This window comes from Pseudochaenichthys georgianus, chromosome 18 (assembly GCF_902827115.2).
Source record: "Pseudochaenichthys georgianus chromosome 18, fPseGeo1.2, whole genome shotgun sequence".
In the NCBI taxonomy this organism is placed as follows: domain Eukaryota; kingdom Metazoa; phylum Chordata; class Actinopteri; order Perciformes; family Channichthyidae; genus Pseudochaenichthys; species Pseudochaenichthys georgianus.
In genome coordinates this window covers 5311161-5383249 of record NC_047520.1, presented here as the reverse complement: position 1 = coordinate 5383249, position 72089 = coordinate 5311161, and the positions used below count along the sequence as shown (strand labels likewise).

Genomic DNA, 72089 nt, shown 5'->3' with positions numbered 1-72089 from the left:
CGCCCGGAACCAGAGGCTGGCGGATCGTCACCGACGACCAGCTCCGTATTACCAACCGGGCCAGAAGGTTTGGCTTTCCTCCCTTGACCTTCCTCTTCAAACTGGGTCTCGGAAACTCACTTCCAGGTACATTGGACCTTACGAGATAGAACGTGTCATCAATCCTAGTGTGGTTAGGCTTAAGTTGCCTCTTGCCTTTAAGGTGCACCCCACTTTTCATGTGTCACTCCTTAAGAGAGTTTCCTGCAGCCCTCTTTGCCCTCCGACCGAACCCCCTCCACCCCCCCGGCTCATCGACAACCACCCGGCCTTCAATGTACGGAGGTTGCTGAACGTTCGAAGGCGGGGCTGTGGATACCAGTATTTAGTGGATTGGGAGGGGTATGGGCCAGAGGAGCGACAATGGGTTTCTCGCTCGCTCATTTTGGACCCTAAACTCTTGAGAGACTTTTATGTCCGTTACCCGGATAGACCTGGTAGGCCGCCAGGAGGCGTCCTTTGAGGGGGGGGTACTGTTATGTTTTGCATGGGTTTTTTCTTGTTGTTGTGTTTGACTTGTTGTGTGCTCCTTTTACCCCTCACTACTCTGTCTTTCCATCTCTGCAGGGCTGGTGTGTGACAGGGGGCGTGGCTGGTTTACTCGTGGCTGCAGATGAGGCACACCTGTCCCCACTCACATCATTAACCTGCTCTTTAAGAGCCTGGCCCTCACCTCACTTCTCTACCAGATTATTACATGCTGTTCCGCGGTCCGGAGTGCCTTTCTACAGCCTGGAGTCTGTTGTTGTTCACGTTGCAGTTTGTTAAGGAGTTCTTTTGAGTTTTTGTCGGGAATGTTTTCCCGCAGCTTTATTTTTGGATTTACTACGGCCAGCCAAGCTCCCTGTCGTCAGTACCTGCCTTGGACTACCTTTGTTTATTAAACACATTGAAACTTTATTTTTGTCAGTCTCTGCTTTGGGGTCCAAGTAGTATCTAAACGTCACAGGAACGGGAGGAGAGAGACAGGCCTGTAGTTTATAACATCAGATGGGTTGAGAGTGGGTTTCTTTAGGAGAGGGTTTACTCTTGCCTCCTTGAGACTGTTTGGAAAGTGACCAGAAGTTAGAGAAGTGTTGATGAAATGGGTGAGAAACGGTAGAATATCAGGAGCGATAGTCTGAAGGAGGTTTGAAGGGATAGGGTCCAGAGGACAGGTGGTAGATCTCACAGCCGGCGGAACTTGTCATAAAGTCCGCGAAAATAATGCCCGCCCATTTAGAGGGAAGATATGATTGGTCAATTGTACTGTCATTTGACATTACTCTCTCATTGAGTTACTATAGCTGGGCCCTCTGTGTATGTAGAGAGGGACCAACAAGCCCTCCCGTCTTCACATAACTCGCAGAGACGGCATTTAACCATGCATTTAACTCTTCACATTCTAACGAAACTGAACAGGCAGATTCGAAGGATTTATTTCTTTGGAAATATTATTTTAAATACAATTAAATGAAGTTATTTTGGTAAAACTAATGAAAAATGTAACAACAACAAAATATTTGAAAAAATATTTAAAACAATGTTTTCAAATATTATTTTTTAGAATATCTTAGGCCCTCACAGAGGGCCTAGAGGGCCCTGACGGCTCGCCACTGCCTCTCAAGAACCCGTTCAAGACTGTCATGCAGTCCCCAGTAGCCTCCGGTGGGAAGAACCCTGTGAAGAGCCCGGTCAAAACTGTCATGCTTGCAGTAGCCCCCGGTGGGAAGAGCCCGGTCATTACTGTCATGCTTGCAGTAGCCCCTGGTGGGATGAGCCCAGTCAAGGCTGTCAGGCAGTCCCCCGTAGCCTCATGCAGCAGCACCCCTCTCGAGAGCCCGGTCAAGGCTGTCAGGCGGTTCCCAGTAGCCTCATGCAGCAGCACCCCTCTCGAGAGCCCGGTCAAGGCTGTCAGGCAGTCCCCCGTAGCCGCATGTAGCATCACCCCTCTCGATGCTAGCCCAACGATACTCAGACAGTATCGTTGGGCTCTCTCTGTATGAGAGAGCCCAACGATACCTCTTCTTCAGAGCATGAGCAACCTGATGGGTCATTGGAGTGGCAGCAGCAGCAGCGGAAGCGGAAGCGGGAGGGAAGAGGCCAATGAAGTCGGGACCGGGGCCGGTTGACACTCCTGAGGATGGGGCAGGGGCCGTGGACTCAACCTGTTTGCCCTGGTGCACCGTACGAATTAGACCCCTAATATGGTCCCCGGAACCCCGCTAAAAATTGTGAATATGTATAGCCTACCGTGTATACTGTTTCTGTTCTGTTTTTGTTAAAATATTGTTATAAATTGTAAATTGTTGTAAATTGTTGTTCATAGTTGTAAATAAATAAATATTAGATATAAGTTATAACCTTGAAGGTTCCCAGGGGCAGATAAAGTGCCACGTTCCATCAGCACCGGGGAGGCACTGTCCTTGGTGCTGAACCCTGTGATGAGCGCTAAAGTGTTGGCGGAGGAGGTGTAAGCCAGAGGAGGGTGAAAAAAAGTGTTTGAACCTCCAGCCCAGAAGGGGGGTGGTGGTGCCAATAAGAAGGCCGAATTTGGATGCTGAGGGGCGGGCAGCATTAAGTTAACCAGGGGCATGAGAATACCCTCCACAGAAGGGGTGGTGGTGCCAATAAGAAGGCCGAATTTGGATGCTGAGGGGCGGGCAGCATTAAGTTAACCAGGGGCATGAGAATACCCTCCACAGAAGGGGTGGTGGTGCCAATAAGAAGGCCGAATTTGGATGCTGAGGGGCGGGCAGCATTAAGATAACCAGGGGCATGAGAATACCCTCCACAGAAGGGATAGTGGTTTCCAATAAGAAGGCCGAATTTGGATGCTGAGGGGCGGGCAGCATTAAGGTAACCAGGGGCATGAGAATACCCTCCACAGAAGGGATGGTGGTTTCCAATAAGAAGGCCGAATTTGGATGCTGAGGGGCGGACATAAAAGCACCACAAAATCCACCCCCCTTTAGGGTAACCAGGGGCACGAAGTTCTGGTGGGTGTGAATACCTGGGTTTAGTCCGTGGGGGTGTGCTTAACTGTGGGGGCCCGGGGACTCACGGTGTGCAAGGTTATGGAGGTGCCACTGTTATGGGAACATGCTGGAGGTCTCTAGGCTGTTCTTTGGGGGTCTATAGGCCGGCAAATAGACAGACTTTTGCCGCTGTTAGGGACTCGTGCTGGAGGTCTCTATGCCGTACATTGGGGGTCTGTGAGCGGGCAAAGAGAGGGGATTTTGCCGGACTCTCTCCTGGAAGTGTGAAATAAACAGTGCCACTGTTAGGGACTTGTGCTGGAGGTCTCTAGTGGCGCTTTTCCACTGCAGCGGGTACCTCGCTTTAAGCGTGCCGAGCCGTGCGGGGCCCGTTTTTGGTTGCGTTTCCACTTGGCCTAGTTTTGGCCGGGGCTACTTTTTCACCTTTTTTCTGGCCCGACTAATCGTGGTTCTAGGGCCAGGAACAACCAGGCTGAGTCGGGCTGAATATGCTAAACTAGAGAGAGAATCACTGGCAAGGGGGCTACAACTACAACAAGATGAACATATTTGACCGTGATTTAATTGTAATACACGTTTCAAAATGATGCCAAAGTAACAACATACTGATACCGGTTAGTAAAAACCATGAATTAATGCTTTGACAAGTCTGCAGACAGACGGCAGGCGAACAACCCTTTTAAAATGCGTGCTTTCTAAATGGAGCTTGGCTAAGCTAACGTTATATATGTTCCGACCGTCCACACTCACAACAACGGCCTATACAGACATAAATAAACCAGCGACTGTATTCTCCATGACACAGACAGTCTGTGGTTTGTACTTGTTTAACTTGTGTCTAGTTTCTGAATAGATATGAGGAGCTGTGAGCTCTGAGTGCTAAGAGCTAATGGCTGTGTTGTTTTTTGGGGCGCTCATTGAAGATGACGTCACGGCTCCGCCTACACTGCGTTACTATAGTAACTACCCCAGTTCCTAAACTGTAATGGAAGCGCAGCATTAAAGTGAGCCGGGCCTAATAAGGCCTAACCTAACCAGTGGAAACGCGCCATAAGCACTGCCACATTTTGTAAATAGTCTAATACTTCCAGGGCGCATTTCTGCACTTTACAAGCCAGGGAAGGTGCCTGGGTAAACATTGTTTAAGTGTTTTTAAATGTATGGAACAGTGTTTTGTGTCTTTCAAAACTCTCCCGCCATTGGCCGGATACATGGGGACGATTTTATATTCACTATGACCGTTAATATTCCAGTGAGACGAAGTACGTCCAGTGACCGGACTGATCCCATGTTAATTTTGTCCGAAAACCAGAGCATTCGCTTACAGCTCAAAGCACTTTATTATAATGGAGGTGAGTGCTACTGGGCGGTAGTCGTTGGGGCAGGTGATTATTGTCTTTTTGGGGACAGGAACGATAGTGGAGTGTTTAAGACAAGTGGGGACTACAGACTTCAGCAGGGACCTGTTGAAGATGTCTGTGAACACCTCTGCCAGCTGAACTACACACACCCTGAGAGCACGGCCAGGGATGCCATCAGGTCCAGGAGCCTTGTTCACATTTGCTTAACACCCTCTATCCTTGATGGTCATTTTGACCCCAGTAGTTTAAAGCTCAAGAAAATTATCATATTCAAAATTGTTACCAAAATGTACATTTCAAGTACTTTATGTTTCTTAATTGACTATCTAACTATAATATTTAAATAAAACACTACTAGCCATTTGCATTACATTAGTAGCACTAAACGTACCCTGTTTTTCACGTGGGGAGCGGGACCAAGATAACTTTCCATTTTTGGAAAGTTGTTACGGTTATCCGAGAGGACCCAAACGCAGGACACGGCAGAGTGTTGAAAAAAGGTTTATTTTGAGGTGGAGGAGCGTGGAGAATAATCCGGCTGGTGGCGGCTGTTGAGGTGGAGGAGCGTGGAGAATAATCCGGCTGGAGAGTGATCCTGGAGCACAAGAAAAACAGGTAAGAAGAACATTCAGGTGTAGAGGAAATAGCTAATAATGCTAAGAAGGCTGAGAAGGCTGAGAGTTTTACCACTGGGGTTATACAACGATCTGGCGCTGACAAGTTGTGGAGCTTCCGGTAATATGCCATTAGTAAATAGCTGATGGAAATCAGGTGTGTAGTTAGTTTATGACGAAATATGTTCGTCAACGACCTTTTTTTCCATGACAAAAACGAGACGATGACGAGACGGCACCGACGGCAGTAAACAATAACTGTAACGAAATCATCATGCAATATCGTTGACGAAAAGTGACGAGACGAAAATATAGTTTACTAAATAAAAACTATGACAAAATCTCTCTTTACTTTCGTTGACGAAAAATGAGGAGACGAAATATTATCAAAGATAACGTTAAATCTCTGATAGTCAGTTTTTCTCCCAGCAGTTCCATTTCCGGTGCTGCGGCAGAGCAGCAGCTGTTTCTGTGCTGCGCGCGGCGGTACTTTTGAATTACACCGGGCAGCGGCACAATATGAATTGTCAGGAAGACTCGGGTCTAACTAACTCATGGTCTAACTAACCTTATTTAACAGAAAATAAAATGGCAACAACAGGGCTTAGGAGCAGTGGTCGCGTTAACCGAATACCCCCCGTCAGCGCGAGTGAGTGATACATTGTGCACTCGACGGATAATAATGGATTATGACGGAAATGTTACAATCCTGTCCGTCAAAATGACTGACAACGAAAAAGTCGAAAGCCACCACTGCTTGGGAGAAAGAAACGATGTGATATTTGGGCCCATTTTCGCTACAATGAGGCGGAGAAAAAAAGCGAATGCATTGTTTCATCAGAAGGGAAGCAATGTGGCCATTACACAGCTGGTAAAAACACCACAAACCTGACCAGATACTCTCTGCAAAGCTGCTTTCTAATCAACCTGTGTTTTTTTATCAAATAAGGACAAGATAATCTTATTTATTTATATACTAAAATGACAAATTATTGGTTTTGGCTAGACTAGTTTGACTGAAATGTTCTATATAATCTGATGACTAAAAAAGACTCAAAAGTTTTCATTGACAAAAAGTAGACTAAAATAATTAGTTTTCTTTGACTAAAATAAGACTAAAATGCTGAGACTTTTAGTCGACTAAATCTTGACTAAAATGTTTACTGTTTTAGTCGACTAAAATAAGACTAAAATGCTCAGACTTTTAGTCGACTAAAACTTAACTAAATAAAAACAGGATGAAGGTGACTAAATATGACTAAAACTAAAAAGGAAATTTAACACAGGACTAAGACTAAAACTAAATTAAAAAATAGCTGACGAAATTAACACGATGTGTAGTAGAGGAGGGTACCCAACTGATTGCAGCAGTTGGAGGTTGAGCCGAGAGCCAGGAGTGTCAGCCACCACGCCCACACAGACAGGGACAGGGAAAACACACACAAGGGAGGTGGCTGAAAGAGTACAACCACCACAGAAAGTATTCTCTGAAAATACAAAATAAAAGTATTTTATAGTCTTTGCGCTATTAGTCTAACTATTGAGTCCAACATGATCAGTCTTCGAACTTGAAAGTATTTGTATTGCTCGTCACATATAGCAGCAAGACAGGCACCATGGAGGGGACTTTGACAGGAGAGTATCAAGAAGTACACAGTAAAACTATTTCATAGTATTTGGGATAGTTACTTGTAACTACAACTGATTCCAACTTCATCAGTCTTATGAAAAACGTATGGCCAAAAATAATGGCTCATCAAAGATAGCAGAAGCTTGTTATTTTTGCACTGTGTAAAGGCAAAGAGTTAGAACCTTCATTTTGAAGAGTACAGCGCAAGCATAAGGCAAACTAGCCAATCAGACGCAAGGAGGCACTGGAGACCCACCCACCCACCTATGGAAACGAAACATTGAGTGGTCTACTTGTTTTAACAGTAAGAACAGAAAAACAAAAAAAACGAGCTGAATTGGCGTTTTTCCGTTTTGGGGCAAAATTGAAAAACAAAAAACGACCCATTAGAACTAAAAAACAAACGGTTAAATCGTACCTTCGTCGTGGAGGTATACACATATTGATAGATCTCTTGTTGAGGAACCTATGACCCAAGTTTGTCATCATTGCATAACTACACCGTAGTTGTGTATATGATATTTCAATAAACCTTTGAAAATCTTGACATCTTGAAAGGGATGTGCAAAATAGCCATTATATACAGTTTTTGATGAACAATTAGAGAATAACGAGTAATGAATATGCTTTAGGGATCTGCAGATACATTTTTTGTCTTCTCAAGCACCAACTATCTAATATCTCGCCTGATTGTTTGCACTTGACAATCACCTTCACTGAATTTTACTCAGGTGTAACTAAAGTCGGTGTCTTGATTTGGATAGTGTACCGTCGATGGGTTTCATTCCATGTCAAAGTGCTGTTTGACGCATAAACTTCGAGCACTGCCACTCCAACATCCAATCACAGAGATTGAGAACTAATCACGGGGTTTGTCAAACAGAGCACATGGTGTAGTCCTAAACGATAGCTGGGGATTCTGGGTAGTGTAGTGTCTTCTGCCAAACCTAAACTCCGAAAAAATATTTGTTTCTCCGAATCGAAGGGGAAAAATACAACATAATTGCACACAATTTAAACCAATCAATGTTTGTTTTTAGTTGATGAGTAGTGCAGATATCACTGTCAAATCAATCGACATTAAGGGGAATACCTACTTCCGGGTGTACAATTCTCCGTTATCCAATGGGAATGGACGCTCACATTGCCTTTAAATGCTGCCGACACAAACGAATGCCGTGCTTCCATGAGCGTCAAATCTCGCCACAGATGGGAATACATTGCAATCAGTTTTCAATCAATTGCATCCCTTTATGAAGCTGAAGGAGAGGAGCGTCCCAACTGCACGCCTCGGGACCCTGACCAAGCGTCGCTCCTGGACGTTAATGGAGTGAGAGTGTGTTGGTCAATAATGATCAGGATTAGTTAGAAAATATTTAATCAACTAACAAGTTTAAATTCCAAAATGGATGTAAATCCAGCTGCAGGATGTCTACCATGTCTTATCAATGTTTTATTTTAAATCCTCCTCACTACTTCCTGGAAGAAAGGAGTTGCATTTGCAGTGCTGAAAAGTACACAAACAACACTAATTTAAACAATTGGTCTAGAAATCCAAACTGAAGCCCCATAAAGGTAAACATAAAAAACAGTGGAGATATGAAATGTTAAAAATAAGGAACAGTAGCTTTTTGACATGCAACAAAGCTGGTGCTTATTATAAATGTGGACACTTGAATTAAAATGTCCACTGTGTGATATGCTCATGCCATTAGTGTGTCGCCAAGAAACAAGTCAAACAGGTGTAAAACAAAGTGAAAGGCAGAAAAAACGATACGCACTCACAACAACCTCCAGATCGGAGTCTGCTGATTTAAACATTTTTCCAAGCATGAAAACGTATACTTATTACTTATTCCATAAATAATATTAATATTATAATAATGTTTTCACAAGTTTAGGTCCATGTTACATCCCGGCTCGTGGAAAGTGGAAAATAACATATAACCAGTTGGAATTGGTAAATTGGAAGTTGTTTATTGAGAGTGCTCAATAAAGTTGGCAACAATATAGCCACAATCCAACCAAAAGGCCACAAAGGCACCAGTTTAACCAAACAACAAAATAACTAACAATAAAATATCCTAAAGAAAACCTCACTTCTAAAGTGGGATAAAAAGAACAAGGCTAACAAAAATAGACAGTCACCTAAACACAGCCTGGGTACAAGTGAACCACAGTTAACGTTGTATTACAAGATAAACAGAGTTACAAGAACACATACACAAACACTGTTAACGGGCTATCACATTAATGTACTGAGAGAGTACCGAGAGACGTCTGCCACAGATTCAGACCTCTCCCGACTAACTGAGGTGTACACATTCTTGTAGATTTCCCTGGAAGGTGTGTGCGGGGATTGGAGAGTCGGGCCCGGCATGCTCCAATCCAGATCTTCGGTGTTGCCTACCGGGGGAGGGACAGGAAGCCGGCATCACACAGGGACACACAGCGGCAAACACTTACAGAAAGGTTAATGGGCATATAGAAGGCGGCAGCCGTAACACCCCCTCCCTTAAAGGGGACCTATCGTGCAAAATGCACTTTTGTACGTCTTTTATACATGAATATGTGTCCCCGGTGTTCCAGGGAACTCACCAAGTGTCAGACAACACAACCCTCTCTATTTTCCTCCATACAAAAATCTCTAAAAAAGGGGCTGTAACGGATCTGATAAAAACTGATCCAGATTTTAACACTTTCCTGACGTCAGGACAGTGGCGCTACGGTTATTGGGCCAACTCCACCAATCAGGAGGAGACAGCCACGGCCATTGCCGTTCGAAAGCGTTGGAGACGATGTAGTACATATGACAGGCCTGTAGGTGGTGCTGTTCTCACAGAATCAGCCCTTGCAAAAACAGGGCTAAAAAAGTACAAATTGAGCTAAATGAGGCATGGCTAAAATGCATGATCTGTTTAAAAAAAAAAAGTATAAATATGCCTTATATAGGTATGGTCCTACACTATATTATTATAATATAGCATGATAGGTCCACTTTAAGGGGGGGATATAAGGAAAACAGACACTTACCACCGAGGTCACAATATCAATCGATCCAGCAGCAGAGCAATAGCCTATAGGCAAAACAAAGAAGATCAACAAAAGATATGACATAAAATGAACTTACCAAACCTGAAGTAGATGATCTACTTCATTCATTTTCTTTCAGTTTTACTGATTTTAATCACTATACTCTGCTCTCTCCAGTCTCCTCTTCACAACTACTATTTTCGCAGCACACATACTTATAGCCAATCAGCTCTCTGAATTATGAGATGACGTTTCTTGAGATGATCTTAAAATATATTTTACATATATTGTTTATGCATATTTTTTAATTATTATTTGCATTACTTTCTGCTGACACTAGGTGGGGCTGTGCCCCTAATGACGAGTGGCCACTGGATAAAACCCATCTCAATGCCACGGAATATTGAACTGTAGTCACAGTCTGACTGGTCGGAGAACGGCAACGCAGAAGAAACAATCACAGACTGGGACCCTCCAGTATCTCGCAAAACGCACAGGCCTCTGATCGGCAGACTCTCCAGTTAAGGATATTAATCTGTCAAAGACGAAAGGCTTGAAACATGGGTTCATATTGGAGTCAACCAGGTTAGTTATTGTGACTGACTCGTCTGTAATCAACCTTTTGGCTGGGGCAGATTTTGCGACTGTTGTTTGTGCTTCAATGTTAAGCAGTTGGCGTGACATGTCCAGGTTTGTGACACATGTACATTTATTTCAATCATTTTTTAAGCTATAAGATTTAGTAACTTGAGGTTAAATTAATTTGTCTATTTGAGTTCTTACCTTGTGATGGTCCTTGCGTCTTTGCTTTACATTTTCGGCTGGTTCATGTCCACTGAAAAGATAATTAACTTTCTTTTTTAAATACTGAGTTAAAAAAACAAACAAACAATTTTTAGAAAATGTCAAATACATGGAATGTGTATTTTCCTTACTTAGTTTAACTTATCTTAAATATACAAGTTGTTGTTTGGGCAATGGTCATGACTTTTAGAATATGTCATCCATACTGTTTTTTGATGTGTCTGTTGTGAGTCCACAAATGTTACGGTTGTGAAATACAAAATCAATCTGTAACCTTTAATAATGATTATGTTTTGGTTGAATATGTGTTAAGCCCTAGAGCCCCCTGTACAGGTGGCAGTGGGGTGTTTTTTCACGAAACTGTGTCTCAGGGCTTCTTAATATTTAAAAACCTATTAATGTGTCATACCCATTTAACGGGAAGAGTGGTAGCTGCTTTTAGCTAGAAAAATGCAGAAAAAGCTCAATATGTTATTAGCTGAATGGTAGCTGCTTTTAGCTAGAAAAATACAGAAAAAGCTTAATATTTAAGAGAAAAGGTTTAAAAAAAGGTATGAACAACAACATGTATAGCCTTGATGTCCCAAAATAGCTGAATAATGTAATAGTTGAATGGTTTCTGCAGCTGAAAATAGGCTGAAGGAGTTAAATATCAGATGTAAGTAGTAGTGAATTCATTTGTATTAAGATGAGAAAAGAAAGTAAAAAGGCTTGGGAAAGCAGCAGAATATTTGAACTGCAAACTTTTGAACTAACTTGATGGTGAATTATCTGTCGCCATGGCAACGTCATATTATGACACCCCATAATACGCTTAGATGTGTTGATGGCTGCATCGTTACCAAACCTGTGAAGTTTTGGGCCATTTCGAGCATTTTCACTGAAGTTATGAGAAAACCGTATTTCATGGTGAGCATTGTGTTGCCATGGCAACGGCATTTGAAGAAATCTCAAAACTGTCCCGTAGATTTCGTCACGGCTGGACTGTTAGCACACATGTGAAGTTTGACCACTTTTTGAAAATGTTCATAGGAGTCACACATTACATTAGGAGGTTACATTACTCTCTCTCTTCTCTCTCTTCTCTCTCTCTTCTCTCTCTCTTCTCTCTCTCTTCTCTTGATAACCCTCTCAATTTCTATCGCCCTCTCTCTCTTCTCTTGATCGCCCTCTCTCTTCTCTCTTTCTTCTCTTGCTCGCCCTCTCTCTCTTCTCTTGATCGCCCTCTCTCTTCTCTTGATTGCACTCTCTCTCTTAAAATCCCCACAATGCTTTGCGCACGGACCAATTTCCCCAATTTCTGTCTGTCTGTGTCTGTCTGTCTGTCTGTCTGTCTGTCTGTCTATCTCTGTGTGTGTGTGTGTGTGTGTGTGTGTGTGTGTGTGTGTGTGTGTGTGTGTGTGTGTGTGTGTGTGTGTGTGTGTGTGTGTGTGTGTGTTAATTGTTACAGCTCAAATGCATTGTAATGACTTCCATGTTAAAAAAGCTGAATGTTTTAAAAAGTATAACATATTTTGAAAAAGTTGAAAGTTTCCCATCATGTGCGGAAAAGGCTGAATGGTTTGATTTTTGAATAGTTCCTGCAGCTGAAATTAGGCTGAAGGAGTTAAATAAAGATATTTAAATGTAAGTAGTAGTGAATGAATGTTTACAAACACCTGTGTGTGTAAACCAAGCGGCAAACTCTGGGGAACAGCCGGGAAGCCAATACGGAAGTGCCACACACTGCAGTTCATACATGGGCCGCTAGGGACTGGCTGCAGAAAGGAGCAATTTCCATAGACCCCATGTGAAAATGCCCAACTTTACAGCAGAAAAAAACATGTTTCTACCCATGGATGCAATAAATATTATTATCGATATAGTTAGGTTCCACCTTCATGATTATGGATCTGTGAGTGAATTGTTTTCTAACACGACCCTTTTATTTATATTAGGTCTTAATTTTTTTGCATAAATTAGGGCGTGGTCACGTTGATGGACATGTACATGCCTCACTGTCAGCTAACAGCAACTTGTCCACTCTGCTAGGCTACAACCATAGAGGCTACAACGTTAGTTAGTCATAGTACTGTACTTGACCCTTTAGCTTTAGCCGTGTTTGTGGTGATTGTGCCTTTTAGGGAATATTGTTACAAATACCAGACAATTAAAATGTCGTGCTGTGCGCTTGAATGTACTAACAGAACTTCCAAGAAGTCTACCATGATAATATTATACATGTTAACCCCGTTCGTAGGTGTTTGTGTGCTTGGTAGCTTAGCTTGTTACTTATTATCCAGCTAAGGACGTAACCCTTTATGCATACATATACATTTTAGTTTATGATTCAGCCTTGGGTAAGACTTGTATAGTCTATGGCTATGACGCCCATAATGCTAAATGGGAGCAAATGTTAATAGGGGACCCAATTATCCCAGTGGTGGCCGCCGGAGCTAACGGAGCCGCAGGGGGCTAGCTCTAGCCGGCGTCCCGGAGCTAACCCACTGCGGCTCCGTTAGGTCCGGGCGGTGGAGTCTGTCTTTTCTCAACGTGTGAATGACAAGCATTAAGAATAACAAAATATAGCTAATTCTCTTGCAGATTGTCTCATTTGATTATGGATGTAACGTTTATATAGGGGAGCTACACTGTTAGCAGTAACTTGGTATGCATGTATTTCATGTTAGCTTAGCTTCTTAGCCTGAGCTAGCTCTGTTTCAGTTTGTCTAAAGTGTACTTCTCTCTGTTCTAAAGAAAGTTCTGGAAAGATTTAACATGGGAATCAATTGGGAGCTAGGTGGACCTTTTGTCACTTCATGCCCTCAAGAGGCATTTTGTTTAATATTTCTTCTTAATTTTTTTTTATTTTCCAACATAGGAGAGGTTTTCCTATGTTTTTCATGAGAAAATATGTCTGAGGAGTGTAGGGTTTGGGAATTATGCTAAGTTTAAAACATTTTTGGGGGTGAATTTGAAACACTCCTGTACTCTGTTTTGAGATCAAAGCACTCTAGACTTAACGAGCTGCTTCATCTACACTAATGTTAAAATCTGAAAAAGGCCTCTCGACCAAGCTCCAAACTAAGTTAAATATCTCAAAATGTGTAAAAGATCAAAAAAATCAATTTTGAATAGCTGGAGGTCTTGTGATCATTTGAACGTTGGAATGAAGTGTCTATCTGAAAGTATGTGGAAGGAGTAGCATTTGGCGCAAGGTGTAGGAAAAGAGTATTTGAAGGCATCTCCCATTGACTTCCATGTTAAAAAAAGAGTTTAAAAAGCTGAATATTTAAAAAGTATAACATATTTTTAAAAAGTTGAAGGTTTCCCATCGATTCCTGAACAGGCTGAATAGTTTAATATTTGAATGGTTTCTGTAGCTGCAAATAAACTGAAGTTATGGAGAGCCAAGTATTGGCTGAAATAAGTGGAAAGAATAAAGATTCGAAGAACTATAGTGGAAAGCTGTAAACAGCATTCACACTAATTAATAAGATTCAGTTCGAGGTCTAACTTTATTTTTTATGTAATCATCGAACACTGTTGTTGTTGCTGGTGTTTTTGAGTTGATGAGTAGTGCAGATATCACTGTAAAATCAATCGACAGTAAGGAGAATACTTACTTCCGGGGTAAAATCCTCCGTTATCCAATGGGAATGGACGCTCACATTGCTCTTTGCGTCCGTAATACAATACAGGGGACATGATCAAATCGGAATATAATTATCTTTTAAATAACTTTAACTAAAGGGAACAATCTATTTGACACAGCTGAAGCTCTGGCCTTCCTTAAAAACGAACTAATTTAATAAAAATCACCGTTGTATTACACACAATGCACTGTTTTTTGAGAACAAAAATTCGTAACTAAAGTAATTTTTACATTCTGACGAAAAATAAAAATTATTATGAATACAAATAAAATAAAAGAAGCCTCCCGTGAGTTACTACAAGCTATAAAGTAGATTTTAAAATAAAAGCTCACTGCGGGACGTTGTAGAAATGTGTGTGTGCACCACGACAAAGGAGCCTCATTCACTTTACATTGGGGTTGTTTGCGTGGTGCCGACACGTAATTGTAGCAAAGTGCGTGACTCCACCACGTACTGCGGTGTTAAGGAGTCGTGGTGGAGTCACGCATTCTGGTGAGACCAGGTTGGTTTTTCATGTATTATGTAAGAATAAAACAGCTGATAGGTTACTTTTAAATGTATTTATTCATAAAACAATATAAATGTGCTGTTAAAAATGTAGGTGAACAAACCAAACCAAAAGATGAGTTGCAAATATGTGGCATAAGGTTTCTTTGTTGTCCGAAAACTGAAAAACCATTGCCAATATAACGCACTGTAAATAATTGTGCCTGTTATTATGTAGCTGTTCGTTTGTACACCTTTCTTTGAAATCTACATCATCATTGAAGAGACTAACTCACTCTCGCTTTAGTCTCTTTATATTAATCTGAATTCCTGAGTGTCTCAAAAGTAGCAACTGGAATTGAATTATTGTGATACTGTTGACGAGCAAACGACCTGAACAACCTTAACATGTACGTACATGTACGATGCTGTTGGATGCTGCCAGTAAAAACAGATACAATTCCATTAAACCTGTTATATCACTCTGAGACAAACCACTCCAGCTTTAAAAGATATGAAAGGGTGCAGCTGCCATCCTCCCTCTTCTCACGAAATATTAAAAGACTACATATTCTATTTATGATGTGTTGATTTGATATTAGGAGTGTTGAAAGCTGTGAACGTAGTCGTATTTGAGAGGGAACCACTTATTATAGCTGCACTGACTATGGTTTTCACTGCGCACAAATTATGTCAGTCAAAATACGCAAATGCACGATGGGAGGATTACCGTACTGTTGGCCAATTATTTGAATGTCATGTTCATACAAACTGGGTTAGGGTTACATAGAGGCCTGTTTCCACTAATAAACCTTTCAAAATAAAAGTCTACACAACTTTCCAAACAACATGCAGTCGCCACCCTAAAAACTGATCAGGAAACTGTCATTCATGCATTTATTTTTTTATTGTATTTTTTTAAAAGCCCTGTTTATTGGAATTAGGCCAAAGATTCCTCCCTTTCAGAGGCTTGGTAAAAGTGTTACAAGGATTTTAAAAGGAATAAAAAACAACCAGATTCCACCAATCTCTGCATCCCAGACATGGCTTACAACCACCTCTAGAATTGATTTTATCAAATGTTTTTATATCTGGTGTTATTGCAGAGCTGTACATGTAGGGCGGATTCATCTTTAAAAGGTGTTGCAATGTGATTGTATCCTATGTTTTGTGAAGTAACTATGTGGTAGAGTATAAAGTAGAATATTATATTCCTCTGAAATAGTAGTGTAGATGTATGAATTGTGAATGAAAATACTCAACTCAAGTTCAAATGTGTGCTTCAGTGCAGTACTTGAGTAAATGGACTTTGTTAATTGGATCAGTATCCATTCTGATTAATTCTCAGACAAAAAAGCTAAATAATATTTTTTTAAATATGTATTCATTGTCATTTATTCAACATACATACAGAAAAAGAGAAGTTGTCTGCAGTGACTACTGTGTGGTTTAATCACTCTAAAAAGCAAACAGTCATGCACAAAGCTAATCTTTTTAAAGTACATTTGACTTTATCTCTACTCTGACTAGAACGTAGGTAACCTGATCTGTGCCATGATGGGAAGTTTTGTCTGTAATTCCTTTCTTGTCTGTGGACACATCTGAATAGGTGGAATAAAGTTATCTAGATTTACATTAGAATTAGGGGGGATTAGCTCATCATCATCTTATTCTAAGGATTTGGGTAAAAACCTTTGGTGGGTTTGTATGTCAGTAAAGAAGACTACATCGACAGTTAACAATTGAAGTCAAGGAAGTCAAGGAATAGACTCTGACGTCACAGTCGAGCCGTTAGTGGCCGACTCCGCCTACTAAGGGCTTCACGGCAACTCTGCAGAATCCTATGGGTGACGTCACGGACACTACGTCCATTTATATATATAGTCTATGGTGTAAACACAGAGATCAAAGGTTACCATGGTGACGACTTATGACAATTTACCAACTGCAGCACTGAGTCCCATTAAGAATGCATTGAGGCTCATATCTGATCATTTTGCCACCTGTTAAAAAACTATGGCTCCTATAAAAAATTTACCAGACCGTGAGCATCAGGGAACCCCAATGAACTGATATATGTTGTTTTTTTTGTTTTTTTGTGTAAAATGTGGAGATGGGAGCAGTTTGTCTAAAGTGTACTTCTCTCTGTTCTGAAGAAAGTTCTGGAAAGATTTAACATGGGAATCAATTGGGAGCTAGGTGGACCTTTTGTCTCTTCATGCCCTCAAGAGGCATTTTTTTTAATATTTCTTCTTAATCTTTTTTATTTTCCAACATAGGAGAGGTTTTCCTATGTTTTTCATGAAAAAATATGTCTGAGGAGTGTAGGGTTTGGGAATTATGCTAAGTTTAAAAAAAATTTGGGGGAGAATTTGAAACACTCCTGTACTCTGTTTTGAGATCAAGCACTCTAGACTTAACGAGCTGCTTCATCTACACTAATGTTAAAATCTGAAAAGGCCTCTCTACCAAGCTCCAAACTAAGTTAAATATCTCAAAAAGTGTAAAAGATAAAAAAAAATCAATTTTGAATAGCTGGAGGTCTTGTGATCGTTTGAAAGTTGGAATGAAGTGTCTAGCTGAAAGTATGTGGAAGGAGTAGCATTTGGCGCAAGGTGTAGGAAAAGAGTATTTGAAGGCATCTCCCATTGACTTCCATGTTAAAAAAAGAGTTTAAAAAGCTGAATATTTCAAAAAGTATAACATATTTTTAAAAAGTTGAAGGTTTCCCATCGATTCCTGAACAGGCTGAATAGTTTAATATTTGAATGGTTTCTGTAGCTGCAAATAAACTGAAGTTATGGAGAGCCAAAGTATTGGCTGAAATAAGTGGAAAGAATAAAGATTCGAAGAACTATAGTGGAAAGCTGTAAACAGCATTCACACTAATTAATAAGATTCAGTTCGAGGTCTAACTTTATTTTTTATGTAATCATCGAACACTGTTGTTGTTGCTGGTGTTTTTGAGTTGATGAGTAGTGCAGATATCACTGTAAAATCAATCGACAGTAAGGAGAATACTTACTTCCGGGGTAAAATCCTCCGTTATCCAATGGGAATGGACGCTCACATTGCTCTTTGCGTCCGTAATACAATACAGGGGACATGATCAAATCGGAATATAATTATCTTTTAAATAACGTTAACTAAAGGGAACAATCTATTTTCCACAGCTGAAGCTCTGGCCTTCCTTAAAAACTAACTAATTTAATAAAAATCACAGTTGCATTACACACAATGCACTGTTTTTTGAGAACAAAAATTCGTAACTAAAGTAATTTTTACATTCTGACGAAAAATAAAAATTATTATGAATACAAATAAAATAAAAGAAGCCTCCCGTGAGTTACTACAAGCTATAAAGTAGATTTTAAAATAAAAGCTCACTGCGGGACATTGTAGAAATGTGTGTGTGCACCACGACAAAGGCCTCATTCACTTTACATTGGGGTTGTTTGCGTGGTGCAGACACTAATTGTAGCAAAGTGTGTGACTCCACCACATACTGCGGTGTCGTGGTGGAGTCACGCATTCTGGTGAGACCAGGTTGGTTTTTCATGTATTATGTAAGAATAAAACAGCTGATAGGTTGCTTTTAAATGTATTTATTCATAAAACAATATAAATGTGCTGTTAAAAATGTAGGTGAACAAACCAAACCAAAAGATGAGTTGCAAATATGTGGCATAAGGTTTCTTTGTTGTCCGAAAACTGAAAAACCATTGCCAATATAACGCACTGTAAATGATTGTGCCTGTTATTATGTAGCTGTTCGTTTGTACACCTTTCTTTGAAATCTACATCATCATTGAAGAGACTAACTCACTCTCGCTTTAGTCTCTTTATATTAATCTGAATTCCTGAGTGTCTCAAAAGTAGCAACTGGAATTGAATTATTGTGATACTGTTGACGAGAAAACGACCTGAACAACCTTAACATGTACGTACATGTACGATGCTGTTGGATGCTGCCAGTAAAAACAGACACAATTCCATTAAACCTGTTATATCACTCTGAGACAAACCACTCCAGCTTTAAAAGATATGAAAGGGTGCAGCTGCCATCCTCCCTCTTCTCACGAAATATTAAAAGACTACATATTCTATTTATGATGTGTTGATTTGATATTAGGAGTGTTGAAAGCTGTGAACGTAGTCGTATTTGAGAGGGAACCACTTATTATAGCTGCACTGACTATGGTTTTCACTACGCACAAATCATGTCAAATGCACGATGGGAGGATTACCGTACTGTTGGCCAATTATTTGAATGTCATGTTCATACAAACTGGGTTAGGGTTACATAGAGGCCTGTTTCCACTAATAAACCTTTCAAAATAAAAGTCTACACAACTTTCCAAACAACATGCAGTCGCCACCCTAAAAACTGATCAGGAAACTGTCATTCATGCATTTATTTTTTTATTGTATTTTTTTAAAAGCCCTGTTTATTGGAATTAGGCCAAAGATTCCTCCCTTTCAGAGGCTTGGTAAAAGTGTTACAAGGATTTTAAAAGGAATAAAAAACAACCAGATTCCACCAATCTCTGCATCCCAGACATGGCTTACAACCACCTCTAGAATTGATTTTTTCAAATGTTTTTATATCTGGTGTTATTGCAGAGCTGTACATGTAGGGCGGATTAATCTTTAAAAGGTGTTGCAATGTGTTGTGATTGTATCCTATGTTTTGTGAAGTAACTATGTGGTAGAGTATAAAGTAGAATATTATATTCCTCTGAAATAGTAGTGTAGATGTATGAATTGTGAATGAAAATACTCAACTCAAGTTCAAATGTGTGCTTCAGTGCAGTACTTGAGTAAATGGACTTTGTTAATTGGATCAGTATCCATTCTGATTAATTCTCAGACAAAAAAGCTAAATAATATTTTTTTAAATATGTATTCATTGTCATTTATTCAACATACATACAGAAAAAGAGAAGTTGTCTGCAGTGACTACTATGTGGTTTAATCAGTCTAAAAAGCAAACAGTCATGCACAAAGCTAATCTTTTTAAAGTACATTTGACTTTATCTCTACTCTGACTAGAACGTAGGTAACCTGATCTGTGCCATGATGGGAAGTTTTGTCTGTAATTCCTTTCTTGTCTGTGGACACATCTGAATAGGTGGAATAAAGTTATCTAGATTTACATTAGAATTAGGGGGGATTAGCTCATCATCAGCTTATTCTAAGGATTTGGGTAAAAACCTTTGGTGGGTTTGTATGTCAGTAAAGAAGACTACATCGACAGTTAAAGAAGGAAGTCAAGGAACACTGAACAGAATGCCATTTTATGAAAATCAAAACTATCCACAGCATGTTCCCTTCGTGTACAGACAGCATTGTATCATGGCCCACATCTGAATGCTAACAGAGGAATGTGGTTTGATCAGATAAAAGCACACATGAAGCCTCGCCCAGATTTGTGTTAACTCATAGCAACAAGCTGCAACTAGCTGTCGCTCCACTTTTGATTTGCTTTTGACAACATTTACAGTAAGTTCAATTATTTGAGTTTTTATGGATTTCTTTGCGATTTAGCTCGTTTGTTTCTAACAAAACCAACCAAAAGACAAGTAAAGAGTATTATTAATGGAAATTATTCTCTTTCAGCGCCAGAAAGAAGAATTGTTATCTTGGGGAAAACTGGAGTTGGGAAAAGCAGCGTGGCTAACGCCATATTTGATGAAGAACTATTCAAAACATTCAGTTCTACCAAATCAGTAACAAGTAAATGTCGAGCAGAAACCAGATCTGTCCATGGAAGAAGCATCACTCTGGTCGACACTCCTGGTTTCTTCCACACAGATAAATCAGAGGGGGAGCTGAAGCCTGAGATAATAAGGTGTATCACAGAGTGCCCTCCTGGGCCCCATGCTTTTCTCATTGTGTTTAAAGTGAATCGATACACAGAGCACGAAGAGGACGTCATCAACAAAATAAGTCAATACTTTTCTGAAGAAGTCTTCAAATACGCAACAGTTCTCTTCACTTATGGTGACCAGCTCGATCAAGGACAGACGATTGAGAAGCATTTCCAGGAGAACCAGCATGTGAGGGATCTTGTGAAGAAGTGCGGAGGCCGCTGCCACGTCATAGATAATAAACACTGGAAGAACAACAAGCAGAAAGAATACAGGAGAAATCAGTTCCAGTTGAAGGAGCTACTCAAGACAATAGATAAGATGGTAGATGAAAACAAAGAAAGCTACTACACCAAGGAGATGCTACAAGGCTAAGCAGTGGAGGAACAAATACAACAAGAGGTGGAGCTCATTTGACAGTCATCAGGAAACATGTCACAGGAAAAAGTCAGAAAGCAAGCTAAAGACGGAGTGTTTAAAAGGCTTAAGATCAATCTGACTCTCAGGACAAGAAATGAATGCATCACCAAGTATCACATCTCTATTGATATCGTATAGAAATCTTAATCAACAAGCTGATCATTTTTATTCATAAGCTTGACTTTGTTGTCTGAACTTCAAGTTTAATTCACTTATTCCCTTTTCAGGAACTTTACTCACATTAGCTTTAGATTTGATATTGTACATACATTCCCAATTTCATAACCACATAATTCAAAATCAGTTTAAACATCATTCATTAATAAGATTCAGTTAGAGGTCATGTAAAGTAACTTTCTTTTTAATGTAATCATCAAACACTGTTGTTGTTGCTGTATTTCTGTCTCCTGTTGAAACTTTGCTTATTGTTTTCACACACACACACACACACACACACACACACACACACACACACACACACACACACACACACACACACACACACACACACACACACACACACACACACACACACACACACACACACACACACACACACACACACACACACACACACACACACACACACACACACACACACACACACACACACACACACACACACACACACACACACACACACACACACACACATTAGTTTACTATGCATATTGGCTGGTGTGCCCTCTTTACTTTCTGATTAATTAAAAGAACATCTTGTGGCTTCAGAAATCAGTTTCCTCTCTTTTTTCTCTCTGCCGGTTATTTTTATATTTGATTACTTCCCTCTGTACCCCTGCACCAGGACGGAACGTAACACACATGATACACATTTTTCTCTAGTAAAAGATAGATAAATGGTTTCCCCTTGCCTTTTCCATGCTCAACAAAAGGTGAGAGAAAAAGACTAACTCTCTATAAACACTTTAAATAATGCAGTTACATCACCTAACCAGTATATTCTAATGGTTTGAGTTGTGTGTGTCAGTGAATAACATTACATTTAAAAATGTTAAAACTGTAACCCAATAAACAAATAACAGACTGCCAGACTTATGATTTCACACATTCCAAAAGACTGTAATTGAAATGTAAGCTAATAGAAGGAAAACATTGATTAGATATGAGTTTTGATAATACAAAACTCATATCTAATCTATCCACAGAATGTTCCATTCGTGTACAGATCACAACCTATCATCGCGCAGGTGACTGCTTTTAGGGAAGCGTTATTAAGAGAAGCCACTGCAATAGCATTGACAGCAGTTACACAAGTCTTCTGTGGTCAACACACATGTCTAAATCATTCAGACCAGACAATGGAGCGAGGTGATAAGATATGTGCAGATATTGTGCCATGTCAGGGTTTTACCTCTGATGTGAATTTATCTGAGCTAGATGTGAGTGCAACCAAAGTGTAACTTGAAAATGTTTTGAAAATACGGGTATGTCTTTGAAACAGTGTCTTGTTGGAAATTAGTAATCTCAGACATGCAGGCACTCTTTGGTTTCTGATGAGGAAGTCTCATGTAAAATGTATAAATAAGAATAAATACACTGATAAGAATACATACAACAAATACAGTATATGCAGCAGTAATGTGCAAGGATGAATGCGGTAGCGGGAGTAGCAGTGGAGGTTGGAGTAGGAGGCATAGTTTTGAGGAAAGGACAATATATAGCCAGGTTTGCAGCAGGAACAGCTGTAGCTACATCAAGCACACTTAGGCTGCGGCCCCACGAGGACGAAAACGGCTAAACGCATAGGATTAACGCAAACGCAATCGCAAACGGCTTCCGTCCACATGCAATAATTATCCGGATAGTGTCTGCCCACACGAGACCGCTCCGTTTAGCTCCAACCGCTGGAGAAGCTGCAGTACATATGCAGGAGCCTCTACGTGGCGCTGTAACTTCCTCCACAAAAGCAGCGAAGAAGCATGGTTGTCATGGTTGCCCTTCTGTTTATTCTCCGCGGTGGGGGCCGAGGGAACCGGGCAGAGTTTTTCGCCAGTCAGCGTTTATTAAAGTTGAAATCTTCCGGACAAAATTATAAAAGTGCCGGTCAAAGGTCTTCTTTGTTATTTATTGAGCTTTAAAACAAATGAATAACGACTCTATATAATATAATGATAAAATACACGGAGCCTCTCTTTTTCCTCCTTCTCTTCGGACAGCGTCAGTGTCTGTCTCATGCAGCAGCTGATCCAGTAATGAGTGACCCGGCCGACAGTAAAAAATAAACATATTTATAACTAGTTTAGGGAGTTTGAGAGGTAATTAAAATAGCTAAGGGTGATGATCTGACTTGAAGTGTGTGTTTTGCTGCAGCGGGAGGAGCTGTAGGTGGGCAGAGCTGCGTGTCTCCGTCCTGTCAGATTAGACTTCACTCGCGAGAGAAAGATAAATAATCTGAATTCAGGATGCAGTTTACTTTGACGTGGGGGTGAGCAGCAGAGGTGGGGAGAGGCGGGGCTATTGCCTCATCATTATTGCTGTAGATGTAGCACAAACAACTGTAGCATGGTCAATAGCGTCCGGAGCACGATAGCAACTCTGCGATCCGCCATTGTTGTTGTTGTTGGTGGCGAAACACTTCAGCACTGGCGCGGGGTAAGCGGAGGTGAGCAGAAGAGGTGGGGAGAGGCGGGGCTATTGCGCAATCACTATCAGTGATCTGAAAATGTCCGTATAGGGTGCACACACGGAGCTGTTTGACCCCCCAGAGAGTGGCGTATGCATTTCTATCCACCTTGGGACCCGTTGTCGTTTCCTCAGTCGTTTAGTGCCATATTCGGTCGTCCTCGTGTGGCCGAACGGTCTATATGACACTAAACAGTAACGCAAACGACCGAATTCGTCCTCGTGGGGCCGCAGCCTTAGATGGGCAACTGCTTTTGTGGGAGCTGGGATGGGGGGCGTTGCCGGACTTGGTGCAGCTAAGGGGGCAGAAACTCCACAGGAAGCAGTAGAGAGGGCAGTAGAGGCTGTTACAGAGGTAGCACTCTCGGTCTTAGATAAAGCACAAGGTGTTTTACAACAGAGGCCAAACGTAACATAAACTTCTGAATAAAGGGAAGAGAATGTATGAACAAAGATCCTTCTGCAGACTTCAGGATAATCTTCCTATTTATACGTAAAAAGGTCTACTTCTTGTCTGAGCTTCAAACCTAGGTCACTTGTTTCTGTTTCAAATACATTTTCCAAACTTAAGGTACGGACATAAAGTTTTAAACAAATGTGATACAATCATGACCCCCGTGGACTGAACCTGTTTATATGTTATGATCATTTGAAAACTATTTTGATATTGTTCATACTGGATATATGGATTGACAAGGTTCTGTTCATTTTTATTGGCACAATTCCATATTCGTTCTGCAACTACTGCACAGCAACTCCCCTAGAGATAAATAAAAAGTGATACTATAAGTATATAAGTTATATTATTGTGGTCATTTAACATCTTGTCAAGGACAACAGTTGAAAATTAGCCTGCTGGCTAATACTGGCTCATTTACAGCAATGTGGATTAATGTGCACTGTCCTTTTAAATAAACAAACAAACAAAATACACGGTTATGTATTAAATATTTGATGTATGCAAAGTATTATTGGGTTGTGTTTCTTTGTGGATTACATTGTATCAGCAAAACAATTATAACATTGATTAAACAGAATGCTATGAAAACATGTTAGTTCAGCAAATAAAGTTGTATTTGGTTATTTCCCCCCCACCACACATATGCAAGAACTGTAAGTGAGACTAGAATGAAACCTGCGTGAGAGAAAAGGGGAATAGATAAAAGTGATGTCTGTTACATGTGAAGCTGTTTCTCTTCTCCAGATCATGGACAGTAAGTTTAGATTACTTCCTTCAGTTTATTTTGTTGTTAACACTGCTCACTGATACTCTGTCATGACATCTATCTGAGAAGACCAATGATGAGAGTTGTCTGATGCTATAACAAATCTATTAAAGTAAAAAAGGTAAAGTTTATTTTTGTATTCTCAAGAGAGCGTGACATAAATGCGACAAAACAGAACTGGAAACTGTGTTCAACCAAAAAGACCAAGCGTGTGATGCAGAATGTTTTTCGAAGAGAGGAAACCACATCCTGTTTCGAACTCCCGTTTGAGACTGAGAGAATTGTTCGTTGTGTTTCTGTGGTAAAGCTAAACTGTAGAAGCTGAAGGGGAAAAAAGAACTGCTGATATGATTCAGGAAGTTCATTGAAACATATTCACGTCGCTCCATAGTTGCATCGCCGGTAAGTTCATTTCCTGGAGTTATTTCTTCAGTAATAAACACTGCACATTAAATGTTACAATACAGATGTTGTAGCTATTTAGTTGTATATGTGTTTTATAGTGGGTAACCTTGGTTCTCTTATTATGATAATGCTCCGTACCAACATCTTTCCCATTTTATCTTAATGATTGAGCAATAAGGATTTTAGTTTGTATAGGGAAATAACCTTAAGACAAGTATAGAGTATTGTTAATGGAAGTAATTCTCTTTCAGTCTCAGTTGGGAAAAGCAGCCTGGCTAACACCATATTTGGAGCTGAACTGTTCACAACGAATACTACTGCCAATTCTGAAACAAGTACATATCAAGCAGAAACCAGATCCGTTAGTGGAAGAAGCATCACTCTGATCGACACTCCTGGGTTCTTCGACACAGATCAATCAGAGAAGGAGCTTTAGCCTGAGATAATAACGTGTATCACAGACTGCGCTCCTTGGCCGCATGCTTTTCTCATTGTGCTTGAAGTGAAGAAATTCACAAAGCACGAACGGGAAGTGATCAAAGAAATAAACAAATTATTTTCTGAAGAAGTCTTCAAATACGCAACAGTTCTCTTCACTCATGCTGACCAGCTCGATAAAGGCTTGGTAACAGTGTTACAATGATTTAAAAAGGAATACAGAACTACCCGATTCCACCAATCTCTGCATCCCAAACTTTGCTTACAGCCACCTCTAAACATGTTTTGGTGTCTGGTTTTATTGCCGAGCTTTTTCTGTTTTTAAAAAACGTTATTGTTGTTTTTTTATGACGACCCCCGCCTTGTTATCTCTGGTGTGTGTATATGTTTCTTTATGGTTTTCCCTTTGGTCTATCAGCTGGGATTGAGGACACCTGGCGGCCGGTACCAGAGGGTTAAAGGGTCTGAGCGAGACCCGCAATCTCTCTCCCGCAGAGGACCTGACCTCGGAGCAGCTATACGTCGCTTCGTCTTTTGTTTTTCCTTTGTGTTAGTTTTTTGGTTTACGTTAAGCTTCTGTTAATACATATATTTGTCAAAACCTGATCTCACCAGAATGCGTGACTCCACCACGACTCCTTAACACCACATTGCGTGGTGGAGTCACTAACTTTGTTACATTTACGTGTCGGCACCACGCAAACAACCCCAATGTAAAGTGAATGAGGCTCCTTTGTCCAACCTGATCTCACCAGAATGCGTGACACATTGATACGATACATATTGGCTGGTGTGCCCTCTTTACTTTCTGATTAATTAAAAGAACATCTTGTGGCTTCAGAAATCAGTTTCCTCTCTTTTTTCTCTCTGCCGGTTATTTTTATATTTGATTACTTCCCTCTGTACCCCTGCACCAGGACGCAACGTAACACACATGATACATATTTTGTTTCTAGTAAAAGATAGATGAATGGTTTCCCTTTGCTATGCTCAAGAAAAGGTGAGAGAAAAAGACTAACTCTCTTTAAACACTTTAAATAATGCAGTTGCATCAACTTCCCACTAGATAGCAGTATATTCTAATGGTTTGAGTTGTGTGTGTCAGTGAATAACATTACATTTAAAAATGTTAAAACTGTAACCCAATAAACAAATAACAGAATGCCATTTTATGATTTCACACATTCCAAAAGACTGTAATTGAAATGTAAGCTAATAGAAGGAAAACATTGATTAGATATGAGTTTTGATAATGCAAAACTCATATCTAATCTATCCACAGAATGTTCCATTCGTGTACAGATCACAACCTATCATCGCCCACAGGTGACTGCTTTTAGGGAAGCGTTATTAAGAGAAGCCACTGCAATAGCATTGACAGCAGTTACACAAGTCTTCTGTGGTCAACACACATGTCTAAATCATTCAGACCAGACAATGGAGCGAGGTGATAAGATATGTGCAGATATTGTGCCATGTCAGGGTTTTACCTCTGATGTGAATTTATCTGAGCTAGATGTGAGTGCAACCAAAGTGTAACTTGAAAATGTTTTGAAAATACGGGTATGTCTTTGAAACAGTGTCTTGTTGGAAATTAGTAATCTCAGACATGCAGGCACTCTTTGGTTTCTGATGAGGAAGTCTCATGTAAAATGTATACATAAGAATAAATACACTGATAAGAATCCATACAACAAATACAGTATATGCAGCAGTAATGTGCAAGGATGAATGCGGTAGCGGGAGTAGCAGTGGAGGTTGGAGTAGTAGGCATAGTTTTGAGGAAAGGACAAGATATAGCCAGGGTTGCAGCAGGAACAGCTGTATCAAGCACACTTACAGGGGCAACTGCTTTTGTGGGAGCTGGGATGGGGGGCGTTGCAGGACTTGGTGCAGCTAAGGGGGCAGAAACTCCACAAGAAGCAGTAGAGAGGGCAGTAGAGGCTGTTACAGAGGTAGCACTCTCTGCAGGCCCGGCTCCAGGTTGAAATTACTGAGGGGGCTGTTAAAAAATTCGAGGGGGCGATTTTTTTTCTCTCACAACAACGAAAAATACTGGCAATGTAATGAATTGACACACCAAGCTTTTTTCTTTCTCACTGCTCTACAATCTCTTTGCTTCTTTATTTGTATTCTGGATTGACCCCTCTCATTCTGTTCTTTTCCTCTGATCTTTAATTACAGATAGTACATTATCAGATGGCTGCACTTTGGTTAACAGACTAAAATTGATTTCCTCCATTTATAAATTGGCTCTGTAATTATACCATAACCTTTTCTCCTCTATCCCTTAACTCGTCTTCCTATACAGTTATTACTTACTTACTATCTAGAAAAAGTATCTGGTTGATTTTTTACTTCCAGGATTGAATGTGCAAATCAAGGCCTAAAACCTGGCATTTCATAAGAAAGTGACTAATGTATAAACAAAATGTAATATTGGATAAAACACTACACCAAATGGACAGACACAGATTAAAAGTAAAGTCCCCTGGTTTGTCTCTAGAGTGAAACTGCCATGAGAAAAATCAAATCAATGTTCCACAATCCGCCACTAGATGTCACTCATTGTACCAATACGGTTTATATGATACAGATTACTATAACAGAGCTGTGCAAATGAATTTCCCCCTGGGGACAATAAATCTAATATAAACTAATGTAATATTCAATCCCATACTTGGCGATTGAGAACATACATTCGTAACTTACCTCATTTAAAGTACTTTTGTTGTAATACTATGGATTTATCCAAAATCTCGCGGGCAGGTACATAGAAGAAGAAGAAGAAGAAGAAGAAGAAGAAGAAGAAGAAGAAGAAGAAGAAGAAGAAGAAGAAGAAGAAGAAGAAGAAGAAGAAGAAGAAGAAGAAGAAGAGGTAGAAGAGGTAGAAGAAGAAATACGCTAACGCTACAAAAAGGCACAACACTGTTACTCTGTTTTTACTGACATGTAACATTTTATTTCACCTTGCTCTGTTTTTTAACGCACATTCAAAAACGGGAACATTTTCGGGTGTTTCAACCGGGTACCGGCCACCAAAAACGGGGACTTTGCCTGGAAAACGGGGACGTTTTGGTCACCCATCCGACTGTGTTTACAGCTAAGCACACACGCTAACATTAAGACAACAAGCTCACTTGGGGTTGAGGCTTTTTTACACGTTGCTTGACTGCCTGCCCACATATCTGATCTAAACATAGTAACGTGTGTTGGGGGAAATAATTATTTAAAGTTATTTAATAATCGTGACTTTTATTGTACTTTTTGATGGATGAATGATGCTCAAGGTGAGGGGGCAAATAAGACAACTGAGGGGGCAATGCCCCCTTTTGCCCCCTCGTGGCGCCGGGCCCGACTCTCTGTCTTAGATAAAGCACAAGGTGTTTTAAAACAGAGGCCAAACGTAACATAAACTTCTGAATAAAGGGAAGAGAATGTATGAACAAAGATCCGTCTGCAGACTTCAGGATAATCTTCCTATTTATACGTAAAAAGGTCTACTTCTTGTCTGAGCTTCAAACCTAGGTCACTTGTTTCTGTTTCAAATACATTTTCCAAACTTAAGGTACGGACATAAAGTTTTAAACAAATGTGATACAATCATGACCCCCGTGGACTGAACCTGTTTATATTTTATGATCATTTGAAAACTATTTTGATATTGTTCATACTGGATATATGGATTGACAAGGTTCTGTTCATTTTTATTGGCACAATTCCATATTTGTTCTGCAACTACTGCACAGCAACTCCCCTAGAGATAAATACAAAGTTATATAAGTTATATTATTGTGGTCATTTAACATCTTGCCAAGGACAACAGTTGAAAATTAGCCTGCTGGCTAGTACTGGCTCATTTACAGCAATGTGGATTAATGTGCACTGCCCTTTTAAATAAATAAACAAAATACACGGTTATGTATTACATCTTTGATGTATGCGAAGTATTATTGGATTGTGTTTCTTTGTGGATTACATTGTATCAGCAAAACAATTATAACATAACAGAATGCTATGAAAACATGTTAGTTCAGCAAATAAAGTTGTATTTGGTTGTTACCCCCCACCACATATATGCAAGAACAGTAAGTGAGACTAGAATGAAACCGGCGTGAGAGAAAAGGGGAATAGATAAAAGTGATGTCTGTTACATGTGAAGCTGTTTTCTCTTCTCCAGATCATGGACAGTAAGTTTAGATTACTTCCTTCAGTTTATGTTGTTGTTAACACTGCTCAGTGTACAATACTCTGTCATATGACATCTATCTGAGAAGACCAGTGTTGTCTGATGCTATAACAAATCTATTAAAGTAAAAAATGAAAAAGGTAAAGTTTATTTTTGTATTCTCAAGAGAGCGTGACATAAATGCGACAAAACGGAACTGGAAAATGTGGTCAACCAAACACAGCTGATCGTCTGACAGCAGCTCTGTCCCCGTTATTTTCACAAACACCCCCGCCTCTGTTATTCCACATTTACTGACGCAAACATTGGTATCATCTGTTGTAGACCCAAATAAATAAAATCAAATAAGAACTCATTCTCAAAAAAGATAAACGCCATTCTTAAAATGTATAAGCGAACAATAGTTTGATTAATATTGATTAGAGTGCACAAAATAAATAAAATAATTGAGAGAAGAAAAAGAGATATGTTATCTATCAAAACCCAGTTAGATTAACATTTATTGGATTGCACACTTAGTTTGTGTGGATATGCAGCAAATTAACATTTTAATAGCACTTAATGACTGACTGAATGGAAATGACAATAAATGAAAATGTAAAACGAAAAAAGCGATCATGAAAATGTTTCCAATAAATGAATAAAATGATTTTTGACCACTTTGTTGTTCAGATATATCACATATTTGTAACTAAATGATGCATTAATTGAAACAAAACACAGTATAAACTGAGGAGTGACTCCCGTGAGGTTCATGTGTTTTCTTCACTCCGCTGGGAAACTGCTCTCATGTCAAGAAGCATCAGATCAGTGCATGCGCTGCATCGGCCAATCAGTGAGCGATACACAGTAAGGGGGCGGGGCGAGTGTCTGAGGATTTAATCGAAGGATGATCTGGTGGTTCCTCGATTATAGCTCCTCCATTATCAATCCTCGCTCCTCCTCGAGGAAATGAAAATTAAGAGAAGTGAAACGCAGCCCAAGCGTGTGACGCAGAATGTTTTTCGAAGAGAGGAAACCACACCCTGTTTCAAACTCCCGTTTGAGACTGAGAGAATTGTTCGTTGTGTTTCTGTGGTAAAGCTAAACTGTAGAAGCTGAAGGGAAAACAAGAACTGCTGATATGATTCAGGAAGTTCATTGAAACATATTCACGTCGCTCCATAGTTGCATCGCCGGTAAGTTCATTTCCTGGAGTTATTTCTTCAGTAATAAACACTGCACATTGAATGTTACAATACAGATGTTGTAGCTATTTAGTTGTATATGTGTTTTATAGTGGGTAACCTTGGTTCTCTTATTATGATAATGCTCCCAACATCTTTCCCATTTTATCTTAATGATTGATCAATAAGGATTTTTGTTTTTATAGGAAAATAACCTTAAGACAAGTATAGAGTATTGTTAATGGAAGTAATTCTCTTTCAGTCTCAGTTGGGAAAAGCAGCCTGGCTGGTGAATAATCCCTGTATCCACCGTCCAATTGTTTTTCTTTATTAAACACGTAACGGAAGAGCGTCTGAGAGGCGTTTTTGCTTTTTGCTTTTTACCTTACTAAATGGTCTAATGGTCCTTGGAGCGAGGGGCGGGGCCAAACTCTGTATATATAATAAGCCTATGTCTAAAATGGACAACATTGTTAGGAGATTTAAACTATACAGCGGTTCTGCACTGCGGTCACCCTTCAAGTTTGTTTTTTCAAATCAGCTGCTCTTCATTATTCCTGCTATATTTGATGAGTGATACAAATATTTGTTACCACAAGTTCTTAAGGAAAGTGACACTGTTGGACTCGGTTCTAGTTTGACTTCTACCAGAAATAAAATGAAGTACTTTTACTGTGTACTTTGTGAGTAATCCTCTGTCAGAGTCCCCTCCATAGTAGCTACATAATGCATGTTTTCTGCTGTCTTTGATGAATGATAAAAATATAATTTTACCATTAGTTCTTAATGAAATTGATACTGTTTGACTTTGTATTAGCCTACTACTTACAATACATTGAAGTACTTTTACTGTGTATTTTTGAGTAATACTCTGTCAAAGTCCCCTGCTGAGAACAAAATCAAGCCACTTCTGCTAAGTTTGATGAGGGAATTATTTTTTGTTGCCATTAGTTCTTCGTGAGATTGATCCTGTTGCACTCAGTACTAGTGAAACTACCCCCACAAGTACTATGAAGTACTACTGTGTACTTTTCCAATAATCCTCTGTCAATGTCCCCTCCTGAGAACAAGAATGCATGTTTCTCTGCTATTTTGAATAAGCGTTAAAAAACCTTTCTTCATGAGACTGATATTGTTGGACAGAGTATTTTAAGAGGATATGGTGGACATGATATCAGCAATACTTCCAGTCAGTACTCCGGCAGCAGCATTTGACACCTTGGAAAGTCTTTAGAGTCTGGCCTGGATAGCTGGTCTATCCTTCAGCACACTGACACACCCTGTCACTCTGGTTGCCCTCTTATGAAGCTGCTTTCTTTTAGATAAAGGGCGTTGTATGGTTGCTTGTATAATCCTCAGATAGTGGTTTGTTTAAATAACTAGTGACATTTTTATAAATATTGCAAAAAATAGCTACAAAATATATATCCTGGCCGGCTTAACCAGTCTGTATTTCTTCAAGCACCACAAGATTAATAGTTTATAAATTACAATTCAGGGCCATTGATTGTGTCATTTCTCCAAACACATACAGTAAAAATGCCTGTTTTGAAGCCTTAAAATGGTGCAGGAAAAGGACTTTACATTGGGTTATACTTAAAGACAGGGCTATTCAGTTAAGAGAAGAGAAAAAAGGAAAGAAAACTGTTATAATGGGTGATGTAACATTAATGACTGACATAATATGAGGTCCTTGGCACTCAGACTCTAGAGGCGTCATTTTGTGATCATGGGGCATCACCCTTACAGCATCAGGACAATATCATATGGAGTCAGACACTGGAAGTGTGCTGGAGGCTGAGGCGTGGACTGGGACTGATGGAAGGATGAGGCTGATGAGACTGAAGAATCTGCGAGGAATGAACTAGCGGGTGAGAAATAATCATATTTTAACTAGGGATGCCAGCGATTATTCGATTATTTCGAATATTCGCTACAGTCTCCATAATCGAATATTATTTAAAAAAAAAAAATTTCTGGCTCAGTTTCAACCAAAATATATATAAATATATATATGCTAGTAATAGTATTAATAATTGTAAATGGTCATTGGTCACACCACCAGTTTGTTTTACTGGAGGAAGCCTGCGTGCAGAGCAGACTGCTGCTGCAGCACGCTACACACCGACCCCAGAGCCATTTAATAGAAGAGTTACGACATCTCCGTTCACTCCAATGGACCACTTTTTTACAGCAATGGCGGATCGTGGAGCTTCTCAATCGTTCCCCGGAAGTTAGCGCCAAGGCTGGCAGAGCTGTGGAGTTGCAGCATAATAGACCGTTCGTGACGGACTTTTAAAGGTAAGAAGAAGTTTAAAGATTTATATTGCGGATATTATCAGTACATCTGATTCAAATGAACATGTGTATTAAAGGATGTCAGTGGATTATCCCTAAATTAGTAGAATTAGGGAACGTTTACAGATAACAGATCAAGCTAGCATACCGAAGCAAGTTAGCAACACACGTTGAACAGCCTTTTAATTGTAAATTCCGTTCTCTTAATGTCATTTCGTCCAACATGTTGAATTAGAGAAGAGGGGCTTCTAAACGGGATTGTATGCGGGGGTGGAGGGAGTTAAATATTAGATAAATATAACTTTGGTGCGTGTAAGATTGAGTGTTTTTAGCAGAGCCATATTGTGTCCTTGTGATTCTGTTGATTATTACCTGTCTGTATAATGTTGCAGCTCAGCTGGTTCTGGATTGATGGCAAAGGGAGAGGGTCTTAAGTGAGAGTGAAAACACAAGGTACGTTTAATACTACTGTTTTATATAAGTAAACACCTTATCTCCCCAAGGCAATTCCCATCCAATAGGTGTGCTGTGTGTGTATAACCCTTTCTCCTGTCTGTTGCTCCCTCTCTCAGCACAAGAACCAGAGGGGGATTCAATGGAGCCTGAATACCTGCACTGAGACCCTCACCCTGCACCCTGAGTCTCAACTCTCAGTGTTTTTCAAGCCTTTCCCTGTTTTTTTGTATTAAACAAAACATTAAGCTTTCCCAATGGTGTGGTTTTCGTTTTGTGAAAAAGTGCAAATGCAGTGTTTGTATATAATTACATCACATATTTTGTTGCTGTTGGTCGTGAAATTGCTCCTGTTGACTTGAGCCAGCCATTTTTTCCTCCGCTCTGTGTCAGTGGGGAAGCCGTACATTCGTACTCCTTTCTCTGAGCGATTTGAGCATCCCCAGGCAGCACATCAAACCATGGTGGCTACTAGGAGGCAGCACATCAAACCATGGTGGCGACTAGGAGGCAGCACAGCAAACCAGGACAACACGGAGGAAAAGGCACAGACAAACTGCATGATATGCTATTCAATGTTTATTGAACTCCATGTATTTGCAATGGATGTTCCTAAAACAACACATTTAACATCATCATCATCATCATCATCATCATCATCATCATCATCATCATCATCATCATCATCATCATCATCATCATCATCATCATCATCATCATCATCATCATCATCATCATCATCATATGCTGCTGCTGCTGCTGCTAGTCCTTTGATAGTCACCTGTCGGTCTCCTGTCCTTTCTGAAAGCCATAAAGATGACATTAGTCATTTAGATAACTTGTGTCCTCAATTACCAGGGGATTACTGAAACTACCATGAATTTAAGAAAGTGGTAGAAATTAATCTAATCTGCATTTTGAAGCATTACTTTAGATCCCCTCCCTCTAAATGTATCAATAAACATTAGAAAGTGATGCTCCTGACTACCATACAAGTTTAAGAAGATAATATTGGTTTGAAAGAATTCAAAGCTATAAATAAACAGCAACAGACTCTTTAACCAAGGCACTGTTAGTAACATGTAAACTAGCTGTTCACACTAATCCTAATATTATCACTTAATATTAGCAAATTCTATTTTATTTTTTAAAACATATTGATGTAAATACATACACATATCGATTTGTTGTATAAATATTGCAAATCAAAACCTTTATTCACTAATAATTACCAAAAATCGTAGTTCTATCTCCTGTTATCAATGCATTCACATTGCCCGAATGGCGTCGAATAATCGATTATTGGTCAGTTTCTGGCAACCCTAATTTTAACCCTTTAATTGAGAGCCATTGAAGCCCATGAAGAATTTATCCTTCCACAAATCTTTCCATCTGCTGTATTAACAAAGTTGCCACGTGTTTTCAAATTCAAGTTAAGGCACTATCTGTGAAGAACATTACAAATATTCTTCATTTGCAGTATTTTATTTTAAAAGTGTTCAGAAAGACTGCACCAATGATATATATATATATATACTGGCTATATATATATATATATATATATATATATATATTATCAATATTGTTATTAACTTCAACCAAAGTCAATTTAAATAGCGGGCAAAAATTGGTTAATTGCCATGGATGTGGTGTTTGATATAGTTTACGTTAAATTTCAACTATTTTAGGCAGAACAACGTATATTGACAAACTTTTTAAATAATTTACTATAATTTAGAAAGGTTCTTGTGAGAAATCATTTCAAAAGTAAACCTTTTTTCATTTTATATTTTAATTTGAAATGTTTGCACAGAACATTATTAATTTAAACATTTTTATCAATTTTTTTAAAATTATGAATCCATTTATTTTATTGTGATTCCTTGAGGCTGGGGAAGATATCCAGCATGTAGTTCAACATGCAAATGTTGTAATAAAAGTAAGTATATAAGTATAACATGGAAAAGTAAATAAAATACTTTTAGTAGGAGGATGTGTATTTATTTTATCTCACCTTGTAATTACACAATCAAATCATCTATAATTTAGCTCTGGCCTTCACTCACAAAAAAACATTTTGTTGAATTGCACACATTTTTCGAAGCTGTATTGACTGACATGCAATGACTGGGACTAATGGAAGAATCTGAGAGGAATGAACTGGAGCAGAGAAATAATCCTATTTAAAAGACAGCAGCTTCATAAGAGGCCAACAAGAGTGACAGGGTGTGTCAGTGTGCTGAAGGAGTTTGGACCAGCTATCCAGGCCAGACTCTAAAGACTTTCCAAGGGGTACAAATGCTGCTGCTGGAGTACTGACTGGACAACACACTCTCACTCCCTAAGCGTCCAATAGCGACGTTTGGTCAGTGTCCGTGGCGTCCAATTGTGACGCTCCTAGGCTCCTTCAGCGTCATAAAGAGACGCAAATAGCTTTCAACTGATTGCAATGTATTCCCATCTGCGTCGGGATTTGACGCTCATGGAAGCACGGCATTCGTTTATGTCGGCTGCCCTTAAAGGTAATGTGAGCGTCCATTCCCAGGAGTAAAGGATGGCAGAAGACACTACACTACCCAGAATCCCCAGCTATCGTTTGGACTACACCATGTGCTCTTGACAAACCCCATGATAGTCCTCAAGCTCTGTGATTGGAGAGTGTGCTCCGAGGGTTAAGCCGATTCTCGAACAGCACTTGAAATGGGCAGACTGTCCAAAACTGGATTTGAACGGGTCCACCGCGTCCCCCCTCCCCCACCCCGTCCCCAGAACTACACATGCTGGCTATTCTGTTTCGCAACATGTTCTCTATGGCACGTCTCTACTGGGAGTTGTAGTTTTAAAAGACGTTTTCGTATTTCCCATAATAAGAAGTTGCCAGTATTAAACTGTGTACATCCCTGGAGGTTTAGGGGAAAGGAAACACTCACATTTAAAACATATAATTAATAAATGGGTGAAAATTGCTTGTTCCCATTATGGGCAGTATTACTATATATACCCACATGCCAGCTAAGGTCAGAAGAGCTTTATTTAACAGCTGGTCTTATGTGTGTGACCCCTGTGATAACATTACATTACATTAATTGATAAGCCTGAAACATGCACTTGTCAAGGTTCAGAGGCACATTGTGCAAATATGGCAGTAGCCATCGATCAGCTTAAGATAAGATATACTTTATTGATCCCAAGTTGGAACATTTGCGTTACATCAGCATGTGTAACAGTTAAATATGCAGTTGTGTTTATTTGAAAATCATTTAGTATAATCACACAAATTCTGTGTTTTATATTCAACAATTCTGTGTTCTTTATTTATTGATTGTTCAATACCTGACAAGGCCGGAGATGAAATATCTACATACATCTATAAGAGTATAATACATTATGTATAATATCAGTTAAAATAAGTGCTTCAACATAGTTAACATTGCTGGAGGTATGCACACATATTGATAGATGTCTTGTAATGCACTATTGAGGAACCTGCAACCCAAGTTTTTCATTCAATGTAGAACTACACCATAGTTGTGTAGGCCTATATGATATGTCAATAAACCTTAGAAAATCTTGAAATCTTGAAAGGGATGTGCAAAATAGTCATTACATACAGTCTTTAATTAACAATTAGTAGAGAATAACGAGTAATGAATATACTTTATAGGGATCGTATTAATATCTAATAATAAAAATATTGAAATTCAATAACATGCTTTAACCACCAGGTGTCTCTTTATATCAGCTGTGCACCTTTATGGTGTAAATACAGCCTATCTACCAATTGGATCAAATATAAAAGTGAGCCGAATTAGTGTTGATACTGCAAGGAGACGCATTGTGTGAAAAGAAATGTAAGATGTTGTTTAATGGCTGATATATTTATGATCCACGTCACGTTTTCAGTTCCTCATGTTTGTCTTCTCATCAGGGCTCTATAAATACAGAACTACGGCAGATATGTAATGCAGCCGAACCGTGTATTACAATGCCGTTATGTGATGACTTTCAAAGAGAAAAGCAAGCACACTCGGAATAAGGTATTATTATTATTTCGGTCTGTTTCCGGTATTTGTTAATGAAGGTGTGCTCTGAGATGTGAGACTGGAATTGCACAGGGGGGAAATAACGTAGGCTATCTTTAGATGTGGATTTTGTTAAACTAATATGATTAGGCTGTGGACCAACACTATACATTGACGGGGAAGGGGGTAGCAATAAAGATAACACCATTAAACAGTTACACAACATAACAGAAATAATATCGATAGCAGCGTCCCTAGCAACCACCTTGGTAACAATGAAAACGTCGCGATTTCCTGAAGTAATCTTCGTAATAACTAGCAAACTAAAGATCATGTACATCCACTGCACACATAATCTGAAATAACAACTCATATTTCTCGCATCAAATGACATCAAAACGCATTTTAATGGCCAAACTAACTTTAAAATAGGCATTTTACACCTAGAATAAAAGGAAGTTCGGCCATGTTTTCTTTTTCTGCAGGGAGAAATGTGAAGATCACGTGCCATAGACGCCAGCCATCGGAATGAATGGTGAAAAAAACGGGGTTTGTCAAACAGAGCACATGGTGTAGGCCAAACGATAGCTGGGGATTCTGGGTAGTGTAGTGTCTTCTGCCATCCTTTACTCAGAAAACATATTTGTTTCTCCGAATCGAAGGGGAAAAATACAAAAGCATTGTACACAATTTAAACCAATCAATGTTGTGTAATTAACAAGGATAATCTGGTGTTTTTTAGTCGATGAGTAGTGCAGATATCACTGTAAAATCAATCGACAGTAAGAGGAGTACTTACTTCCGGGTGTAAAATTCTCCGTTATCCAATGGGAATGGATGCTCACATTGCCTTTAAGGGCAGCCGGCATAAACGAATGCCGTGCTTCCATGAGCGTCAAATCCCGACGCAGATGGGAATACATTGCAATCAGTTGAAAGCTATTTGCGTCCCTTTATGACGCTGAAGGAGCCTAGGAGCGTCACAATTGGACGCCACAGACACTGACCAAACGTCGCTATTGGACGCTTAGGGAGTGAGAGTGTGTTGGACTGGAAGTATTGCTGATATCATGTCTACCATATCCTCTTAAAAATACTCTGTCCAACAATATCAGTCTCAGGAAGAAAGGTGTTTTAACACTGATTCAAAATAGCAGAGAAACATGCATTCAATCTTGTTCTCAGGAGGGGACATTGACAGAGCATTACTCAAAAAGTACACAGTAAGTACTTCATAGTACTTGTGGGAGTAGTTTCGCTACTAGCCTAGTCCAACAGTGTCAATCTCACGAATAACTAATGGCAGAACAAATAATAACAAACTCGAGAGACGGCTGAGTTGACCGCAGTGCAGAATCGCTGTATAGTTTAAATCTCCTAACAATGTTTTAGACATAGGCAGGCCCGGACTGGCCATCGGGAGGACCGGGAGGTTTCCCGATGGCCTGGCCTGTTAAGTGGCCTGCTGGCCTGAGGATTTTTTTATTTATGTATATATTGTGAACGGAACGCTGCGCAAATGTGGGTCTGACTCTGCCTCACAGAGGGTGACTGGCTGTCTGATGTGGCCTGCCAACATGGCCACTTTCATACAGATCATACTAATGCCCTCGATTGGTCTCTGTGTGTCATTCAAGCTCGGGAGGGTGTGTGTATGTGTGGAGCGAGCGAGTGAGATAAAGCGCGCACACCGGTTACGTGTATTGTTGTTATTAGCATCTGGTGCTAGCTAGCTGCGCTAACGGATTTAAGGAGCTTTTTCAACAACAAGGTGGAGGAGAGTCCACTCCTGTCAGACTGAGAGACTGATAACTACAGCTCAGGTGAGGTAAAGGACTCTCTTGAGTGTTTAGATAGTTAACTTTGTCTAAGTTCTCTGTGGGTCTCAAACGGGTTGGTCACCATTTATGTAAACACATATTTCCATTTGAGGGGGGAGTGATTAGTAAAATATTCATGAATAATACAAAAAAAAACGTTAACTAGGTGAAAAAAGGTAAGATAAACTATTAAAACTTGTTGAGAGCTAAAACTAGTCTTTGCTGCTGCCTCAAAGAGGAGCATGAGGGAGAGGGGGGAGACAGGTGAGGCTGGTTCAGGAGCACAGACACACTCACAACTATAAATTAACCAAAAACAAATAAACAAGTTTCAATGTTTTTTCATATTGGATATGGTATTGGTTATGGCCATGTTTTTATAATTTTTTTTTTTTAAATGTATACAGTTATGTTTCATATGGGTGCAGTCTCTTTATTTCCCCCTCAAAATGCACCAAATTGATGCATTTAAGTCCAACATTTAAAAACAAATCTTACCGGGGGAGCATGGCCCCGGACCCCCCTATAGGATTTAAGGTCCTCCCCCACTTACAATATGTTCACATAGGTTCCTAAATAGATTTGCGCATTTTTTTAAATAGTAACCCATGTCCATATGTTTATTTTTGGGCAGTAGATTTAGAGGGCCATCACTATGGGCAGCGACGCTGTAAAAGTTGACAAATAAATCCAGCAAAATGGCACAAAAAACTGGTAGTGGCCTGGATGGGTGTATAATTCCCGGCCTGACTTATTGTCCCAGTCCGGCCCTGGACATAGGCTTATTATATTTACAGCCCTTAATATCATTCATTTTCTGGGCACAATATGAGTCTTGGCCGTTTTCGTTGTGAAAACAAATGGACCGTAGATCCACGGATTGACCGTGCTCATCTGCGCTCTTACTTTGTAAGGTAACTTCCGGTAGCAGAATATGAAAAAACTGTAGTTTTTTTGTTTCTGTTTTCTAGTGATTTTATTTTTTGTTTTGAGAAGTATAAAATGAAAATCATCCCGTTTTTTAAGTTTAGTAAATCCATTTTTGACCATGATAAACAAAAACGCCTTGTATTTCAATTTTGGTTTTTCAATTTTAAAACGAAAATCAAATATCCAGCCGTTTTTTGGTTTTGAATATCCATTTGTGAAAAGAAAATCCAATGACCAAAACATACACTGACCCTGGCTAACACCATATTTGGAGCTGAACTGTTCACAACTAATACTACTGCCAATTCTGAAACAAGTACATATCAAGCAGAAACCAGATCTGTCAGTGGAAGAAGCATCACTCTGATCGACACTCCTGGGTTCTTCGACACAGATCAATCAGAGAAGGAGCTTTAGCCTGAGATAATAACGTGTGTCACAGAGTGCGCTCCTTGGCCCCATGCTTTTCTCATTGTGCTTGAAGTGAAGAAATTCACAAAGCACGAACGGGAAGTGATCAAAGAAATAAACAAATTATTTTCTGAAGAAGTCTTCAAATACGCAACAGTTCTCTTCACTCATGCTGACCAGCTCGATGAAGGCCAAAGTGTCCTCCCTTTCGGAAGCTTGGTAACAGTGTTACAAGGATTTAAAAAGGAATACAGAACTACCCGATTCCACCAATCTCTGCATCCCAAACATTGCTTACAACCGCCTCTAGAATAGATTTTTTTAAATGTGTTGCTGTCTGGTTTTATTGCAGAGCTTTTTCTGTTTTTAAAAACGTTATTGTTGTTTTTTTATGACATCAATTTAAAAACTGATGCTGTTTATGTAGGAGTTGATATTTAAATGTTTACATGAGTCTGATATAATTATAAATATAAAAAGATCATTTGTATGTGTGATATCTTCAGCTCAAAGGATGTTATAATCAAGGCCTGCAACAAGGATCTTATGCAACACTCACTCTATTGTTCAGGTACGGCAGATGTAGATAAACTGGTATAGAACGAAAGTAGAGTCAAACCACAGCAAGAGAACCGAAGACAGAACATCCAGCAGTCGGCTGACTACAGTCATTCCTTTTTAAGCAAAATGGACGGTAAGTGATTATTATTATTGTGATTATTTACTGTGAGTTGTAAAGGCTGCAACACTAGACGTTAACAATACTTTATTACAATTGTAGAAGTAAGTATTATCCTTATTATTGGTGACAAGTGGACACGTAAGTATGTATAATAATGTAGGGCGGATTAATCTTTAAAAGGTGTTGCAATGTGTTGTGATTTTATCCTATGTTTTGTGAAGTAACTATGTGGTAGAGTATAAAGTAGAATATTATATTCCTCTGAAATAGTAGTGTAGATGTATAAAGTGTGAATGAAAATACTCAACTCAAGTTCTAATGTGTGCTTCAGTGCAGTACTTGAGTAAATGGACTTTGTTAATTGGATCAGTATCCATTCTGATTAATTCTCAGAAAAAAAAGCTAAATTAAAACTGCGGTCGCAGAAGTGCGCGCAGTGATGAGCGGGCCCTCGCGTCCGTAGGCCTGTCGGGGAGGGCGGCTAGTCGTCCCGGCGTCAAGCAGACGCGTGCGAGTCCTCCGAAATGAGCCGTTTGTCATTTCTATAATTTTGGCGTCCCAGACTCCCAGGTCCTCCGGCAGCGACCTGGAAACGGATGTCGACGTGTCGAAGGAAACAAATGAACACATTTGTCTAAAGGATTATCTAGGAAGCTGTCTGGAGGAGCCGTAACCGAGAATACACTGATTTAGAGGAGAGAGGAGTCTCTCTGGAGGAGCTATAACCGAGGGTACAAAGATGTAGAGGAGAGAGGAGTCTCTGGAGGAGCTATAACCGAGGGTACACTGATTTAGAGGAGAGAGGAGTCTCTCTGGAGGAGCCGTAACCGAGGATACACTGATTTAGAGGAGAGAGGAGTCTCTTTGGAGGAGCTATAACCGAGGGTACAAAGATGTAGAGGAGAGAGGAGTTTCTCTGGAGGAGCTATAACCGAGGGTACAGTGATGTATTCTCCAGAGTCGATTTCAGCCAACAGTGATGTTTAAAAGAGGCGTGACGCATGGCTGGACTTATGTCAACGAAGCACAGCTCTGCAAACTGTTCCCGTTGTGATTATAAGTTATTTAGGATGATCAAATGTGCATCAGACTTTCTGGCCTTCACCGTTTGTTTACTCACTAATCACATCTCCCCTGGATGTTAGGCTGTCCTCCGGAGCCCTGCGTAGTGCACTGGCTCTCGGTAAATAGGTGTTTAAAAAAACATTAAAAACCTCCGTAAACATTAACCTTATAAAAACCCTTTTAAAAGCATTGTAAAAGCTCCGTAAGGACAAGGCCATTGATCTATCGATCATAAATCTATCGATTCGATTTATGATTCGGAAATTATAAAAGTAGGGTAGACATGTGATATTATCCGGCTGAACAAAACGTGATCTGTCTCTTAAATTAAATGTGTGTCAACCACAGACCTTATTTCTAACTATTTTCCAAAATCCTATGGAGAAATTGCATTGTTTTTTATCGAAGGAACCCATGCGCAGCTTACTTCCGCGTTTTAGGACGCGTCACTGTGGCACTCTATACTTGACAGATATATTATATATTAGCTTGTTATTTTATGAAAGGATAACATATAATTCCAAAATTAACAACAGAGGGAAAATCCAGCACCCTGTTTAAAAGGAAATTGTTAAAACATTTGTAACGCAGTTTAGCTGTAACAGAACAAGGAATGGAACAAGTCTTGCTGGCTGCCTTGGAGTTGTGCAGCACATCAAATAACCACATTAAAGAACCTTAAGGTGGAACCCAGACAGGGAAGGGAACCACATCTCTCAGCACATCTCTACAGTATATTGTGTACTGAAGGAATTTGTTTCGCAGTCCATGAGCCCGAGCAGAGCAGGTGCCTCCCCCAATGTCCATGTTTACCTTCTGAATTACCTCAAAGGTATATTTCAGTCCCTTAGGGTAATCAATGTTGAGGCTGTAAAGTATGCCCATCAGCACAGCAAAGCCGGTTGGTACATCTCGCAGCTTGCGCAAAACAATGCGCCCCTCCAGGATCACAGCAACATCCGCAATATTCTTTGGTAGGGCTGCCGGCTTCCGTTCTTCTGTGACGATCAGCACGCCAACATCCACTCCGTTTACAGCTGCCGCCTCCTCTGAGTCAGTGGCCTGAATTATATCGGAAAACATTGAATAACTATCTACGCCCTGATGGCCACAGATGAAATTCATGAAGAAAACGTGCAGAACTTACATTTCCACTTAGGATAGCCTAGTCCTGCAATGGAATGCTCCTCTCCCTTTCACACTTCCTGTGAAAAAAAGTCAAGGTGGTGTAACATTAGTGCACACAGAAAAATAAAAGCACTGAAATGAATTGCCTGTGTTTTCCCCTATTGCTAGCTGAATTGGGGTTGAGGAGATGTGACCATGTTCAATAGGGGAAAGGCACTTTTAAATGGGGGGGGGGGGGGGGGGGGGGAGTGTCATTAAATAGGACCCAGTCAGGGATAGAGATGGCAAATCCGGATCCTTTTACGGACTCAGGAGAGGTTTCTCAATACTCAAATTTCCCCTCCTCGACTCCTCGGTCCTCCGGTAGTGACCCGGAAATGAATTTCAGCGCGCCATGTTGAAGGTAGAGATGTCCCGATCCGATCACGTGATCGGGGATCGGAGCCGATCACGTGATTTTTAAAAGATCGGAATCGGGAGAAAAAGATCGGGGATCGGGAATCCTTCAAAAAATTATTTTATTTAATGTTACAAAACAAAAATGACCATGTTCACATCTTAAAGTCATCCTGAGGCCTTAGTTTTGGTTTAAAAAAAAAGGCTTGTGCCTCTTCGGGGGGTGCTAACACTTAACCATAAACGTTATCGTTTACTTTCTCCGTCTTTATATGTAGATATTACTTTTCTCCGTTAATCTCCATCACGTTGTTTCCAAAGCAACAACAACATCCTGTCAACAGCGCTACCTCTCCTTCAAAATAAAAGCTTGTCCACAAATAGGAAGCCAAGCCAAATTACACTTAAGACATATACAACTGCAACGAAAGTAACAAACACAATGCGATATCCTTTTCAATTTCAAAGAACACAAATTGGGTTACATTAACAAATAACTATAAAACAACAATACTGTTGAATAACAAAATTAATGCCGTGAATACACCGAAACACACGTGTTGAAGTGGTTCGCTGCTGATTACTATTGAATTGTGTGTTACTCCAGTAAGATGGAAATATAATACTTTGTTTATTCATGTTATGTTAAGCTGCTGTTGTTCATTGCGTTATTACTAGACTAGTTAGTCTTAAGGCTAGAATTCTGGACCAAGCCACATTTTTATTTTTATTTTATTATTTGTGACTGAATGTGAACTTGTGAAGCTAGTCAAGCTACCTCTATCCAGTAAAGTTATTTTTGTTTTGTTACTGCACTATCTGCACTCAATTTGTTTACATGGTTATTTTGCGGTGGACCACTGATAAGCTTTATTTTGTTTTGATCCAATGCTGCACAACTGAACTGATCCAATGCTGCTGTGAAAAAAAGAAGCTATATCCATGTTGGATAGAATGGATAGTTGGGTACGGTCATTTAAATAAAAAAATAACCTTAAGGGACAACTTGAATGCTTTTTCCCTTTTTTTTCTCTTAATGCTTTGCATAAAGATCGGATCGGGAAAAATCGGTATCGGCAGATTGTCAAAATCAAATGATCGGAATCGGATCGGGAGCAAAAAAAGGTGATCGGGACATCCCTAGTTGAAGGACATCTAATTTCTCTAAATGCACTTCGAGGACCGAGCATCGAGCATCGAGGAGGCTCTCTGGAGGAGCTATAACCGAGGAGACACTGATGCATCCTCCACGGCTCCTCCACGGATGCATTTCCGGGAACGGTGTAGGCGTGACGCACGGCCGGACTTATCTCAGCCAATGACAGCTCTGCATGCATCCCTTGGATATTATATTAGTAACTGCTTTCATCGCAACGCGATGTTTACAGTGAGAACAGCTGTGAGGTCCGTGCAGAAAGCAGAGCAGTGTGTACAATATATATCACTCAGTATAACAGGCTTACATTACTTTCTGTATTTGTATGCTGTAGTTTAGTAGATATCTACAAACAAAGAGTCAATATTTTTCTAAGACCATTTAGTGCTTCACATAATAAAATACACAACGGCTGTAGCCTGATTATGCTTTAGGAGCAGTAGGTGTGTGTAGTGTGTAGGTGTGTGTTGTACAGTGCGTAGATGCGGCGGACAGACGGGTCTCAGTTGGTTTGGTGTCCTATGCTTACTTTTAATACTTGTACAACTTTTGGCCCGTAATTTCAATTCCCCATTTCAGCGACCAGAGAGAGAGGGGGGGGGGATATATCCAGTCTCTGATTGTGTTACGTTATTATGAGAGTGCTCTCATACTTGTTTGATTCTGAAATTGTATATATTTATATAAATATATGTGTGTATATGTCCGCATCTGTAGCCTGTTATTGTCTCATTATACCGCACTGTGAATGAATTAAAAGTAAATATATAAGTCATCATGAACACATCTGTCCATCAGACAGAGGGCTGCTGTGCCTCCTGTCATCATTAATGGACGTCTCTTTAAAATGACCGCTCAGAGGAGAGGAGTTCTCATTTCTCTAACCACCTGCTGCTTCCCCTCCTCTCTCCTCGGTTCCCCTCCTCGACTCCTCCGCTCGCATCTTCTGTGGGCGGCACCAAGTCTCGAGGAGGGGAGTCGAGGATAGGAGTCGAGGAGGGGAAATTTGAGTATTGAGAAACCTCTAGGGTCTTCTGAGTCAGTCATTGAAGAGATCCGGATCATACGAGTCATATGAGTCAGCATCACCAAGAGCGTAGAAATCCTACCGGTGAAACCGAAAACTTGTTGCATTTCACGAGCATATTAAACTGACGTTACATTAACCTCCGCTACACAGTGTCTTTTGCTTTAATAAAAAATGTTGATCACAAACAAAAAGGGTCATTTTGCAATTTTGCGAATCTCAGTCTGCTGTTGACTCGTGCATGAGGACGAGTCTGCTGGATCTCTGGATCTGTTGCTATATGGTTACGGCTCTGAGTCCGCACGAGTCTGCTATGTTTTGCACAGTGAGTCAGGATTTGCGAATCTGAGTCTGTGAAGTTCCGCTGACTAACTCGTAGGCTACTGGTCTCTCTCGATCATTGTCCTGGATTCACGGGTCCCTCGATTTTGATTAAGTCCATTATGTTTCCGGCTCTAAATGAAGTTTCAGTGTAGATTTCTAACAAAATTGTCATGTTGTGCAACAGTCACCTGCGTGTAATAGCTGCATTTCCGATAAGGATCTTACTTGGCAAAACGTTTATTTTGAACATAGCACACAAAAAGAAACAAACAATGACAAATGATAGAAAATTGCAAAACAGTTAGAATATATATAATGTCTTAATTATACAATTATTATTATTAAAACACAATTGTGCAAAATTTGCTTTAGTAAAGGAACATATTAAAATAACTATATACATAATAATAAACATAATTATAAAACATATAATGCAAAACACTTATTTTTTAAAATGCACTCACTAAAAAAATCAAAATATCTTCACCCAGTATCTCCACCCATGATAAAATAACTAGGAAAATAAAAAATGTATTAAAATGAACATATATACATATTTGGGTCATGAAAACAGTGCGTATGTAGATAATAATAATAATAATAATAATTCATTTATTTTATATAGGCGCCTTTCAAGGCTCTCAAGGTTGCCGTACAACACATAAAAAACAAGATACACAATACATAACACCAGCATAAGAGACATAAACAAGACAATGAAGTATATAACAAATCAAATAACCAAATAAATAAAACCACAGGATGTGTGATGGATAATGATCAGGGTGGATATGCAAGTGTGAAGAGATATGTTTTGAGGCGTGATTTGAAAATGGGGAGAGAGTCATTGTTGCGGATGTCAGGTGGGAGGGAGTTCCAGAGGCGGGGTGCAGAGCGGCTGAAGGCTCTAGACCCCATGGTGGTTAAACGGAAGGGGGGTGCAGTGAGGCTGAGGGAAGCAGAAGATCTGAGTGTGCGGCAGAGTCCTGCATCGGGTCGGGTACCCCTCAAGAGCGAAATCCAACGTCTGGGAGGCTTTTGGTGACATCCTATGGAGAAAATAACCAACATCCCACGCTTTTTGAGACAAATATACAACTGCGTGTGTTAATAATTGCACGTTTTCACTGCTCATATATAGGCTATGTGTGTTCGGGTCGGGTTGCGGATCTTGTGCCGACGGGTCAGGTCGGGTTGCGGAACTAATTGGCAATATGTGCGGGTAGCGGGGCGGGTTCGGTATTGCACGTCGCAGGAGCGGGTCTTGAAAATCAGACCCGTGCAGGACTCTGGTGTGTGGATGGGTGTGTTGATGTGCAGGAGGTCGGAGAGGTACAGAGGAGTGAGGTTATGGATGGCCTTAAAAGCGAGGAGCAGAATCTTAAAAACGATACAGGATTTGATGGGGAGCCAGTGAAGTTGCTGAAGAACAGGAGTGATGTGGTTAATGGAGGGGGTTCTGGTGATGATGCGGGCGGCAGAGTTCTGAACCAGTTGAAGTCTGTGGATGGATTTGAGAGGGAGACCAAAGAGAAGGGAGTTGCAGTAGTATTGGGAATTGACCAGGGTGTGAACAAGAATGGCGGTGGTCTTAGGGTTAAGGGACGGGCGGAGGCGGTTGATGTTGCGTAGATGGAAATAGGCAGACCGAGTGATATTACTGATGTGAGATTTGAATGAAAGTGTGCCGTCGAGGATGACACCCAGACTCTTAACCTGAGGGGAGGGGGAGACTGAAGAGTTGTCTATAGTAATGGAGAAACTGTCAGGTTTGGTTAGGGTGGATTTTGTGCCAATGAGGAGAACCTCGGTTTTACTGTCGTTAAGTTTGAGAAAGTTAGAGGAGAACCAGGATTTGATGTCCTGTAAGCAGTCAGACCGGGAGGATGGAGGGAGGATTGCGGTTGGTTTGGAGGACAAGTAGAGCTGGGTGTCATCCGCGTAGCAATGCAAGTGGATGTTGTGTTTACGGAAGATATTGCCAAGAGGAAGTAAATAGATGATAAAAAGAAGAGGCCCCAGGACAGAGCCCTGGGGAACACCGGTCGTGACTGGAAGTGGCTGTGATTTGAAGGTTTTGAGTTGGATGAACTGAGTGCGGCCAGAGAGATCTAATCATATGCCCCCCCCCCTATTTTCTCATGGACTGCGTAATCATTGCAATACTGGTGTTTGTATGTGTTAAATGTGTGTAAAGTCGTGTATTTTGCTTTAATAAAACATGTTGATCACAAAAAAAGGGTAATTTTGCGGATCTCAGTCTGCTGTTGACTCCTGCATGCTGGATCTCTGGATCTGCTGCTATACGGTTACAGCTCTGAGTCCGCACGAGTCTGCTATGATTTGCACAGTGAGTCAGGATTTGCGAATCTGAGTCTGTGAAGTTCCGCTGACTAACTCGTAGGCTACTGGTCTCTCTCGATCATTGTCTTGGATTCACGGATCCCTCGATTTTGATTAAGTCCATTATGTTTCCGGCTCTAAATGCAGGGTTCTTACACCTTTTCCAAAGTCAAATTCAAGCACTTTTCAAGGTGAATTTTCCAGCTTTTCAAGCAGCTTACAGCTGTTGTAAATTACATATTTATATTTTGAACATTTTCTTCACTGTCGGGTGAAGAATAATCATTACCGGATTAGCGAGCTGCATGAGTCTGAAACTGACCGGCTGAGGAAAATAGAGCCTCCGTTTCTCCCGTGTTATTATCCAAAGTGAATCTAAACTTTTGAATGATGTACTTCATCTAATATAAGTAGTTAGTTTGAATGTAGTAATTATGTTGTTTTGTTTCATCAGAGCATCCCTAGTAAACGCCCTAGCACCCCCGCAACCCCCCCCAGTTAACCGTTGGTAATTTTGAAAGTAGCTGGCAAGCTGAAAAAGGTTGAGAACCACTTTCTATGCAAATTCCTAGTATGTGTGAAGCATGTACATGGCCAATACAGATGTTGAATCTTGAATATATCCCAGGAAACTAAACCATTCTGAAACCCCCATGCACATTTTCGCTCTTGCAACCACTGAATTCACTTGCTAGCTAACGTTAGCTAGCTACACTAACTAAGAGGGGGAAAACGGCCACCGTGGCTAGTTAGGTTTAGCCTCTAATAAACGTTATATAGGTACATTTCAACATTTAACTCGGAAAAAAGCAATAATTAACTCACCTTTTGTAATTCTTCACAATTTCCACCGCACAGGGCAGGCTCAGTTTCCAATTCTTTCCATGAGGTGAGGGAGGATGCTGGATGCATGGGTTGACACACGCAATTTTCCAGGGGCAGTGTTCTGCGCATGTGCGAAAGCTGAGCAAACTCATCATTCTGAATTGAGTGTACTATTTTAATTTCACAGACTAGTTGAATGGATTAGAACTTGATGTTTCTAGTTGTCTCAACTTTTTGGCCAAATGTAGGTAAATGAGTTAAAGGAACTAACATCCAAAATATTTTTTTACAGTGTGTGCAACACACACCTACACACTGTACCACACACACACCTACAGCTCCTAAAGCATAATCAGGCTACAGCCGTTGTGTATATTATTATGTGAAGCACTAAATGGTCTTAGAAAAATATCGACTCTTTGTTTGTAGTTATCTACTAAACTAAAGCAAATAAAGAGAGTAGGCCGGTTATACTGAGTGATATATATTTTACACACTGCTCTGCTTTCTGCACGGACCTCACAGCTGTTCTCTCTGGAAACATCGTGACGCGATGAAAGCCGTTTCTAAAATAATATCCAGGGGATGCACGCAGAGCCTCCACCGGAAATGCATCCGCGGAGGAGCCGTGGAGGAACCATCAGTGTATCCTCGGTTAGAGCTCCTCCAGAGAGCCTCCTCTACGCTCAATCCTCGGTGTGCATTTAGAGAAATGAGACGTCCTTCAAAATGGCGCGCTGAAATTCATTTCCGGGTCACTACCGGAGGACCGAGGAGTCGAGGAGGGGAAATTTGAGTATTGAGAAGCAGAGGCGGCGCTAGGGGGTGGCTACTTGGGCTCAAGCCCTGGATGTTTTCTGAAAAGCCCCGGATTTTTCACAAAAAAAAAAAAAAAAAAAACATTTTTAAATGTCTCGGGAGTAATGTGCAGTACCGGAGTCCACCAGAGAGGCAGCCGCTGCGGGACATTAGCCGGCGTACTGCGTAGCCTTCCCTGCCTTGAAGAAGAAGTGATCCTTCCTAGTGCCTGACGAGTTTAAGCTAATAGCCTATAAAGTTATGGATATTGGAAAGTTATTTTCATCGAAGCAGGCGCCACAAGCTGCAGCAGCAGCAGCAGCAGCAGCAGCAGCAGCAGCAGCAGCAGCAGTATCAGCAGTATCAGCAGCTGACAACAATGTCATCACCAGCAGTGAAGAAATGGATGATGTTTCAGGTTTGTGAATCTCATGGTGATATCTGCACTCTGGCTGAAGTGAAAAAGAGTGATGTACTGTAACGTTAATCTTATAACTAGTAAACATGTAGTAACCAAGGCAAGGCAAGTTTATTTATATAGCACCTTTCAACAAAAGGCAATTCAAGGTGCTTTACAAAAATGAAAGACATTCAGACAAAGGCATTTAAAAATAGTAAAAGATAATAAAAGAAACATTAAAAGAAAAAATACATTAATAAAAAGTTACAGTGCAGTTTAAGATATGAATAGTTCACACAGAAGTTCCACTTTACTGATGAACACAACAGCTCAGTTTAAATTAAAAGCAGCGACACAAAGATAAACCACACTAAGTCAATACCCTTATATGTTAGTATGTATACAGAACATGACTACAAATTATTCTAAGATGTAACGTTAACCCTTCATACCTCAGTCTACTTTTAAGACACTAAAATAACGTATTCCAATTTTTATTTTGTTTTCGCGCGTGGAATTATACCGGCTCTCGTTTCAGTACACATAATAACGGAACTGACAGGCAATGGAACTGACAGGCAACACTCTGAATCCGATTGGCTGTGACTGCATCCACTCAGAGTGCCCGATGCCCGATGCCCGTGACTCTTACACTCTTTACGTCACAAACAAAGATGGTGGATGAGAATAGATCTATAAAACGATAAGCAATGCGCAGTGGATCGGAAGAGGACGGTGTGTCGGCGTTGTTCGATAGCGGTGCGGTATGCTAATGGAAACACACGCCAAACATGCTAAATCACATCAGAAGGCATCACCCAGATTTGCCAATCACCGGAGCCCGGCAAAAGACAACAGCATTTCAACAGCTGATCCCCGCTGTTTTTAAGAAGCCAATAGACATGAAAGCCGAGAGACCAAAATAAATAACGGAAGCTTTTGGCATATTTTTTCAACGACTTTGCGCTCTTGAAACACTTTCTTATTATTTATGATGTAATATATTCAAGACATTCTTTTTAGTTTTACAGCTTGATGAAACCTTTTTGTTTGACATCAGCCATTATAGATAATATGGCCATCTGAGTGTGTGTGGTACTGTTTGTGGTTTGTTTTTAACTGTTTAATACAGTTAATTATTCAAAATGTCAGAGTTCCTTATTTTTAAACTGAAACTTGCACTACTGTTCAAAAGTAAATAACAACAAACCTGGAATTATGCATTTGGGACTTTTTTTTGCTTTTTGTTGTTGTACCGAACCGTACCGAACCGTGACCCCCAAACCGAGGTACGAACCGAACCGTGACTTCTGTGAACCGTTACACCCCTAGTCCCCGGTGTTCCAGGGAACTCACAAAGTGTCAGAAAACACAACCCTCTCTCTTTTCCTCCATACCCAAATCTCTAAGAACGGGGCTGCAACGGATCTGATACAGACTGATCTTGAATTATTTTCTACGTCACAGAAGTGGTGCTCCGCTTATTGGTCAATTCTCCACCTATCAGGGGAATGTGGGGTTGGGCCACGGCCGGCCATTGCGCTGGAGATGCTGTAGTACATATGCCAGGCCTGTAAGTGGCGCTGTAGTCTGCCACAAAAGCAGCGAAGAAGACTTCCCGCGCATGGTTGCCCTTCTGTTTATACTCTGCTCTGGCTCTTTTTCTCCCTCCCCGAGGCAAGCGTTTGCTCCTGCTGCTGTAATTCAATGCAATCCCTCCCTCGCTGTAATTCTCTCCGGTAGTCCACCAGCAGATGACAAACACCCTCCTCTCCGGCTCTTCCAAGGAATGAGGGGACCGTGCGGCAGAGTTTCAGTTAGATTTTTATTTCGCCGGTCAACATGTCCGTTAAAGTTTAAATCTTCCGGACAAAATTAGAAAAGTGCCGGTCAAAGGTCTTCTTTGTTATTTATTGAGCTTTAAAACAAATGAATAACGACTCTATATAATAATATAAGAATAAAACACGGAGGACGGAGATCTCTTTTTATCCCCCTCTTCTCCCCGCTGCAGCCCAGCAGCTGATCTCAGAGCACGCGCCCCTCTCCTGCAGGGGGCGTGGTGCAGCTCACAGAATCAGCCCCCTGCAAAAACAGCGCTGGAAAGAGCAAATAGAGCGAAATGAGGCATGGCTAAAATGCAGGATCTGTTTGGTATTTTGAAAGAAAAACTATTTATATACTTTATATAGGTATGGCCCTACAATATATTGTTCAAATATAGCATGATATGTCCCCTTTAAGGTATTATTAAGGTAGGGTTAATGTTGCTCTCAAAGTGCACCAGATTGATGCTTTTAACTTCAATATTTAAAAAAAATTCTTCCCGGGGGGAGCACGGACCCCCCTAGAGGAGGCGACGACCCCCCTAAAGGATGTTTGGTCCACCCCCCACTTGTAAAAAAAATAGCACTTTACCCCTGCACCCCCCCCCCCAACAACTCCTGGGCTAAGCCCCGGATCTCCTACAATCCTAAATCCGCCTCTGTTCGAGAAGCCTCTTCGGTATGCTCTTCCTCCTGTGTCCTCGTCATTTCCTGTCACCCGTGACCCCTTTATACACCCGGTGCAGCTAAACACCGCCACCAAGTGTTCAAAATAGTATTGCAGTATACATATAAATAAAGTAAACTGACATAACAACAACAACCCTAAATGGCTCCTACACTTTGTAAAAAAGGCCAAGTGATTTCCAGGGTACTTCTCTCAAAGATCAAAGATAATATTCTGTGTCTTAATGTCCTCTTACATCTACCTGACATTTCAGCTTTCGCCAGACTAGCCCAGTTGTGTTTAAACGTATTAAATCTGCAAAAGCTGATGTCTCTGATAAAGCCTTTATATTCTTTGATTTGTTTTCAGATGGTGAAATTATCCTGGTGAGTCCTGTCCGTCCTGTGGCTGAGGGACATGCTGTCACTCTTAGCTGCAAGTTAAAGACAGAAACTGTTCTTTATAATGTGGATTTCTATAAAAATGACAAACTCATCCAGAATGATACCAGAAGGGAGCTGACCATCTCTGCAGTGTCAAAGTCAGATGAAGGCTTTTATAAATGTAAACGGAGAGATTCAGCAGATGGTTGGACGTCACCAGTGAGTTGGTTCTCAGTTAAATGTAAGTATTTTTTTGTAAGCTGTGTTACAGTCTGAGATAAATAAAGCGTAGTTTCTTCTGAATTAAACTGTGTTTGTGTAAGATAAATGTTTTAGAAATGTAATTTATTACAGGAAAGAGATATAATATTAATTAAGATTACTTATAATAGCAGCGTCCATGGATGGAGAAGCCTCTGAATTTCCCGTCCTGCTGATCGTTGGGCTGCTTTGTGGAGTTTCACTGATTATTCTCCTGCTGCTGTTCCTGTATTTATACAGGAAGTCAAAAGGTGAGATAATTTTCTTCTGATATAAGACTGACTATGTTGTAATAACATGTACTGTTTTAACAGTAGAACACTTTGCAATGCATAATAACATAGCAGTATTTTTGTTTTTTTAATTTTGTTAACAGATTCATGCTATAGCAGGTTGGTACAACACATCTTTTTTTCTTTTATTATGAACATGACAGCAGTCATATGTTCCTTTCATAAATCCACTTCATTCATGTGTTTTTCCCACCAGATCTCAGAGGACCAATCAGGGCTCTTCTACAGACCACATGATCAACCAGGACGAAACTATGCTTGCTTCTGTTGTCCAGGGTCAGCCTGAATCCTTAATACGTTTTGAATTTATTGTTAACGTTATTAACCGAGTAGCATTTCCATTTCTCATTAGTTGTTTTAAAAATGTAGGAGTTCATATAGAGGGATTTAATATGAATTTGGTTTGATTTTGATTTCTCTTCAGATAATGCTTGTCTCTATGCAACAGTCAAAGGCCCTGAAGAACCCGCAAATGGTACAGTATAGTCAATATAAATACTGGAATATGACAATTCAAGGATCACTCTTTTAAATATAAGATAAATTGTATATTTCAGATGAATCCATGGATGTCACATATTCTGTGGTCGAGCTCAAAAACATTTCTAAGAAGGGTGAGTATTCTTAATTTATGTTGTAACAAAAACATGCAATAAGTTTTGTCTTTTCATGCTTTCTCCTGATCCGTCTAACAGGGAAGAAAAATAAAATGGATTTTTTTTTGCCATTTAGCTAATTTGTTTCATTTGTGTATTATAAATGGAAATTATTCTCTTTCAGAGTCAAACAGAAGAATTATTATCTTGGGGAAAACTGGAGTTGGGAAAAGCAGCTTGGCTAACACCATATTTGGAGAAGATGAACTATTCAAAACATTCAGTTCTGCCAAATCAGGAACAAGTACATGTCAAGCAGAAACCAGATCTGTCAATGGAAGAAGCATCACTCTGATCGACACTCCTGGTTTCTTCGACACAGATAAAACAGAGGAGGAGCTGAAGCCTCAGATATTAAGGTGTATCACAGAGTGCGCTCCTGGGCCCCATGCTTTTCTCATTGTGCTCGAAGTGGGTCCATTCACAGAGCAAGAACAGGCCGTCATCACAAAAATAAGCCAATGTTTTTCTGAAGAAGTCTTCAAATACGCAACAGTTCTCTTCACTCGTGGAAACCAGCTCGATAAAGGACTTACAGTTGAGGATTTAGTCCAGCAGAATCAGCATGCGAGTGATCTGGTGAAGAAGTGCGGAGGCCGCTGCCACGTAATCGATAATAGATACTGGAAGAACAAACAGCAGAAAAAATACAGGAGCAATCAGTTCCAGGTGAAGGAGCTACTGAAGACGATAGATAAGATGGTAGAGGCAAACAAAGGAAGCTGCTACACCAATGAGATGCTGCAAGCAGTGGAGGAACAAATACAACAAGAGGAGGAGCTCATTAGACAGTCATCAGGAAACATGTCAAAGGAAAAAGTCAGAGAGAAAGCTAAAGACACAGAATTTAACAAGCTTATGATCCAACTGGCAGGCATTACAACAGGTGTATTGTTTGGAGCTCTTTTTGGCACGGCAACGATGGTTGCAGAAGTTCTCATAGTGTTGAACAAAAGGTTGACAGCAACAGGAGCAGTAGAAGTAGCAGCGGTAGCAGTAGGAGCAGGACCAGTGTTAGCAGTGTTTGTTGTTGTGGGAGCAGTGCAAGGAGGTGTTGCAGGGTATCAAGCAGCTGAGGGAGCCGACACAGCACGGGAAGCAGCACAGAAAGCAGCAAAGGCTGTCAAGGATAAAGCACTGCTTCCCTGGAGAGAGCTCTTGTCGAACAAGAAAGGGAATTGAATGTATCATTGAAAAGTCACATCTCTGTGTAGATTGCATCAACATATTATTTTAATGATCTTTAATCAGTGAACTGATAATCTTTATTCATAAGTAATATGCTATGTGTTGGCTTTGTTATCTGAACTTCAAGCTTGATTAGCTCATTCCCTTTTCACGGGATAATGATCTCTTATGAAATAACTTTACTCACATTAACTTTCGATATTGGACATACACTTCCAACTATTCCATGTGTATATTGTATTAACCATGGAGGAAAACAGTTTTTGCATTTTTGCATTTTGCACCTCTCCTACTTTGTATTGCAGCTATTGCACAGCGTTTTCCTTTTGCAAAACATAGCCCAGAGAGGATACTTGAATCAGGAGAGACGGTTTTGATGTAATAATACATATTTATTGCGCAGATGCACAAATGAATGTAATGGTAATGTTGGCGATTAGGCCCCGTTGTGCAGGAAGTATCATTCGGGAGGGTAGAATCGATCCGATCAAAACCCCCCGGGGTCTAGACACTGGTGGTGGTGAATGGATAGTTGGGTCGGTCTGAAGAGGAGTGGTTTAGCTTGACCCTGGATTCAGAGGGACAGGAGGTGAAAAGGGGTGGAGGAGGGTTGCGCCGATTCACCTGGAATGAGAGCTGTCAGAGGGGAGAGCAGATTTAAAAGGTTTGACAGAGCGCTATGATAGGCTCTTGGGAATAGAGCTCAGCAAAGTGATTGGTTAAGCTGAAGAGTGACACCCCCGGTCACTTATTGAGAGGAGAGAGAGTAATAACATGGGAATAGAAATACATGAATGAGTAAAGAAGGTCTTCCTGGTTGAACTTGCGCTGAGCTTCATTTCAATCAGGAGAGACGGTTTTGATGTAATAATACATATTTATTGCGCAGATGCACAAATAAATGTAATGGTACTTTTGGCGATTAGGCCCTGTTGTGCAGGAAGTATCATTCGGGAGGGTAGAACCGATCCGATGAAACCCCCCAAAACGAAATAGTATTATGGAATGAAATGTACGGGTTTCTTACCATATGAGCTGGATGCAGAGATCTATGGGATATGATGAGAGTTATACAGGAGGAGAGAAGAAGAGTTTATTGAGTAGCATATCATTAAGAGTGGAGTTACTCTAAAGTAACGGACCTTCAGCTCGTTAGAGCCGAACGATGACACATGAATTAGAGTCTGGCTCAACACCGAGCCGGCCCTGGTCGAGGATAAAGCATGAAGAGACACATGAATGTATAAGATGGCTGAGATGCATGAAATACATGTGGGGTTGTAGCAGGGGAAGGAGACTCGGAAATATCATATCGGGCTTAGAGTGCATGGAATGCACATGGGGTTTTAGCAGGGGAAGGAGACTTGAATATTAATCGTCTGAGTGCATGAAATGCACGGAGTGAAACATGAGATGGGCTGGGGCGTAGGCCTACTATGATGCATGAATAATCATATCCTGACTTGACACAAGCCCAGACCCTTCGGTCGAATGCATGAATGACACATGGGTTTTAGCATGAGAATGAGACAATGATGAGTATACAGAATTGAGATGCACATGGTTGTTAGCATGATTATAATACCCTTCCTGGGTCAAATGCATGAAATGCGCATGAGCATGAACAGTGACTTTAAATGAAGTGCAAACGCACGGCATGAATATGACATTGCACTTAGGTAATTAATGAAACATGACCTGTGATCTAGGTTTGTGAAAAAATGCTAAGAGGCAACAGAGCATGATAAAACAGAAGCAGAAAATCATAGAGGGGACAATCAAAGTGGACACAAAATAAACGAATGATGGGGAGCACTATGGTGATGGCTGATTTGAACATCTGAGGTTTTTTAGTTGGGATTTGAATACAGTAATTGAACACCACCACCAGTTATATGCAGATCTTACCAGAAGTAAGCTTGAGAGATCTTTGATAGCCGACACTGAGCTTTCGAATAGGGAGGTAAGGCAGCTGCACCTACCCAGAAGGACTGCCCCGATGTTTGGGGACAATTCAATTTTCATAATTGCTTGCTTAAGCAATTATGGACAGTTTCTTGATATCTGAAATGAGAATGATGGAGGGAGAGCTAGTGGTAGAAACCAAACAAGGTATGATTATGAATGTGTAAGGCAAATGGTGGAAATCTGTGCGTGCCGCTATGGCGGTTGATCTCGTGCCGGAAAGAGTCGCTAGTGAGAGGGCCCGGGACCTGCGATTCGCTCACCCTGCAGATAATCCCCCCTAAACAAAGGATGTGCCGTGCACATCCTAAAGAGTCGGGGGAATGCACGATCGTTGTAAGGACGGCGGACGCCGCGTCCAGAAGACGGGAGATGATGGCGTGCCAATGATCCGCATGGCGATATACAGTTGCCCGGTGAGGGAGAGCAACTGCCGTTAGTGATTTGCTGTAATACAGCTTGATGTTATTGTGGATGCACGGCAGTTTTCGGTTAGGAGAACGTTTCATTACTATGAAGTTCGGTGTGATACCTAGGACTCCGGGTGTGTGACTGAGCGTATAGTTCCTCTTTGATTTAGGAAAGCCGTGCTCCTAAAGGAGTCTCTTCTTCTTTCTTCTTTCTCTCTTCTTTCCAGTTGAGCGGTGTTACAATGTTATGTAATGTTGTATTTGAACCTAGATGGCGTAAAGGGCAACGCATGAGGGGATCTCCCTGAGCAGTGGGTGATTTGGACTGAGGAGAGCAACTATTAGGATTACTAACCCATGTAGCCGGTGCACACGTTTTTTTTTTTTACACCCATCTGAGGCTGAAGGAGTTCCACTGGGATGGATGAGTGGGAACTTAAGAGCGTCTTTAATATCTGCTTTGGAGAGCCAGCCTTGGCCTTCACTCTTATTATTTGATTGCATATCATCTGTGCGTAGAAAGAGGAAGCATTGTACCGTTGTCATGTCAGCTCCCAACCGTAGTCGAGGAAAAGGAGGGTACCTCTGCGAACAGAGCAAGACATCTCGGTTCATACACGATGAATAAGGCAGGCAGGTGAGCTCTTCTGCTTAGAATGTAAGGTTATACTGCAGAAGAATTAACTAAATGTTGATTTACCAGTTAATATTCCCTCAGTGATACAGAACTTATGCGCAAGTGGTTAATACAGTGCCTTAGACTTGAATATATATATATATATATTTAATGCATGTGATTGTAATTTGATATGCAGCAATACTTTATTTTCAAAAGGGGGATGTAACATCTTGGTGTGAATAGAAGATATTTGACGTAATGTTGATGTTGCGGGTTCACATGGTTCACACAAGTGAAATAAACATGGACACGCTGATGAGCAGTAATCCGCTTCATCTGTTGATGTAGACCAGTGTTTCTCAAACTTTTTCATACCAAGACCACTTAACCAATACAAAAAGAAAAACACTCGCGGTCCACCTAACTCCACAAATATCCAAATCACATCGTTTTTCTAGTACAGATTACAAATCGCCTGAAAATGGTACAACAATTGGTAACATGTGTGACTAAGGTGTTGCACTGGGCTATATTATGGAATCGAAAGTGAAACTTAAGCTCGCTCCATTGCGGAGATATTCCCACGAGAGTGCGGAAAACTTAAATGTATTATTTATTTAAAAAGTGACATTTAACCAATATACTCACAGACCACTAGGGGGCACTCACGGACCACCAGTGGTCCGCGGACCACACTTTGAGAAGCACTGATGTAGACAGTTAAAGGTGGGGTAGGTAAGTTTGAGAAACCGGCTTGAGATACACTTTTTGTTATGTTCCATGGAATGCTCTTAACATCCCGATAGCAATGAATATCTTAAGTGCTTTGACAAAAAATCCATTACAAAATGTCATCTGTGGAAGCCGTAGTACTGTAAAAAGCACGACCAATCATTTTAGCCGGCCCGGCTAAAATAACTGGATGGCCTACCTGCCTGTCAGATTTCCATCTGTGCAAAAACTTATCTCGTGCCTTCATTGGTCATGTGCGCGTTCGTGTGTGTTGGAGGAGGGGCTCTGTAAGGAAGTGGTAGATTTTTTACGGCTGTGTATTTTCAAATTCTAGCGTACTCGAGCCGGTTTCTCCAAAATTACCTACCCCACCTTTAACTGTCCATGGAGCAGAATATTACTGCCTCTTTGATAGCATTGATAGCATGATATATAATATATATATATATTATTATTTTTTTATATAACGTATGTGGGAGAAGTGAGGAACTATCTTTACTTTACCTTACCTAGGACTTACCTTTACCCTGAACCTTGGAACTAAAGATAACAATGGCATACGTCGGACATTCTCGTGAACTTGTTGCAAAAGGCAGAAGGGGGCGAGAGCCCGGAGCTGTGCAGTGAAACTGCTAGCCGCTTACGACTGCAATTTGTTGTCCAGTGCGAACTACTGAGCCGGGAGGAGATGTAGCTGCTATCGGATGTAGGCCTAAGCCCTACCTATGGGAGGGGCTGTGATGGTTGAAACCAGAGTAGAGAAGGGGTGAAGCTTCGCATGCGATGGTTTGCTCGGCCCTGATGCCGGTGATGCCCTCTCGAGAGACTGAAGGCGTGCGCCGTCAATTGTTTGCATGAAGTAAACCAGAGATGCAGGGTGTTGATCGAGCTATTACCCGGGGGCGGTTGCTATGGTGAGCGTTGGAACGAGCCGGGGAGGTGTTCCATTAAGCTGGAGGAGCTTCCGTGGGGCCCGACTTCCTTGTCCTTTAGCCGCCCGCGTCCGGGTTTGCGGGTAGCCGGCTGGAACCGCTGACTCGAGCTGGGGAACGCCGCCTGTTGCTTGATCTGCGAGCCTGCAGAGCTGGTGATGAGATCGGCCTGGAGCTGGAGTAATTCATTGCTGCTGCAGTTTAGAAAGGAGGAGATCTGCCTCTGCTGCTGGTGAGCTGCTGCGGGATACCGAGCGGCAGCTTGAGGAAGTTGCGTAGGGACTCAGGCCTGAGGACCTGACATGGACTCTTCACACCATCACCAAGAAAGCTCGACAGCGGCTCTTCTTCCTCCGCAGGCTGAGGAGGTTCAAAATGGATTCCAGGATACTCTGCAACTTCTACAGGTGCACCATAGAGAGTATCCTGACTGGCTGCATCACGGCCTGGTACGGCAGCTGCACCGACCTCAATCGTAAGGCTTTACAGAGGGTGGTGAAAACTGCAGAGAACATCACCAGGACGGAGCTGCCATCCATGGAGGACTTTTACTCCCAGCGGCTCAGGAAGAAATCGCTACGGATTATCAAAGACCCCCATCACCCCAGCCACAAACTGTTCTTTCTGTTGCCGTCTGGCAGACGTTACCTCAGCATCCTGGCAAAAACAAAACGATTCTAAAACAATGTCATAACATTCATCAGTAATATATATCTACTATCTAATATATATCATTCCAATAACTTGTATATAGACTCGTACTGCACTATTCCACGTTTTAACTATTAAACAATTGAACTGCTAAAACAATTTCATAACATTCATCTGCTATAGGTAATATATATCTACTATCTAATATAGATCATTCCAATAACTTGTATTGGACTCGTACTGCACTATTCCACTTTTTTTTTCCTCTCACTTTATTTTAGAACTATTTTTCTTTTTGTATTACTTTTACTATCTGTATTATTATGTTGCAATGTTGGAGAAGCCTGTGACCTAAGATTTTCAACGACATAATTACTCTGTAGCTATGTTAGTTTGACAATAAAGAACCTTGAAGGCAGTGTGTCGGGCCCGGATCAAGATCCTGCTGGAAGCTGGTCTGAGTAACCTACTATGAATCGGACGTCTTGAGAATCATAAATACCATGAAGTACGAGGTTAGTTTGACGATGGCTGTCTGTGTGTTGCGCCGATTCACCTGGAATGAGAGTTGTCAGAGGGGAGAGCACATTTAAAAGGTTTGACAGAGCGCTATGATAGGCTCTTTGAAATAGAGCGAAGTGATTGGTTAAACTGAAGAGTGACGCCCCCTGTCACTTATTGAGAGGAGAGAGAGTAATAACATGGGAACTCCACCACGACTCCTTAACACCGCATTGCGTGGTGGACTCACGAACTTTGTTACATTTACGTGTCTGCACCACGCAAATAACCCCAATGTAAAGTGAATGAGTCTCCTTTGTCGTGGTGCACACACGCATTTCTACCACATCCTGCAGTGAGCTTTTATTCTATAAAACGTTTTTAAAATCTACTTTATAGCTTGTAGTAACTCACGGGAGGCTTCTTTTATTTTATTTGTATTCATAATAATTTTTATTTTTCGTCAGAATGTATTATGGTGCATTAGTTACGAATTTTTGTTCTCAAAAAACAGTGCATTGTGTGTAATACAACTGTGATTTTTATTACATTAGTTTGTTTTTAAGGAAGGCCAGAGCTTCAGCTGTGCCAAATAGATTGTTCCCTTTAGTTAACGTTTTTTAAAAGAACATTATATTCCGATTTGATCATGTCCCCTTTATTGTATTACGGAGAGCAATGTGAGCGTCCATTCCCATTGGATAGCGGAGGATTTTACACCCGGAAGTAAGTATTCTCTTTACTGTCGATTGATTTTACAGTGATATCTGCATTACTGATCAACTTAAAAACACCAGATTATCCTTGTTGATTACACAACATTGATTGGTTTAAATTGTGTACAATGCTTTTGTAATTTTCCCCTTCGATTCGGAGAAACAAACATTTGTTCAGTTTAGGATGGCCGAAGACACTACACTACCCAGAATCCTTAGCTATCGTTTGGGACTACACCATGTGCTTTGCTTGACAAACCCCATGGTTTGTCCTCAAGCTCTGTGATTGGATGTTGGATGTTGAAGTTTACGCTGATGCCCCTTTCACACCAGCGCCTTTTCAGCTCGGCTCGGAGCTAGAGCCTGAAAAGCGCCGGGTTCTCCTGTTCACACCGCAGCGGCGGCGGCTTTTAGCTCCGGATTCCGGTTCATTTCCAGCTCCAAAAAATTGTCGGTCCAGAGGCAAGAGCTTTGGAGCTAAGAGGCGACGTCGCTTACGTCTCTTACGTCGAGGCGGGGGCAGGGGCATGGGCGGGATCAACGTCTTGAACAACAACAAAACGTCCGCGTTTTATCCAGTTTTACACAGAACGATGGAAAACCTCAAACTTAACAAGCAGCAGTGGTCCCCTGAAGAGACCAGCTACCTCGTTACTACCAGTTATTCTGCAACAATTGCAGCAAGAGATGGCAACCGCTGGTTATGACCGTAGCATTTTACAGATTAGCAACAAATTGAAAAAAATAAAGAAAGATTATCGGGACCAAAAGAAAGAGCTCGGACGGAGTGGCAGCGGTCGTCCGAAATCAAGTCCACATTTTGACTTGCTAGACTCGGTCCTCGGAGACAGACCGACGAGTGGTTTGGGATCCACAGTGAATTCGCTTTCTCTCTCGTCAATTGGGTTGGAGGACGAGTCATTTAATGCTGGTGAGTTACTGATTTGTGTTATTTGTGCCTTTTTGTTTTACAACATAACTAAACCATGTAGCTATCGACAGACCTGGCAATAATAGCTAAAGTTTACCTACTACAGCTACCGGATGCGCTAGCATGCTAATGCTAACAATAATAAACAAAGGTATCCCCATGGCATAGAAAGCGAACGCCTCCGATGTATGTTATTTCTTCTCACTAACGATGTATGATTTGTTGAAGGGCTACTTTTGTTCATTGTGTTTATATTGTGTTTACAGGCATATCTCGTTTGGAGTGTACCGTGTCGGAACCACCAATACCGTCGGCGTGTAGCTCGCCCGTGCACATGCTTGGGTCTCCTCTTGCAACAACAAGCAGCTCTTCCCAGGAATCTCTGTTGACCCTAACCCAGCCAGTGGGCCGAAACAAACAGGGTAAGGTTTACAGTGGTCATAATGGTAATACTGTTCCCTGTTGCCATTTATCATGGCATTGTCAATGTAGTAGTTGTTCAAGTTATGCAACTGCAGCCATAATAACAATAAAACATTTCATTACACAGTATATAATTTACTCCTCATAGAATTCCATGAATACGGTGTTGACTTCATTATTATTGTTCCCTTTGTAGTTAAAAGGAAGCGGGATTCGTCATCTGGCCTTCTCTTGTTAATGGAGAAGAGTGACGCCAGGGACGAAGAGCTACTGGAGCAGAGCAGGGCGATGTTTCAGGAGGTGCAGGAGACCAATGCTGAGTTCCTGCGGGTTTACAACTTAACTGCTTTAAAGGAGGACGAGCAGAACAGCCAAATGCTTGGCTTGTTGGACAGAATGGTGAAGGTGATGGAGACCAACAGCAAACAATGACCTTATTTTATAGTAGGCTATATACAGTATGTTCTCCACACTTTGTTGACAAATCATTTCTAAGTAGCAGCCAGATGAATGTTATGGATGTTATTTCAAAGTTCAGGTGTTTAATAGTCTTATGGCCTGTGGGATGAAACTGTCCCTGAGTCTGGTGGTTTTAGTCCGGATGTAAGATAAGATAAGATAAGATGGTACTTTATTGATCCCAATTTGGGACATTGTTTTTGTTGCAGCAGCATAAAAGACAAGGCATTTTACAATAAAACAAAACCACAAATAAACAAGAATAGAAATAAAAGAAAAGAAAATAGAAAATATACGTGTTGAAATAGAAAACATACATGTAGATATTATATATGCAAATATACATATTCAAAAATATATGACAATGGAATATGGAATATCAAATATTGAACAGATTATATATGTGTACAATCAGAGACGTGCACACATAAGGCTCGTTTGAGACACATTGCGGCTCGCCTCGAAAGTAGACGAGAGTAGCCGATCGCAGCCGGGGGAGGTGTCAAAAAGCTCGTCTTAAGTCGGACAGCTCGGACTCGGAGTCGGCTTGACTGGCTGGGTTTGCAATGGCGGAAATTGCGTTGGCGTTTTTCATTGCAGATGAAGTGGATGCAATAGAAATCCCACATGTATTGTATGGAGAATGACATGACTTTATTGTTATTGCACATATTACAGGTACTGAGACAACGAAATGCAGTTTAGCTTCTAACCAGGTGCAACAAGCAGCGAAGTGGAAAGTAATGTACACAATCTACAGAATAACATATAGAATGAATTGAATGATGAATAAACAGTGGGGTATGAATACACTAGATATCAGCCTGTGAGCAGTATGAACAGTGTGTATGAATATGCTAAGATATATAAAGTATGAAAACGGTAAGCAGTATAGTATAAAATATATAGATATTAAAAACCACCAATGAGCGCTCAGCTCGAGATACCAGCGAGCCGTTTCCCATCAAGCATAGGAATCCCGAACCCAATAAAATACCCAATATTAGCGGTGTGTGTGTCTGCCCAAGGACAATTTAAGGTAAAACCTAATAGAGGTGTCATACATAATAACCTAATAAAAGTAAATGTAACAACTACTACAGTGCAACAAAACAGGAAGATTAAATGTGGTCTCTTAAACATAAGATCTCTAGCATCTAAAGCAATATTGGTAAATGATTTAATATCAGATTATAATATTGATATATGCTGTCTCACTGAAACTTGGTTGAGACATGAAGAATATGTCAGCATAAATGAGGCCACTCCACCCAGCCATGTCAACACTCATATTGCTCGAGGCACGGGCCGAGGAGGTGGAGTTGCAGCAATCTTTGACTCAAGTTTACTTATCAATACTAAACCAAAATTAAATTATACCTCCTTTGAAAGCCTCGTTTTTAGTCTTACGCATCCGACCTGGAAAACTTTGCAGCCAATCTTATTTGTTACAGTGTATCGTGCACCAGGTCCTTATTCAGAATTCTTATCAGAATTCTCTGAGTTTTTATCAACTTTGGTTCTTAAAACAGACAAAGTAATTATCGTAGGTGACTTTAATATTCATGTTGACGATGATCAAAATAGCCTTACTGTTGCATTTAACTCTATATTAGATTCTGTTGGTTTCTGTCAGAGTGTAAATAAACCAAGCCACTGCTATAATCACACTCTCGACCTTGTTCTGACTTATGGTATTGAAATTGAGCAACTATTAGTCGAACCGCATAATCCTGCTTTATCCGACCATTTCTTAGTAACTTTTGAAGTACTATTACGAGACTACAAAGCATTAGTCAAAAGCTCTTGCAGCAGAAACCTATCTGTTAGTGCTATAACCACATTTATCCCCTGCGAGATGGAGTTCATGACTTTATGAGCTGTTCATGAGCACTCATGAAACATTCATGAACAACTCATTATATGTTCACTTGTCATGTTCATGAACCAACATTCTTAAAATGCTCATGAATCATTTTAAAGAGCAGTTCATGACATTTTTATGAACATTGTTCATTCATATAAAGTTCCTGTTTTGCTCATGACAGACTTTTATGAGCAGTTTATGAACTTTTCATGATCCAGCCAATCACAACATTATAATTAAAACCCCAAAAAGTTTGCATGAGTATTTCATGAACTTTTCATGACTATGAGCATTTCATGAATTTTGGATGATTGTGGCAAGTTCAGAATATATTTGAATATTCATGAGCATTTTATGAACTTTTGATGATCAGTGTGATGTTTTTAAAGACCTCTTGAATATTCATCTACTATTTGAACATTTCTTTCTTTTTTAAAACTTTTAATCTTAAAACAAAAATAATAGTGAATTTGAAACTGAACATTATCTGTATTTATTTTGGTGACATTCATATCATTTTATGGTTTATCTGTACTGTTTGAGAAGCAGTACGAGTAAGTAGCGCCAAGGTGGAACCTTTGGCAGGTGAGCGGTGACATCTGGGTTACCTTAGGGGGGACACTTCCGCCCCCTCCTCAGACGCAATCCAGACGATCAACCGGATCCTGTGTATAATTATTGCTGCTCCACTTTTCTGTTTTCTACAGGTCAGTACATGATGAACATGATCGATGTTAACTTGTGTGAATTAGATATGATGTTGGAGATGTTTAGGAGAGTGTGTCAGAAGGTTTTGAGCATGTTTGACATAGTAACGGTATTTTAAAAATACTAAACTGTCGGCAACAATAGATGCCATTTTCGCGGGCTTCAGCCGCGCCTGGGTAAATGTGACCTGAGCGAAGGCTCGCAGGCAGGTTACCTGCTACGCACGGGTAATATGTTTTGTTTACCTGAGTGCAGTCTTGCAGGCACATTGCCTTGTTTTTTGTTTATTAACATTGACAGTGTATTTTTGTGATCTCCATAATATGTTATATTTGGTAAAGATAGATATATTGATAGAAAGTATTATTTGATAGCGTTATGTGTTTATAGATAACAACCTGTCCTTCACTGCAAACATAGCTGCTACAACCCGCTGCTGCAGATACACGCTTTACAACATCAGGAGGATGCGTCCCCAGCTGACCCAGAAAGCGACGCAGGTTCTGGTCCAGGCTCTCATCATCTCACGCCTAAACTACTGCAACTCCCTCCTGGCTGGTCTACCTGCATGTGCCATCCGACCTCTGCAGCTCATCCAGAATGCAGCGGCTCGTCTGGTCTTCAACCTTCCTAAATGTTCCCACACCACGCCGCTCCTCCGCTCCCTCCACTGGCTTCCGGTAACTGCTAGAATCCACTTCAAGACAATGGTACTTGCGTACCATGCTGCGAATGGATCTGGCCCTTCCTACATCCAGGACATGGTTAAACCGTACACCCCAGCACGTGCACTCCGCTCTGCATCAGCCAAACGACTCGCTGCACCCTCGCTGCGAGGGGGACCCAAGTTCCCATCAGCAGAAACACGTGGGTTTGCTATCCTGGCTCCAAAATGGTGGAATGAGTTCCCATTGACATCAGGACAGCAGAAAGCTTACACACCTTCCGGGGCAGACTGAAAACTCATCTCTTTCGACTCCACTTCGAGCAATAGAACTATTAACAAAGCACTTATGGACTGGCTTACCTAAAGCCAGTTGAGTAGCACTTGCAATGTTTTTTCTCTATGAAACCTGATGTACTTATATGATTCTGTTTTCTTCAAGTTTGTATTTTGTTGGTCGAACGCACTTATTGTAAGTCGCTTTGGATAAAAGCGTCAGCTAAATGCAATGTAATGTAATAATTTATATTGACTATGTTGAATTTCTCCTTGAGATACAGTAATTGACTGTGACAGACTGGTAACTTAAATGGAGAAATGTGATGTTTGTAAAGTGCAGCTATTTGAATGTAACTGTGTACTTTGAATTTTGAATAAGAAGCAATCCAGACGATCAACCGGATCCTGTGTATAATTATTGCTGCTGCACTTTTCTGTTTTCTACAGAAATCATTTATTGTTGCTGTGGTACCCAAGCTTTTGGGACCCGTAACAACATTTTTTGTGCAGCTGAGTATCAAGAACTGTGCTTCAAATAGTGATAGGATTAATTGTAGTGCTCCACCTGTATACATGTATGTTTGTATGTTAATTTGAGTAAAGTTCCATTGTGATTGACATAATTGTTGTTTTCTATGGTTGCCAATTGACCCACAGTCAATGGTTCATGAGCAGTTCATGAACATGAACAGTTCATGAACAGTTCATGAACAGTTCATAGCCAGCCATTGAATTATATTCAGTGACTGGGTATGAACTGTTCATGAACGGTTCATGAAGTTGTTATGAACAGTTCTTGATATGTTAATGAACAGTTCTTGATATGTTCTTGGTTGAATATCCCTACACACTCACTGAAAACTCCATTTCATGAATTGTTCATGAACCTGCCTAAACCCATATTCCATGAATTGTTCATGAACCATTCCAGCACAGGAGTTTCATGAGTAGTTCATGAACTGCCCTAGTGCCATTTAATGTTCATGTCACTTTCATGAACAGTTCATCAACTTTGTTATGAGCTGTTTATGAGCTGTTTATGAGCTGTTCATGAATATGGTTCACTAATATTTCATGAACTTTTCATGACAAGTTCATGAACAGTTCACTATCATCTCACTGGGGAAGGAAGAGATTCCACCAATACTTAACTCGATAGCATGTCTGCATGTAGGGGAGGAAACTTATACAAAATGTACACCACCCCAAATTGATCATGTTGTTGATAGTGCTATAGATGCGCTGCGAATAAAATTAGACTCTGTTGCTCCTTTGAAAAAGAAGAAAATAAAACAACATAGATTAGCTCCATGGCATAATGCCGAAACCCGCAAAATAAAGCAAAAGTCTAGACAACTTGAAAGGATATGGCGTTCCACTAAACTTGAAGAATCTCGTTTAATTTGGCATATTACTCTCACTGAATATAAGAAAGCACTGCGTAAAGCGAGAGCAGCCTACTACTCTTCATTAATAGATGAGAATAACAATAATGCAAGATTTCTTTTCAGCACTGTAGCCAGGCTGACAGAGAGCCACAGAGCCTTCTATTCAAATAGCACTCAGTAGTAATGATTTTATGTGCTTTTTTAACGATAAAATTGTTACTCTTAGAAACAAAATTAATGACCTCTTGCCTTTGACCAGTATAGTGTTATCAACAGCTCCCGGAAACGTAAGTTCTAATATTACACTAGATAGTAAACTAGAATGCTTTTCAGCCATAAACCTTGAACAATTACATTCAATGATTCTCTCTTCTAAACCATCAACGTGCATGTTAGACCCAATTCCAACTAAGCTGTTGAAGGAAGTTTTTCCATTAATTAGCACTTCTTTATTAAATATTATGAATATGTCTTTATTATCAGGCTATGTTCCACAATCATTCAAAGTAGCAGTGATAAAACCGCTTCTTAAAAAGCACAACCTCGATCCAGAGGTTTTAGCCAACTATAGACCTATTTCTAATCTTCCGTTCCTCTCAAAGATTCTTGAGAAAGCGGTCGCAAAACAGCTGTGTGATTACTTAAAAAACAATGATTTATTTGAAGATTTTCAGTCTGGCTTTAGAACACATCATAGCACAGAGACAGCTCTGGTTAAAGTCACAAATGACATTCTAATAGCCTCTGACAAGGGACTTGTCTCTATTCTTGTTTTGCTCGATCTCAGTGCTGCATTTGATACTATCGACCATGATATCCTATTGCAAAGACTAGAGCACTTAGTTGGCATACAGGGAACTGCTTTAGGCTGGTTTAGGTCCTATCTATCTGAACGCTCTCAGTTTGTACGTGTTAACGATGAATCTTCCACGCAAACCAAAGTTAGCCATGGAGTGCCACAGGGCTCAGTGCTCGGACCTATTTTGTTCACATTATATATGCTTCCGTTAGGCAATATTATAAGGAATCATTCTGTAAACTTTCATTGTTATGCGGATGATACTCAACTATATTTATCAATCAAGCCTGATGAAATTAATCATCTAAATAAAATTCAAGACTGCGTTAAGGACTTAAAAACGTGGATGACCTTAAACTTTTTCATGTTAAACACGACCAAAACTGAAGTTATTGTACTTGGCCCGAAGAATCTACGAAACAAATTATCTAAAGATATACTAACTATGGATGGCATTAATTTGGCCTCCAGTGAGACTGTAAGGAATCTTGGTGTTATATTTGATCAGGATTTATCCTTTAACGCCCACATAAAATCAATTTCAAGGACCACCTACTTCCATCTACGTAACATTGCAAAAATCAGGCATATCTTGCCTCAATACGATGCAGAGAAACTAGTCCATGCATTTGTTACTTCTAGGCTGGATTATTGTAACTCTTTATTATCAGGGAGTACCAAGAAGTCAGTCAAGTCACTTCAGCTGATTCAAAATGCTGCGGCTCGTGTACCAACCAGAGTTAGGAAAAGGGACCACATCACATCAATCAATATTTATTTATATAGCCCAATATCACAAATGTTACATTTGTCTCAGTGGTCTTCACAGTGTGTACAGAATATCAGTATGACAATACGACACCCTCTGTCCTTAGACCCTCACTCACAAGGAAACACTTCCAGAGAAAACCCCACAGTTTAAAGGGAACATGGGAGAAACCTCAGGGAGAGCAACAGAGGAGGGATCCCTCTCCTCTGGACGGACAGACGTGCAATAGATGCCGTGTGTAAATCGAAAAGATAATACATTTACAACATAGGTAGTCCAAATGTTTGGAAATGCATGTGTCTATAATATGAAGATGAATCCACGAGGATGTCAGCAATCAAAACAATGCATTCGCTTTTTTTCTCCGCCTCATTGTAGCGAAAATGGGCCCAAATATTAGCCGCGTTCACACTGCGGTACTTTTCCCACAAAGGTTCATGCGAACTTAGTTCATGCTCGCGTTCACACCAAAAAGAGCCGGTACTAAAAGTAGTTCATGCGAACCTTTTAATCCCCTCGAAAGTCCCTGCTAGAGAGCAGGGACTTTCGAACGGCTCTTTTTTGAGAAAAGAGCTATATTTCTGATTGGCTGGGCGGATTGCAAACCACGCCCCGTGAAACTCTGAGAATGCCATTTTTATTTCCTCGCATTATTGCCCAGCGCACCAACGGAGAGAGTACTGTTTTTGAAAGCAGTTATGGCAGCAGTTATTGCAAAGAAGTCATCGGAGCGCTGGAGTGATGAGGATGTGTCGGCGCTTCTGTCGATTTATTCCGAGGACGCGACCCAGCGGCTTCTGCTAAAGGCAGTTTCCAATGCCAAGTTGTACGACCGTTGTTCACTGAAGTTACGCGACCTGGGAATCTTCCACAGCGCTAACTCATGTAGGGACAAAATAAAGAAGCTCAGGCAGGACTACAAACAAATAAAGGACCACAATAATAAAAGTGGTAACGACCGGAGGACGAGCAAATGGTACGATATAT

General features: G+C 40.5%; 2 protein-coding genes across 6 annotated transcripts; both read left to right on the top strand.

Annotated features, from left to right (window-relative positions):
- Positions 1–10091: 10091 nt before the first annotated feature.
- On the top strand, positions 10092–21328 carry LOC117463436 (GTPase IMAP family member 7-like). The gene is made up of 2 exons (XM_034105671.2): positions 10092–10240; positions 20200–21328. The coding sequence occupies exons 1-2, from the start codon at positions 10216–10218 to the stop codon at positions 20823–20825; spliced, it is 651 nt and encodes a 216-aa protein (XP_033961562.1). The 5' UTR covers positions 10092–10215; the 3' UTR covers positions 20826–21328.
- A 9367-nt stretch (positions 21329–30695) lies between these two features.
- On the top strand, positions 30696–57090 carry LOC117463847 (uncharacterized). 5 transcript variants are annotated; one of them, XM_034106321.2, is made up of 9 exons: positions 30696–30949; positions 41443–41565; positions 53878–54132; positions 54284–54403; positions 54529–54544; positions 54642–54721; positions 54870–54920; positions 55003–55059; positions 55226–57090. In XM_034106321.2, exons 2-9 carry the CDS (start codon positions 41559–41561, stop codon positions 56281–56283), a joined length of 1644 nt encoding a protein of 547 aa, XP_033962212.1. In that variant the 5' UTR covers positions 30696–30949; positions 41443–41558; the 3' UTR covers positions 56284–57090. The 5 variants fall into 5 exon arrangements, 1 of the variants encoding a protein (XP_033962212.1); XR_011644942.1 differs by lacking the exons at positions 41443–41565; positions 53878–54132; positions 54284–54403; ... (3 more) ...; positions 55003–55059; positions 55226–57090 and adding exons at positions 32642–32808; positions 33132–33238; positions 33633–33688; positions 33808–33941 and having other exon boundaries at positions 30699–30949; XR_011644939.1 differs by lacking the exons at positions 41443–41565; positions 53878–54132; positions 54284–54403; ... (3 more) ...; positions 55003–55059; positions 55226–57090 and adding exons at positions 32642–32808; positions 33132–33238; positions 33628–33688; positions 33808–33941 and having other exon boundaries at positions 30706–30949.
- Positions 57091–72089: the final 14999 nt, after the last annotated feature.

Coding starts and splice junctions, on each gene's coding strand:
- LOC117463436 (XM_034105671.2), top strand. CDS start 10,216: ATGGGTTCATATTGGAGTCAACCAG. Junction 10,241..20,199: donor TTCATATTGGAGTCAACCAG/GTTAGTTATTGT, acceptor ATTCTCTTTCAG/CGCCAGAAAGAAGAATTGTT.
- LOC117463847 (XM_034106321.2), top strand. Junction 54,722..54,869: donor GCTTGCTTCTGTTGTCCAGG/GTCAGCCTGAAT, acceptor ATTTCTCTTCAG/ATAATGCTTGTCTCTATGCA. Junction 54,921..55,002: donor CCCTGAAGAACCCGCAAATG/GTACAGTATAGT, acceptor TGTATATTTCAG/ATGAATCCATGGATGTCACA.